We start from the raw sequence: 72,089 nt of genomic DNA, 5'->3' as shown, positions 1-72,089 counted from the left end.
AAGCTTTTTGATGAAAGCTCGAGAGTAAAGAAGGGATGAAGCCTTCCGTGAAAGCTTGAGAACATAGGAGAGGGAGAGAATAGCACATACCTTGGAAGAGGATGAACTTTGATGGAGGGAGAGCTGGAAGGGATGGAAATAACTTGGGTGGGAGAAACAGCTACTAGCATCAATCCACTATCGTCCTGGCCATATGCCTCCAAGGGTAGGTAAAAAGAATCACGGCGTCAGTGAAGATTTAGGCGGGAGTACCAATTTGCAGGTCGCTACTAAGCAACGATATTTCGCTACTAGTGGGCAGTGTTATTTTGCTGCTATAAATGTTGCATAGTAGCAAAACCATGGGCCATTTTCCACCTCGTAGTTCTAGATAGCATTTGTCTTTTTTGTATTCACTTGTGGTCTGATTTGCAGATGTCTAACAGTGATCAAGGGCTAGATGTTGGTTCCAAAGCATGGTTGAGAGAAAAGATACGATGTATGTGTGATTGATGCAAGGGCCAATATATACGATAATTTTGTATAACAATTGATCATGTCCATACATATGGGCTTCATGAGACATTTGCATGACCAAGTGCAGATGATGACATGGTGGAGAACCATAGGAGAGTGTTACACAATATGCCACACTATTCCATGACATCGAGTAGATTGCAAAAGGTGGCAAGGCTTCATAGGGAAAGCATGGTTGAGAATCATCGCATAGAGCCAATGAATGAGGTGCCTCCACCATTGCCACATGAGGAGGAACAGGATCTCATCGTGGAAGACATGGTGAATGATTTCTTTAAACAGGAGGTCATAGATGATAGAGAGCAAGCTCCAAGCAAACAAACTTGGAGCTATTAACCTTGTAAACAACTTATGGATGGAGTGATGCAAGTGTCACAAGTCTTATTAGGTAAGATCCAATCAATATATTCTCTTAAATAGAAAATGTCTCTTACTTTATACTCTCCTTATAGATATTTTGACATATAATTTCCTATGTTATGTTGTAGGCTTCTCAAGAATATTCTTTCCCCTTAAAATCTATTTTTGGACTCACGAGATGGGTCTCGTAAATTCCTCTCTATGCTAGGTAGTATGGATTATCCAAAAATACATGCATGTACCAATGATTGTATACTATTTAGAGGGGTTAATAAAGTTGCAACACAATGTCTACAATGTGAAGAGAGCCAATATAGAGATGATTTGCAAGGAGACAAAATTCACCAAAAGGTGTTGAATTGACCCCTGAAGTTTTGAAATGTGACGGCTTCATACCAAAATTAGTAGCATTCCAGATGTCCAAACAATGGAGAGAAAGCGCCCATGCGATCTCGAGCTAGCCCCAAACACTTTCACTAAAAAAATCTTGTCAACCCGACGGATGCTCCAACATGTGCACACAGTGGGCCCCACCATGACCCCCACCCAAGCGATAAACGATGCCTACAAATGCCTCCCCCGAACAGCCAAGAGCTCATTTCTCGCCAAATTATACACGCACATATCCACAAGCACCGCTTGCCACCCACAACACTCCGGATCACAAGCGCACCACCCACCCCCCCCCCCCCCGAGCGCCCCCCAAGCGGTCCTCCCTACACATATGGTGTTGCTAATCCGGATGCAAGGGATGCACAGCAATAGGGAAATTCAAGGAGAAAGTCAGGTTTTTTTGGAGTTACACACAGAGAGAGGGAGAGAGACCAAAATGCAACCAACAGCTGAGACAGAGAGAGCAGAGAAGAGAGATAGAGAGAGCTGGGATGATGAAAAGTCGAAGGTGCTGAGCATGAAAGCTGGAGACAGAGAAAACATCGAATTTTATATAGAAGAGGGCAGAGGGAGCTGAATTAATGGGTGAATTCAAGAAGATGGGCCTGTGTCAATGGTTTTGGTCGAAAATCACAGAGTTTTGTGGGAAATTTGGGTTTATGGTGGGAAACTGAACCAGAGTAGAGGAGGATGCAAAAGCATGGATGCACCGGTGAATTGGAAGGCCAAGGAATCTTGAACATCTTCTCTGTTAGGACATGGTTCTTCCTATAGCAAATATTGAGTGATTCAAGTTGATCAAAGATGTGGGCTGAGGGTTTATCTCACATAAGGCATCGTCTCTCTCAATTTGATCAAGAAATCCTTCCTGAAAAGTGTAATATCTGTCTTGCTATTGTAAGATTTTTTATTAGAAGTGCTTGCTACTATAAATTGTATATATGTTGGAATTAGGGTTGCAGGAAAGCACACAAAGCTTGGAGAAGAAGAAGCAAGAATGCACACAACACCAAGTGTATTAGATTGTGTCAATGTACAAAAGATAAGTTAGCCCTAGAAGGATGGGCGTATATACAAGCCGGGGAAAAAAACCTCCTAAAGAGGGAAAAAGTGCCCCGACGGTCCTAAGTGTGTTCACACACATCACTGCCTATATATATGGCAACAAATCCCCCTGGGAGTGATGGTGTGAACGAGAGCTGGCACTCATGTATAGGGGAGTGCCATGCCCAAAGTAGATCAATCCACAAAGGGGAGCAAGCCCAAAGCTTTGCGGAAAGCTTCGAACTTCTCACGAGGAAGCGCCTTTGTGAAAAGATCGACGAGGTTGTCCTGTTGGTTGGCACATAGGCCAAGCTGATCTCTCCTGCTGAGAGTCTCTCCCTGACATAGTGATAATGCACCTCAATGTGCTTTGTGCAAGCATGAAAAACTGGGTTTCTCGCAACTGCCAATGCGCTCTAACTGTCAGTGAAGATAGAGGTGGCAGACTCCTGTCCAACACCCAAGTCAGCCAAAAGCCGTCTGAGCTACACACACTCAACCGTAGCTGTGAAAGCTACCCTGTACTCAACTTCACAACTAGAAGTGGCCACAGTAGGTTGCTTATGCATGAGCTATCGAGCATGAAACAAAAACCACTTGTGGACACTCTTGTGTCATAGCAACCAGCCCAATCTGAGTCCGAAAAAGCATACAAATCTGGCAGCAACGATCCCCCCTTGGGATAAAACAACCCAAGATGTATGGTGCCACTCAAGTAGCGAAAGATGCGTTTAACTACCTTCCAATGCTAAGACCCTGGGCTATGCATAAACCTGCTCACCTATAAGACTGCAAACTGAATGTCCAGCCTCGTAATGCATACATAAATGAGACAATCAACAGCTGTCTGATAGAGTGTGACATCAAAGTGATCTCCAGTATCATGAAGACTCAACTTCAAACCTATCTCCATTGGAGTAGCAATAGGCTTGCAGTCTTCAAGGCCAAATCTCCGCAACAATGTCTCAATATATATCCCCAAATAATGATACAAATGCCCCAAATTTGACATCTCAAAAGAGGCATTCAAATCAGCCTTAAAATCAGTAATATGACTCTCATTTGGTCCTGTGAGCAGCATGTCATCGACATAGAGAGCAATGATTAGATGTACATCATCCACACGTTTAGCATACAAAGTGCTTTCTGTTGGACTATTCTGAAAACCATGTGCAGTCAAATATGCATGTATCTTTTCATACCAAGCTCGTGGAGCTTGCGTTAAACCATATAAAGCCTTTTTCAACCTGCACACTGTTTTCCTACCCTTTTTGAACAAAACCACGAGGCTGCGATACATACACCTCCTCATGCAAATCTCCATTCAAGAACGCAGTCTTTATGTCCAACTGATGTACATTCCAACCATTATGAGCTGCCAATGCATAAATGCTACGAATGGTAGTCATACGACAAGTGGGAGCAAAGGTCTCATCAAAATCAATGCCCTTTTCTTGAGCATAACCCTTTGCAACAAGCCTAGCCTTATAGCGATCAACACTGCCATCTGGCTTTCGTTTCAACTTAAAAACCTACTTACATCCAATGGCCTTTTTACCAATAGGCAAATCACACAAAGACCATGTACCATTCTTCATTATAGCATCATATTCACTTTGCATTGCAGCCAACCAATTTTTTGATTTTTGTGCCTCATCAAATGAAAGAGGTTCTTCCTCTTCACACATACTAGACACAGCCAAAGCATAACAATCTGATGCATAAGAGGCATGCTGAAAACCTGAACGAGTACGACTAGACATAGGTGCATCAATTTGACTCACGCAAGGTTTGCACCAGCCATTTAGGCATACCTCTAGCCTGCTCATTTTCAGCCCTATCCTCATAGATTACATCCTGTAAATCTGCATCAAAAATAGGCTGATCTATGATGTCGTTTGAAATCTGCATAGGCTGAATATTTACCTCATTAGGACTTACATTTGAATTCCCACTTGTAAACAGAGGCAACAGCGTATCAAATACATCCCGTGAGCTCACACCTGTCTCTTTGGTACATGATAACAAAGGCTCACACCTGTCTCTTTGGTACATGATAACAAAGGCTGTACAGCATCTTCCACAAAAACAACATCTCGACTAATCAAGATACGCTTTGATTGCGGATGATACAATCTGTAACCCTTGCTCTCAGCATTGTAACCAACAAAAATGCATTTGACAGCCTTATCATCCAATTTTCTATGTTGTTGCACAGGCACTAAAGCATAGGCCAAGCAACCAAAGACACGTAACCAATAGAAGGCTTCCTGCCATGCCAAGCTTTGTATGGAGTAATAGACTGCAAGGCCTTAGTGGGACACCTGTTGAGTACATATGCAGCACACATGACAGCCTCAAGCCAAAATGCATGTGACAAAGCTTGGCTCTTGACCATACATCGTGCCATCTCCATAAGTGACCTGTTTTTTCTCTCAGCAACACCATTTTGCTGAGGGGTATCACCACGAAACAAGGTGCTAGATACAATAAATCGTATCACCATCTGCATCCACAAATTTGACTACAAGTCCAAGTCTAGCAAGCGCAGAGACAGCCAATAGATTCTTCTTTATCCTTGGCACATACAAAGCATCTGAAAGTGTGAAAACGCTGCCATTTGCAGCAGTAAGCATAATTTTACCAATGCCCTTCACTGGGTAAGAAGCATTATTGGCACATGTAACAGTATTCCCGTTAGGGACAGCCTCAAGAGAAGTGAACATATCACGATGCGAGGTAATGTGCTTTGTAGCACCACTGTCAAAATACCATACATGAGAGTCAATAGAAACTGCCAAACATGCATCATGTACAGATGGGTCATACTGGCAATACACGCTAAATGCCCATTCTGTATCCTGCACAACATTTGCAGAATCTGCATTTGTAGAAGCATCCGCTATTGTGGCTGCATTTGACTCTTTCTTCTTTGCCTCTTTAGCCTTTAGCTTAGGGCAGTTCTTAATGACATGATCATTTGCCTTACAATAGTTGCACTTAATCTTTTTCTTGCCTTTATCAAGAGCCTTCTCAGACTTATTGTTGCTACCTGTGGAAGGAGAAGAAGTTGCACACCTATTAATAGGAGAAGAAACAGTGGAAGGGGCTGCCTTACCACTTCTTCTCTGTTGGGCAGCAATAAATGCATGATCAACTGCATGCTGCCTAGCCTTGTTTTGCATGGACTACTGCGCTTCTTGCAAGAGCTTGTTGACTAAAGTATCATACTTGACAACATCCGGTCTGTCCTCAGTGACAAGTCTCCACATCGAAACAAAAGACTGATATGACTCTGGTAAAGCATCAAGAACAGTCTGCACAAGAGAATGATCAGGAATAATCTCACCTGTAGAAATCAACTGTTCCTTGATATCTTTAATCTCAGCAAGAAAAACATTCATGTCATCATCTTCCTGCATAATCTTCGATTCCAGCTCTTTACGCAGGTAAGAGATTTTTGCCTCGTTACGACCTGCATACAAACCAGCTAGAATATCCCAAGCTGTTTTGATGTTTTAGCTGAACGAATATGTGGGGTGATGTTATGTTTGACAGAAAGTGCAATCAAGGCATGAGCCTGCGCATCTTTACCATCCCAACGAGCTTGTTCAGCAGTGGGTAAAACAGTAGCAATAGTAGAGCTGCTAGAACCTGCAACATCCTCAACAGATCCTACATCCACAGAACCTGGACGTACATCCATACCCTGCACAATGCTCCACACTCCTTTTGCAACCAAAACATGCTGCATCATGTATGCCCAAAGTGGGTAGTTGCTGTCTCCATCCAGTTTGTCTTCAGCAGACAACATGCGAAATACATCATTGCTGTTATCAGCCATGGCCAGTGACTGAAATCGATGCAAAAGCTACCTGTAATGAAGCAAAGACTGAACAGAGAACAACTCGTGCTATGTAGCACGGTCCACAATAGAACACGTATGCCTGTTTTGCAGAAAACTGCACTGTCGAAATTTCTGCAGAAAATGACGAAAACACTTGTGCAGAACTTGAAATGCAAAAACAGAGCCCGAAACGACCTCAGATACGATTTCTGAGAACGCACATCCCTACTGGCTTTCTTGCAGAGTTTAGGGACCTGCAAGCACTCATGAAAGCTCACCTCAATCGGAGAATGTGAGTCGGAGGGTGCCGGCGGCGTAGCCCTGGGAGCCGATGCCTGCTCTGATACCAATTGTTGGAATTAGGGTTGCAGGAAAGCACATAAAGCTTGGAGAAGAAGAAGCAAGAATGCACACAACACCAAGTGTATTAGATTGTGTCAATGTACAAAAGATAAGTTAGCCCTAGAAGGATGGGCGTATATACAAGCCGGGGGAAAAAACCTCCTAAAGAGGGAAAAAGTGCCCCGACAGTCCTAAGTGTGTTCACACACATCACTGCCTATATATATGGCAACAATATATCAGGGAGTTGTGAGGTTATTCATGAATAACTTGTGTATGGGTTGAGATAAAGGGATCAAACTCTGGTTAAAAACTAGTATAAATTCATCAATTCTGAGGACTTGAATAAAATTCAAAGACTAAATGTCAATCCAAAATTAGAAGAGGGTCTTGCAATTTTTGGGTCATTCAGTTCTAAAGTGGCCAGCTTCATTGCAATAAAAACACCTTTGGTTCCCATAGGGCTCTATGTTAGAAATAGCATAGGTGTGGGGGGAGGGGACAAAGTTGTTGGGGCACTATTCAACAGTGTTATTGCAAGGAATTGGCTAGAAAGTCATTTGGAAGAATCCCCTTGGATTAGATTTAGGATGGGATCTCTTCTTGCCTTGACCACTCTTTACTTCTTTTACCAATGGCTTGGCTCCAGTAAGGGCTTGTTGCAAAGTGGTCAGTGAGTTGACAATGTTGTTCCTTGATATCAATGGCTTCAGGAAGAGACATGTTGTAGGGCCTCTTTGAGACTCGTTCAGGGATTACCTCAATCCCATGATCTTCTTCTCAAGATGGTGGGAGCTCTGTAAGTTCCTTAGGGAATAAATCAGAGAATTCTTGGATCCAAAAAGGTCTTCATACTAAACTAATTCCTTTACTTGATTGAGTTTGACAAGAAAGATCTATTGTCCCTTGAGAACTCCCTTAAGAAGGAGATTGGCTTTGGCTAACTAAGATTTAGGTTTACCCTTAGGCTAACACTACTTGGCCTTGGCTACTCTTAAAAGTGATGTTTCCCTCTGGCACAATGAATGTCAGCACTATTCAACTAACCAATCCATCCAAATGATTCCATCATAAATTCCTAGTGGCAAGATTTTGAAGTGGCCATGGTTTAATTCACCACCCAATTCAAATTTAAGATCTCCCACACGGTTATGGGATACTTCCTCTTTCCCGCTGGCTAACTCTACCATCATTTTTAGGGCTGGTTTTTGACTTAACTAAAATTTTTTGCAGGCATTTTGGAGAAAGAAATAAATGTGTACTACCACAATCAATCAATAGTTGAAAAGGTCTACCTTGATAAGTAGTCGAGGCTTGAATAACACAAAACTCTTAGTTGGGCCGTTGTTGTTCTACAACTGCATGGATGATGGCTTGCCTTTCTTCTTCCATCTCTAAATTTGGTCCACCAATTATGGCACATGTGTGAGCAATCAATCCACAGTGGCCTTTGCCATGTCCACAACCACCACCTTGTCCAGCTTGGCGGTTAGGGGCTCCACAACCTTGGTTTTCTCGTCCACCTTAAGGAATCATACCAAGGGATGGTACCTAGATTTTTATGATAATGATCTCCAAAAGCTCCATCGTATACACTTGCGCACGAATCTACATGAATCAGAGTTTGATGATGTGGGACTGTTATATAGGAAAGGAAAATGTATCTTGCATAAATGTTCATGCACTAGGTGTGGTGTAGTTTACCAGTTGGATCCCACATGTTATGAGCATGCAAGAATGAGATCCACAAGAGACGATACGATGATAACTAGAGGCTAGATGGTTGAGCAACACCTTTGGGGGGTTTTGGTCTCTATTTTGGCTACTCATTTGGTTTTGGCACTTGGTTATCTCCTTCCCTTGAATGGGTGGATCCGGTATCAATGGTATTTTCCTTGGATCCATCCTGAATTATGACCATGGTATCACCCTTGCCCACCTTTTTCACTCTTCTTCTTCTTCCCATCTTAGAGAATGTAACACCTCCTGGGTTTTTCCCTTTGTCCACTTGTTGCTCTTGTGCACGTGTCAGGTTATAGAAGGGGCAAATTTGTTTGCATGGATACGTGCCTCCTCATTTATTCTTTGAATGCTAGCGGTTCTTCAATTCGGCACCATAGTAAGGCCCCTTTTGCAGAGAATAGAAAGAGATTGAGGTGGATGTGAAATGGTAGAGATCACTAGGAGAGAGAGATTGAGGTGGATGTGAAATGGTAGAGATCACTAGGAGAGAGAGATAATTCTAGCGAATCAAACATATTTGTCTAAATGAAGGATGGAAAGCACCAATGGGATCCCAAGTCAACCTCAAACAATTTCACTAAAAACATTCCAACAACCCAATGGACACCCTCAGGTGTGTGCGCGGTGGGCCTGCCCCATGACCCTCACCCGAGTGGCACACAATGCCTTTAACGCCGTCCCCGAACACCCCGAAGTCTCATTTCTCTCCAAATTATACATGCACGCATCCACGGGCACCGCCTACTAACTAACACCCCAAATCCACGGCGCACACCAACCCCCCAGACAATGCCCGCCATCCTCCTCCCGGGCACTCCGCCCCACAGATACCGCCCCCCCCTCTATAGACCATCCTTGGACAAGTGGTGCATGTACCCCCTGCCACCTTTTCCACCCCTAGGTACACCCCTTTCAGACCCCTCCTAGATAGGTGGTGCTCTCTCCCCGGACACACCTATCACCCATGCAACTAGCTTAAATGATGGCGCCCCCACCAATTGCCCCCCTACTAGCACTCTCTCCAGGTGGTTCCCCCACCTGGAGGCAATTGCCCCCCTACTAGCACTCTCTCCAGGTGGTTCCCCCACCTGGATGCACTTCCCCCCAATCTCAACCACCTCAAAAACCCTTCAGGGAGGTCACTACTTTAAGGAGTGGGTATAGCCTAGATAGCCAAGGAAAGAACGATGCCCAAGAAAGACCTAGCAACCACCATTTAACTAGAAGCCTACCCCCATGAGCGAAAATCTACTAAGAGGGAGCCCCAAGCAATAGAGTTTTAACCAAACCCCAAGCCCCATTGGATCCCCATCAAGATGTTAGAAGCTCAAGGCTTCTATACGACAAAAATCCTTCCGTTTGGGTCCAAAAAGCTCGCAGAGGTGGTGTGGACCACACCCCAATCTCCAAATTTAAAGAGAGTGGACTTGAACTTGAGCCCAATAACCAACATTCCAAGCTGTTATTAGAAGCACAAGGCTTCTCTAGAGGGAGCCCCTATATTCAGGTTCCAAAGTCAAGAAAACCTACACCACAAGCCTCTACAACCATTCCATCAAATGCCACTACAAAGATGCAGTGGAGAGAACAAAAGCCATGCCTCTGGCACCACTCCAAAACTTAAGCATGAATCAAGACCAGTGGATTTTACCTTGACTCATGTGCCAACACCACCTTTAGAGAATTGGACGAGTCTATGGAAGCAAGAGATAATACCTTGCCCATGTCCATCATCCCCGTTCCATCAAATGGTGCCAAATCCCAAAGAAACCCGTGCTCACACTTATGTGGCACTGTGGAGCAACCCCAAGGCTCAAAAAGATCACTATGACTCCACAAACACATGTGTGTGCCATGTCGTGCAACACTAACTCGCAAGCTAGACAAAGCTCAATCAAGTGTGCCAGCAAATCATGTGCGGTGGCATCCAAGCTCTCGTCATAGATGAGCAAACGATTCTCCGTCCTCGCCTGCCGTTGACCACACACATGGTAAGCCACAAACTCTAAACCCATGTGTACATATGTGCGTAGATCCCTACTTAAGGGTAAAGTCAATACCTTCACTAGGAATGATAAAAAACACAAAAACCCAAAAACATACCAAGAAACGTTTTAAAAAACAAATAAACACATGTACATTTACACCACATGCACGTATGCAAGATATTTCTACAGGGCATTCTCTTGTTGATAGTGGAGAGTCTAGTGGCTCGAAGATAGGCCTTGATGAGAGGAGCTTGGGATTCCAGCAATGAGAACACCTGGTGTGAAGAAGGCTATGGAAGCCATGAATGCAAAGTTACAAAGATCTGGAAGAGTCAAAAATCCTTTGCAGAGGTTGACTTATGATGGTTATGTGGCACATCATTATGCTTATATGGCAAAAGTTGTGCAGGCTATAGAACCCATATGTTTTGATGAGGCTATTGGAAATGTGTGTTGGTAGAAAGCTATGGATGAGGATATGGATGCATTGTATAGAAATGAGACTTAGGATTTGATGCCATTGCCTAAAGACAAGAAAGCTATTAGCTGTAAGTGGGTGTATAAGGTGAAACATAATAGTGATGGTAGCATAAGCACGTATAGGGCTAGATTGGTAGCTAAAGGATATACGCAAACACATGGGATTGATTATGAGAAGACATTTGCCCCAATTACAAAGATGGCAATTGTGAGAGTTGTGATTGTTGCGATGGCTGCAAGCTAAAGGCTGGTTTTTACATCAGATGGATGTAAAAAATATGTTCTTACATGGTGACTCGCAAGAAGAGGTGTATATGGATCAGCCACCAGGTTTTGAGGATACTGGTCACCCAGAGTATGTATGTAAGCTTCGTAAGGCCTTGTATATGGGCTGAAGCAAGTTCCACGAGCATGGCATGACAAGATTGCTGAGTATCTTGTCACTATTGGTCTTCATATGGCAGATGCAGATCACTCTTTGTATACGCGCAAGAGTGATAGGGGTATTGTGATCATCACCATTTATGTAGATGATCTTATTGTTGGGGGTGACAACTTGGAAGAGATTAAGCATATGAAAAGTCTTCTCAAAAGAAAGTTTGAGATGAAGAATTTGGGAGATCTGTGCTACTTTTTGGGAATTGAGGTCATTCACACACCTGAGGGTATTTGGCTATCACAGAGACAGTATCACAGAGACAGTATGTATTAGACATGTTGTCCAAGTATGGGATGGCTGATTGTAAGTCAATCTTGGTGCCATTAGATCAAAATGGCAAGCTTAGTGCGGATGCAGGTTATGTGTTAGAGGATCCCACTATGTCACAGGACGATTGTGGGGAGTTTGATCTACATTACGATTAGCAAGCCAGATTTGAGCTACACTGCTAGCTTAGAGAGCCAGTTTATGCAGGTTCCGTGCAAACCACATCTTGATAGTGTGCGACGCACACTTTGATACTTGAGAGCCATTATTGATTATGCATTGTTTTATGCAACAGGTGTACCATTGGAGCTATATGGGTACACAGATGCAGATTGGGCAATAGCATCTCAGACATGAGATCTACCAGTGGATTTATGTTTTCATTGGTGGGGAGTGCTCTGCTGTGACATGGAGCAGTAAGAAGCAGCCCACAGTTGCCTTGTCGAACACAGAGGCAGAGTACAGAGGAGCTGCGGTGGCAACGTGTGAGATAGCTTGGTTACGCAAGCTACTTACTGATTTGGGGTTGTATGTGGAGAGAAAGGTTGTCCATATATTGTGAAAATCTTAGCAGTATACAGTTGGCCAAGAACCCAGTTTTCCATGCACGGACAAAGCACATTGAGTTACATTACCACTTCATCAAAGGAGAGAGTCTTGACAAGTGACATCGACTTGGCCTACGTCAGCACACAGGATCAAGTCGCTGGCATCTTCACGAAGGCCTTGGGAGCTTAGAAGCTCCGTAGATTTCGAGATATGCTTGGAGTTCATCAGCCAGCTTGAGAGGGAGTGTTGAGATGTCAAGCTCAGACACTCACGAGGCGCCCGCATGACCGTTCGACATTTACATCACTTACATGCATGCACACGTACACTTGTATATGCATTTACACTATACACACACATTGCACGTCTGCACTCACCTTCGCACATGCGACACACCCCTCTCGTGCACACACATGCATCTACACGTTCACACACACCCCTCTCGTGCACACACATGCATCTACACGTTCACACACACATTTGCACACCTCCACCCCACCCACTTACACATGCGAGAGCGCATGTGCACGCACTCACACGACATGCATCTCTATGCGGACAAAGCCCCTATCCCCTATCAAAAAATCAAAACTAACCCCCCACCCATTTTTAATGAGCCCCCTCCTTTAGCTTTTTAATCTTCTAAATTAAAATTTTAAAAAGAAGGGTTTAGGGTTTTTCTTTTTTATTTTCTATTTTTAAAAACTCCTAAACCCTTGCTTTTTATAGTTTTTTTAAACATTTAAAAACCCTTCGTTTTATTTGTCCAAAATTAAAAGGAAAAAAACCCTAAGCTACTACCTTGCCGCCCTGGCCAACGTTGTCTTCATGGTTTCTATTCAAGCAGTGTCTAGTCAAGCATCACCATACGGCCGTGCAGCCCGATACATGCCACTCGTAGAGTTGACAACCATTATCAAACAGTCCTCACAAACTAGATAGAGCCCCGTCATCAAAATGGCAATCGCTTGGCCTTTTCCAACAAAAGACAACCGCTGACAGAGTGCTCTATGAGGGTGAGCTACGGGACATTGTTCTTCTTGTGTTTGCCAGCATGTAGGATCTACCAAATGCAACTAAAACTACAGATAAGCCGAGTGTGCACTCTCCTCGCCAGCACCATTGGTACATTCAGAGCACTTGTGCCACCTTATGGAAAGGTCGTTTGTGACGGTTTGGACTCTCTCTCTCTCTTTAGCAACCTAGAAACCGAGCATTTAGAATTATGGACAAGCAGGGTGTGCACTCTCCTCTATAGCACCATTGGCACATTAAGAGAACTTGTGCCACCTTAGGGGAAGGTTGTGACGGTTTGGACTCTCTCTCTCTCTCTACTAGCAACCTAGAAACCGAGCATTCACTTGAATGTTAGCTTGAGTGAGGCGTATTCCTAGGAACCTATTTTGTCAAAAAAGTGTATGGACCAAGAAGTTAGAGTGCCTCACTCCCCTTCAATTAGTTAAAGGAGTTTTCTCCACCAACCTACTCATACCCACATTATCACCCACAGCCAGTACCTCAATCACCAACTAGACCACCACCCTCTACTCTAACCACGTAGGGAGTAGCCCAAATAGGGAGGAGGTAGCAACAAGGCTAGCAACAACACCTTCACTACTAGCTGCAACAAAGCTAATAGGACCGAACCCTAGGCACCAAACTACTATCAAACCCACGCAAATCACAAAATTGATATCCAAGTTTAATGGGACTGGAGACAACCCATTACACACCTAGAAGTGTTTGATCAAATGTGTGCCACATGCAAACGGCCTGGTAACCTTGTGTCAGTAAGTGTCTTTGGCCTTACCATGGAAGGAAAGGCGGGATAGTGGTTTCAATCACTAAAACCAAAAGACAAGGCTAACTTTGACTCTCTGAAGACTACTTTCGCAAGTACTCCTCCCAAGGAACCCGATGGAACGAGTGGATCATCTTTACCATGTCAAACAACAAGAGAAAGAATCCATCATAGACTATATCAACAGAGTGAGATACCTTCACTCATGATACTCAAATAGTGAGACAAGTTCTCTAACAAATAGTTAACTAGGAGATTCCTAGAAGTAATCCTCGGTTCAACCTTGCACAATGCCTTGTACTTAGAAAAGCATAATAACTTTGAGCCATGGTAAAGAAGTGTCATAGACTTTGACAATAACTTCATAAGAACTTCTTCAAAGGATCTCTCTGAAGGAACCCCTTCCGAAGAATCCTTAGCATAGTACCTTCAAAGGTCGGCATCATAGCAGGGAAAGAGCCACTGGCCACACCAGCTATAGAAGACTTAGTGGCCGCGCTCATGAAGCAAATGACTGAGCAATGGAAGGTCGGGGTTTCAGATCCCACTACTCAAAGGGTACATAATCTCGCTCAAGTCCTGCCAGCCGATGAAGTTTTGGCACAAGCTAGAGTTACCCCTAAGACTAGAAGACGAAGAGCCAAGAAGAAAGGAAAGGGAAAGCCTCCATGACAGTTCAAGAGGGATCAAGTGAGGACACAATTTCCAATCTCTCTTCAGCCTCTTCAGAGGAAGTAGTTAACCCTCAACCCGCCAAAGACCTGGAGGAACAAGTCATAGACCCTAACAATGTGCCTAAGAAGCAGGTCGTAGAAGCCCAAGAACCCAAGCTCAAGTGGAGGGGCCGAACCTCTAGTGGTCCCAACCATTGGAGAGGACGCCAATGCAGAAACTAGTTTCACCTTGGTCAAGAGAAAGCTAGAGAAAGAATCAACCCATCCCATGACCCAAGGGAACTCGGAATAGGGATTATGGGATGAGCACAAAATCTTTGAGGCCATGGCCTCCAAACTCTTGTATAATGACTGAGGAGTACCACACTAAACAAGGTCTATATGCATTCCATACACCAATACCGGCCCCGAAAGCTATGTAAGTGATATGGACACACCTAGACACATAGTTGGACTCTCTGCCTTCCTTTCCTCCTAAGTGCAAATTTATGTTGGCTCCTTACATCCAAGCCTATGGAAAGACTTAAAGAATTGGATGGATGGAAAGTTAAAAGCGGGAATGGAAGAATAACCGATTCAAGACTCCTCGAATGAGTCAGAAAATGATGAACCCATTGCTAGGTTGTTCACTAGGCCTTTCCAAAGGTATTGGTGAACAAGCTAGGCCACTACTTTGAAAACGATGACATGAATATGCCATCGTCCCTACAAAATACAAGGACAGATAAGTCACCGCCATCTTCGACGAAGGGACTAGGGTCAGCATCATTAACAAGCAATACTGAGAGAAGTAGGGCCAACCATCACTAGACACTAACAGTCTGATAGTCAAACTCACTAATGGAGCCACAAAAAAAACCATGGGATTATTGCGAAACCTAAGAATTAAAACTTCTGGCCTGATTGTTTTCACTCTTTCATGGTGATAAACTTTCCTCAGCAACCTAATTCCTATGATTACATCCAAGGTTGACCTTTCATGAGAGAGACCCAAATGGTCCATGATTGGGACTCGTACCACATTTATGTTCCGAGAAGAAATGAAACCCTCAAAGTGAACCTACGAACATGAAAAACTCAACCAATGCGTGGTTGAGCTTTTGCCAAAGACTCCATAACCACCAATAACACCACCTGAGCTAAAAATATGCCAAACCTATCACAAAACGTTGGGAGGAATGTGAAACTTTGGAGTTCGCCTCACTTTCAAAGCCACAAGACTCAAAAAATTGAATGCACATTCTTGCAACTGTGGACATCCTCCCAAGAACAAGGACAAGCTATGCCATGACAAACGGCAAGGAAATCGCTTCCATACATATGTTGAGTGCTATAGTAATGCAACTTGCGCCAAAATTTGAAGGCGATCTCCGAGATCAAAAAGGGATGACCTATACCTTTTCCACAGAGGAAAAGAAGACTGATGGCTGTGATACGTCAAGGCCATATACTCCCATGTAGACTTGTGCCATTAGTGGCAAAAAGAGCTCAATCTTTTTGATATTCCACTCAGGTTAATGGCCAAAGAGAGATGACCACATAAGGCCAAGTGTTTTTGTTGTAAATACAATAAAGGAGAGGAGGGGTGGTGAATGGGTTACAAAAAGAAAACAGGATGGCCTCTAGGCATTAACTCACAATTCCCTCTTGGGATTCACAACTGTTCACAACACCCCCCTCCCGAGAGGGGGTCATGTGGTCTATGCACTAGGCATGATGGCCGTCATACCCATACACTTGGACATCATTAACAACTTGCAAGCCCACACCTGCAGCAACAGCATGTAGTCCGGCTTCTCAAGCATCTTCATCCCTAGATGAGGGACAGCTGGTGAGATGCAATTCTTATTAACAACCTGCACCTGACCCAAGCTATCCTCTCCAATGTGTTGGTATGCACAAGCTGTAATCCAGCTTCTCAAGCATCCTCATCCCTAGATGAACCAACACATCGGAGAGGCTATCTTGAGTCAGGTGCAGATTGATTAATAAGAATTGCATCACCACGGAGCACAAGCTGTAACTAGCTTGGGTAATTTTATTTTGCTGATCAATCACAACAATTCTATCATAATAGCTGTTGTGCCTGGGAATCAACCAGGTAGTCCTTTTTCAAACACTTCACTCAAACCCTTCCTTTTGAAGAAGCTACCAGTCAATAACAAAAGTATCTTTGCATGAGTGACACCAGCTCACTGTATACTAATCAATTGCCAACTACATAATTCTGCAGTCACTGGCTCCTTTTCCTCCAAAAAGTGTCAAATTGATGAAATTCAAATGTTAATACCAGTTGGGTAACAACAATATAAATTCTTGTGGGTACCAAGCACACGCCAGGCTGGTTACAGAACCTTGCCGCCAGAGGTGAGAGGAGGGCGTTTGGACAGGCAGGATTTCCTGACGGAGGGTTGCCATGCTGGGGGCCCTGCTAACATTGGGCGCAAGAAGGTTCTGTAACCAGCCTTAGTACCAGTTGAGTAGCAACCACATGAATGTGAAGTACCAGATACCCATCAATACCATATCCCACAACATAGATTTAATCAGCTGAGTGGCAGTCACATATATTTGCATGAGTAGTAAACAAAATCAAGTATCAGCTTCCACAACTGCTTAATGCACCTAAAACATGAGCATACACCCAATATTTTATCACAGCAGTTCAGAGTTGAAACTTAAAGCTGTCCCATTTATCTGGAACCTCTTTGTAATATGCCAGTCTAGATACGCTTCTTAGGCCTCTACACGGCCAGGCCAACCAGCCATCTCATATAATGACCATCTCATTTAGTGCGATGGTACATGCATCATCACATGTTACTTTCCAAAAAATGCCTAATATCATACATATACTATCACATGAAATCATCCTCCATTTCCTGAAGAGATTTCCCTTTAGAAGCCAAATCCTTGTTAGACGTCATCTTCTCTGATACCATAAGCCCTTTGTAGCTCCTGATTTCTGCCTGCTTATCCTTCTCCATTTGCACCAACTCTTCTCTCCGTTTCTGATAACAGAAAGGTTGTATCAGTGGCTGCACATGATGCTACTTTTTGTAGTTTCAGGGCAAAAAAAGGACGGAGTGCCTACCTTATCCCTCAAGTAAGCTTTTCTTTCAGCTCTCTCTGCAGCATTATATGATTCTCTCTCAGCTGCAATAAAATTTAGCTTTAAATAACAATGAAAATTTAATAAAGATGAATCTAGACATAACAAAGTTAAGAAAGCACTAATCCCAATTTTTCATATCTTAAAATTAATTATTTGCTTCTAAAGCTTGCCACACCTTTCAAATCAGGTGTCCGTTCCACCTTTGTTTTGTTCAACCTGTTAACAACTTCGTTGATGCGCTTCTCCACCTTTACTGTTCGCACCTGAGAACATACCCATGTCTTCAAAACTGTTTTTACTCGCCAAATACTAGAGTATGGTAGCCCAATGTTTGCAGCACTTGTAATCAAGGTACTACTCAGTCTTGGGTAATTACAGACAAGCCCCCGCCCATCTTGGAAGGGGAAATCCCTCGTCCATGTCCGATGGATGGAAGGTCAAAATAGGTCAATCAGCCCCAGCGGACAGATGTCTGCAAAGGGCCTTAAAAGATACTGTCAACCACCTGCACACCATCTCAAGAGGCTGGGCCAGTCGATTGGCCAGCCCAAGGTAGCCCAAACTTGTGCCAGGCTGCCCATGTGTGAAACAGGCGGTCAGGCAGCAACAGGCAGCGATTGGGTAGGCTGACCACCCAGTCAGGCTGTTGTGGCAGTCAGGTAAGGGACAGCAGCTGGCTGACTAGCTCATGTAAGGGAGCCAGCGTTTGCATCTGAGCAGGAGGCTTCACTTGCAAATTGGGCTGATATCAGCAGAGATTGATTTCTCTTTTATATATTGAACAATCAGTTGTACTTTCATTCATTGTATGTACTATTTGGGTTAGATCTCTCTCTCTCTCTCTCTCTCTCTCTCTCTCTCTCTCTCTCTCTCTCTCTCTCTCTCTCTGTGTGTGTTAACCACTTTCACAACACTAGTAGTCCTACAGATACTACTCTCTTACAAGCTTGGGATTGTGAAAGCCGACTTGGCCAACATCCATGGATGCGGTCTTCCTCAAATTGGACCAAGGTGTATAAACAACATCCAGATTGTTCAGTTTGTTGCCTGCACAGAAAACAAGCTTTACAAAGGAAACCCACCTCTCCTTTCTAATAACTCAACCACATCATAATCTTGAGATACTAAGCAAACAGAAGCTTTATGAACAGTAATATTGCGCAAAAAATCACCTTGAATTGAGTTAGCTTTCACGAGCTGCACACAGTCCTCTAGAAGTTCTGGACTGATGTTATCAATTGTCTGCCTTTTGTGCAACCTTACATAGACGTGTGCAGAGGATAGCTTGTCTACATGAAACCTGCCTAGCCAAGAACGGAAAGTCAGAAACTGAATACACCTAAACATTCGTAAGAAACTGAGTGCAGTTTCACCTTTGTACAGCACTTTGAGACTTGCAAGAGAACTGAACATTTTTTTGTGTGCAAGTGCATTCACGTGCACGTGTACATGACATGTGTACAAGGGTATGTGTGCATGTGCATACTTCTATTAACAAAACATCCGCACTGCAACTCACAACAATACAAGTATGCTTGGCCTGTGTATGTAACAAACACTGCTTCAAATAAGTAGCATGCAGACAGCCTTTTGAAAGATTGACTATAAACTCTTCAGCATTCTTATTCGGGCCCTACTGATACTATGCATTCCCCTCTTCCTGGTGACCCTACTGTGTGTAGCCTGTAAACTGCTGTTCCATCTATCCCAATTTTCTGTTAATGTGCCTTCTGTTCTACTGAAAAGACCTCTATGTCAAGATCCATGCTTCTGAGACATGACTTCAGGTATGTGATTTTATGGTGAGTCGATTACTCCCTGTACTGCTGGCATGTAGAATAGAAAAGGTAGATTGCATCAAAGCCATTAACAAGCTGTGCGAGATGTCTAAGTCAAAGTGAAGAACTCTTTGAGTCAAGCCTTTTGAGTCCTCTCTACTTTATCTTGATGAGTGTAGCACATTGAACATGGCTGAGAGCCTCAAAAAATGTGATATAAGGGCACCGACTAGCTCATGTATGTCTAGCCCCCATTATGAGGGGCAGCCATGGTTGTAGCACACCTCCATAAGGTCACTAGACAGGCTGGATAGCAATGCACATGTAACATGCACCGGAAGTATTCGTAATTGAGGATCCTGTCACACAAATGCTCACGGCGTCTTCTGTATCCTGAGTTTCGCGAGTTAAGCAATCCACTTTATGACTTCAAACTTTAAGAGATTTGAGAGAGAGAGAGAGAGAGATAGAAACTATACACCGTAAGGGGTCCCAAATTACCCACGAAAGGGCCCCCTATCCTGTTACTGGAATAGTATTTGCTTTATTACTTTGAAGAGACTGACTGTGGACTGACGATAAGCCAAACGCAAGATCTTTGAGGACCAAGAGTCGGGCTGAACTATACACGGCTATAGAAGCACCAATGATGACCAATCTCGAGCTATGCACTCTTCCCAATGGATGTAGGAAGGCTGCAAATCTGAGGCTGAGAGAAGGGGGTGATTGGGACTGTTCTAGGCTATGTATGAATGCTGAAAATGAGTATGAATGCTGAGTTTTACCTTCACCAAGTGGCTGTAGCAAAACGATGCAAACAAGGATGCTAAAAACTGTATGAATGCTGAAAACGCAAGGTGCTCTGTCGGGCTGAATGCTGTAGATGCTGCGTTTTGCTTAATGCAGGCTGAATGCTCAAGCGTTGATGCTCCTATATGCTGATGGATGAAACGCTGATGATTGATGTGCTGAATTCTCCAATCGCTTATGCTCCTTGTGCTGAAGGCTCCAAGCGTTGAGGTCTTCTGGGCTGAATATGATATGAATGATGGAATGATGCAAAGCTCAACTATTTATATGATCTCTAGATGCTGGTCGGTTGTGGCTGAAGGGCTGGCCGACTGTACCTATTTATTCTCCATGACTTGTGCATGATAAATAAATGGTATTACATGCTAGAAATTATGGGGAAAATGCCAGATCAATTCTAATAAATGCTAGATGTTATTTGAAGGCTTCTGCAAAATGGATGAATGCTATGCATTCTGCAGAGTGCTTTCTAATGCAAACCCTAAGGCTTCTACAGGCTCTACATGCATGAATGCATCTCTTCAAGTGGGTTAAGGGACTTGAGTCTTGGACTGACTGACTGACTGACTGTCTAAGGCTTAGGAATGACCTACGTAGCTCGTGCCTGACTTATCCTGGACTAAGGATTACAATGGGGTCACGGCGTACAACAAATATCATTCTAGAGGGTACTAATAACGTACAATGTTGCACTGATGATGATGATCCATCTTGAGACCATGCACTACAGTGCAAAGTGCATGTGATAGCACACGGCCTAGGCACGCTGGAACAGGCCGGGCAGATGTGCATAGAGGAGGTTTGGCAGCCTGGACAACAATCTTGGGCAGCCCTAGGCAATTGTCGAGCAGCCATGAGGCAGGTCATACAGCAGTCAGACCATACTAACTAGCCCAACCCTATTCCTATATAAAGGGCGTTAGGATATTTCAATATCACAAGTTTCTGGGTTCCGTCTAAATGTAACACGCGGAAGCTTTGGGAGTCTTCTTTCAGCCCTAAATACTACTGGAAGCATGCTGAGGCAAAACGTAGACATGAAGTGAGAGTAGAGAGAGAGAGAGAGAGAGAGATGCTGGAAATTCAGTATATTAATATAGTACAAAAAGGTACTCAGTCCACAGCCCTAGGCTGCCTTCTTGGAAAAGGTGAACATCACCAAAATCTGTCCCTAACTGGGACCCTAAAGACCCAACTACCAAATGAGTTGAATGAAAAGAATGAGGAGCAACTCTTGCTATTTATAGTCCCTTGAACTTCATGGAGAGCTGGCCGACTGCTGTCGGCCAGCTGACTAGACAAAAATTCAGTAATCATCATGCGCCTGTAGCCGCCTTTGTCTTGGTTCAGCCAACAGCTCCTGTTCTGTTTCTGGTACAGACGACAGGGATCCAAGTCCATTCTCCAGTCCAACACTGCACCTTGTGCTCCAAGTCCTAGCTCTATCTGGTTCATACTCTTTATCTGGTTGCCTCTTCTGGACCGGCACCTGAGAATGTCCCATGGCATTGTATGCACATGACACTAAAGCCCTGGTCTACAAGCAATTTGGAGAGCTGAAAATTAATCTACAACTAGCTTTTCTGACCAAGAGACACGAGTGTCGAGCAGAACTTAAGCTGAGATTCATCCATACTTTTTTTTTTCAAAACGAGACTTCTATTAAGTATGAGAAAAACATACAAAAATCACTGGGCATGGCACACTTTTCGGATTCCCCAAAACGTGTCCAAGATTCCTGTCATCATCAATTGTGAGCTAGGAATAAGCCACATGCACGTTAAATGAGAAATGAGGCAAGGCACACAGTGTTCGGTGGTCTATGCTCAGACTGCCCAGACCATTACCATTGCTTTAGAGAAGTACTAGGGTCTACATGACTAATTCCATAAGATTGTCCTTCGGGACAACCTCCCTCCTAAGCCCCCCCCCCCCCCCCCCCCCCGGTCTAGACCGGAAGATAACAGAATCCCGCACTAGGAACCTTGAGCAAGTTTCCGTATCGCCTGAGCAAGGCTATGGAATCGGAGTGGGACCGCCAACTCCAAGAATTGTTGCAATCAGGGTTCATATGTTCCAATGCTCCCATTTGCAGCACATCTTTTTTGTCAAGAAAAACGATGGATCTTCCAAATTTTGTTGATTATTGTGCCCTGAACAAGCTGATAGTCAAGAGCAAGCTTTCAATGCCTAGGTTTGATTATATCCTAGAGAGGCTGAATAGAGCCAAGGTGTTTTCAAAGCTTGACCTAAAAAGTGGAAACCATCGGATCGTCAAAGGGGACATCCCAAAGACAACCCCCCACACTGAACTGGCCACTACGAGTTTGTTGACATGCCCTTCAGTCTGACGAGCGCCCCAACGACATATGATGACATGTGTCTAGCCTCATAAGAGTCCTCATCTAAACCTAATCTAGTGACCTAGCCCAAGAAAGGACTGAATGAATCACAAGAACTCAACATAATGCTATTTATAGGCCTTGGAAAACAATTGTGGGCTGGCCGACCTGCTAGAGCCGACAAAGATCCCTCCATAAAAGCAAGCCGACAGCTCCCTGGGTGATTCTAGAGTCTTCCTTCCCATGCCTAGCTACTGTAGCTCCAAAGTCTCCTTCCAAAACTAGTTCTTTATCTGTTGCCCTTCTAGGATCAGCCCTGTGATCAGCATGTACTTGTGCATGGACATGACATCCCCCTCTGCTAAACTTGATGACGGGCACAGGTGTGTGGCGGCGTCCAAGCGCTCTGTAGGCGGCACAAGTGACAGCAAACAACAGCACACGTGCTCGCAGAACTGGTGGTGACGAAGGCAGCAACAATAGCAACGATAGTAGAAGGCAGGGCTGGTGGAGATGGTTGCAGCGCTCGCAGCAGGTGGCAGAAGCGTTGGAGGCAACTGGTGCACAAGCGACAATAGCCATACGTTACAGGTGGCACACAGGCAGCAACAGTTAGCGCAGATGGGGACGTGGCCAATTTTTGTTCTTGGATGCCTGTCATCATCCCTTTGTCTATTCACGGAGTCCCAGACCTGTCATCCTTCCCTTCCTGGCAACCTTCTCACTAAAAACCCTGGCCGGTCTCCAAATCCACTCCAACTCTGATGAAGATCTATGCATCTGTTCCATCATGTCCCCCATGCCTTCATGCCCTGTCCCTGAACACTTTCTCTGGTCTTCTTTTGCCAAGTATTGAGTCTGGCGCTCTCACTCCACCCCTATGAGGATCATCCTCCCTTGGAACCGTTGCCTGAAAGCCTTTCCTAGTGTGCCCCAAGTGGCACCCGACTCACAGGACTGCCATTCCCCTTGGGTCTTGTGCACAACCAACCAACCAACCTCCTGGGAACTTCTTCCATGTCTTGTGTTCCTTTCCTTGGATTGTGCACCTTCATCTGGGACTGAATCAGTGTTTAGCCTTGTTGAGCTTGATGCTCAGATACCAATATCACATGCGGAAGCTCTGGGAGTCTTCTTTCAGCCCTAAACACCATCCTGTAACGTGCTTCATGCAAAATGCATTGTAGAAGATAGAGAAGAGAGAGAGAGAGAGAGAGAGAGAGAGAGAGAGCTGAGTATTCAATATATTCATAATGTACAAAAAGGTGTACAAGTCTTGCAGCCATAGGCTGCCATCAAAGGGGGGCCTAGACTCGTAAGAGTCCTTATCTAAACCTAATCTAGTGACCCAGCCCAAGAAAGGACTGAAGGAATCACAAGAACTCAACACAATGCTATTTATAAGCCTTGGAAAACAATTGTGGGCCGGCCGACCTGCTGTCAGCCAGGTCCCCTGGACAACCTTCTTGCTACAGCTGACAGAGATCCCTCCATAAAAGCTGGCCAACAGCTCCCTGAGTGATTCCACAGTCTTCCTTGTTGGGGTAAAGGCACTATGCCCACCCTTATAGTGTGTACAAGCCCATAAGTTATAGTACATAGTACACTTAGTACTTTTAATGTACTAAGTGCACACTGTGTACTAGTGCAATATACATGTGTGATAGGGGAGTCACACACTCATTCCCATGAGTTGACTTATCCCCACAACTCTCTCTCTCTCTCTCTCTCCCTTGCTTCTCTGTGTGTATATCTCCCACATGAAACCTAACCCTAATTAACTCTCCCATTCAACTAGTATCAGAGCCTTGGCACGAGCAGAGGAGCTTTCTGGTGCTCAGCAAGGAGCACATGCGCTGCAAACAAACAGGCTGTCGTGTTGGGCGCTGCAAGACAGTGGAAGTCGCCTGTGTGCAGTGTTGGCCACTAGGTGAAGGCTTTCAAGCGTTGGGCGCTAGACGGCTGGCTTTCAAGCGTTGGGTGGCGCACCAGGAAGGGGGCGAACCTTCAACAAGATCGTCGTCGACCACCAGCTGGGAGGAGTAGCCGTGGGGCACCGTCAACAGCCGTGAGACGCCGACTCGTGAGAGGAAGGCCCGTCGCGTGTAGTGCTATCCACTAGGCAGGCTTGCTCGTAGGCGTGGTGGTGGTCCGCATGAGTAAGCGAGGCGTTCTTGGCCACAAAGCGTGTAGCGCTACTAAGCGAAGGCGTAAAACCGCTCAGCAGCGAGCGAACACATCTACGAGGCGGAGCAGGCTTCCTGCAGTCAAAGACAGCGAATCGCCAAGCATTGAGTCGACGTCTGCGGCCCTCGGTTCCCAAGATCGTTGTCTCTGCGGTGTGTGCGTCTGTCCCCGCTGAGGAGTTTCGATGGTGTGCGATTGACAAGGCGGCCTGGAGGGAGCGCTTCGCCCTCTTCTACAAGCTCGCCAGACCTCATTTGAAGTTTGTCAGGCAAGCAGCAAAAGTCTCAGTAGTGGGAGCTGTTGTTGGAGGGCTGTCGACATCAGCCCTGGTGTGGAGATTCGGAAAGAGTCCTCATGCTAGGAGAAGCCTTGTACGCCTGCACCTGCCCGACTACAACAGTAGTATACAGCAGCAGCAAATTCGACACCCCCTCTCTGCAACAGCATCAACACAAAGAAATTCAACCTGCAAATCAACAAAAAAATCAGAAAATTACCTGAGGTACTTGCTTCAATTTTTTTGGAATTTGCATGTCCAATTTGCAATTGAGCAGGTACAATCATCAATTGAGTAGGTCAGGTGCCGAATTGCTCAATTTTTGAGCAAAATTGGCAAAATTGGGTGACATTGGTCACAATCAGGATCAATTTGCAGGAAATTGGATGTCGAAATTTGGGGCTTTTGATGTAATTGTGCAATTAAGCATTCATACATGCTGTATGATGTGAGAAATCGCACATTCGGGCAAAATTGCAGCAAATTGCAGTGCAAATCAAGGGGCTTTTGTGCCGATTGCATTGATTTGCATGCAGGCACTCGTATTTGATGCTTTGGGCAATGTGTTGATGCCTGTCAAGCACTCAATGTGCCTGTAAATCAAGGGGCTTTCATGTATTGGATGTATATGTGGCCAGGGGGAAGCACTGTGAAGACTCTGGATGCCTTCATGCGCGTCAATGTACCATGTATGATCAGCAATTGATCTTAAATCAAGGGGCTTTTCAAGATTTTATGCTTGTTAAGCTTGGCAAAGCAGCAGGCAAGACTTTTATGCCTTGAATCCTCGGAAATCAGCTTGCAGTCAAGGGGCTTTTGCCCAATTTCTATTTGGGACTGTTGTATGCAGTGTTCGGGACTGTAAAAGTCTGATTTTCACTCATTTGGACAGCCAGGAGAGCATTTATTGCTACTGTACCTGTTGGTACAGATTTGGTACAGCTTTGTACAAGTTTTGGCATGGCTGCTGCACATTGATTTGAGTGAGTAAAAAAGTTCAATTTCAGCTACTGTACTTGCCGGTACAACATCATTGGTGAGCACTTAGTACTGCTGTACAGTACTTTGGAAGGGGAACAGAGCACATTTAAGGTGCTGTCCTAAATCTGCAACAACCAGATTTTGGTGATTTCATCACATACATTGGGAGTAGAGTTGCATTTGTCATGTGCAGCTTGTGAGTGCTGCTTTTGTGACCATATGATGGATGGGCTTATGAAATTGTAAAAAGTTCTTCTATCTTGCTGTATATGTTCCAAGAGTGAATAAAGTTGAAATCTTTGTTCTTGTCTTGAGTCTTGTTCTCTTGAGACTTTTCTTGGTGGTTAATCTTAATTAAATTTTCTCTCAGTCTTATATTCGTGCATCTAAGTCCCGCTCCAAAAAGGACTTGGAATGCCATTATTGTGGCAAGAAGGGACACATCAAAAAGCAATGCTACAAATGGAAAAATGATCAAAAGGAAAAGGGAAAAGGCAAAGACAAAGACAAAGATGAAGCCAAAGATGTAAAGCCGAAGGGCAAAAGTGGAGTCAAGATTGAAGAAATCAATGTGTCACATGCAGGTGACAGTGAGGATGAGGTCCTATTCACGTCTTCACTTGATGCCCATTCACTTCTTACAGGAGATGGTCATGGTATGCACTCATGGATCATTGATTCAGGTGCCTCCTTTCATGTCACAGGTTGCAGAGACTTGTTTGTCAGGTATACTGCTGGCAATGAAGGAGTAGTTTATTTGGATGATAACCATGCATGCAAGATTCTTGGCAGAGGTGATGTGAGGCTTGTGTTTTCAGATGGCTCACAGCTTATGCTCCATGATGTCAGGCATGTGCCTGAGATCAAGAAGAACCTGCTTTCTACTGGACAGCTTGATGATGGTGATTATGTTACCACATTTGGTCGTGGAAAGTGGAAGATTAGTAAGGGCTCACTGGTTGTTGCCAGAGGCTCTAAGGTGGACACTCTTTACTTCATGCATGCAGGTGTTTGTCACCATGCTAATGTAAATGCAAACGAGCTGCCGGAAATCTCTATGTGGCATAGCCGGTTGGGACACATGAGTGTCAAAGGAATGGAGCAATTGTCTCGTTTGGGTTACTTGCCTTCTCTAAAGTTTTCAAGTTTTCAGTTTTGTGAGCATTGTATATATGGCAGGCAACTGCAGTGCCCCCACAAGAAAGCTCTTGGACAGAAAGATGCTCAGTTAGAGCTTGTGCATACAGATATATGTGAGATGCCTCAGCTTTCTTTGGGAGGGGCAAAATATTTTGTGTCTTTTATTGATGATGCCACACGCTGTTAGAAGTCATCTCCTGTCTAGATTTATACACCAGGGCCTTTGTTGTGGGTGTGCCCGCCCTTATGAGGTGTTTTCCCATTTTTCCCCACTCTCCGCATTTTTCCCCTATTTTTTTTCATTTTTCTGAGGCTTGGGAGGGCTGTCAGAGGGTGCCAAGAGCAGTACAGTGCTGGCCGACTGGATGTTTATCAGTCGTGGGCACTCTTGCTGCTGGCCGACTGGATTTGATCAGTCGTGGGCACCTGTTTTGCTGGCCGACTGCATTTATGCAGTCGTGGGTCTTTTCATCAGTCGTGGGCATTCCTTCTGCTGGCCGACTGCCCTCTAGGGGGGTATATATAGGTCCTCAGCCCCCATACCTCATTTGTATCATTCCTCGGGATCTTCTTGTGTATATAGAGCAGAGTTACACGCCTACATCTGTCTCTCTCTTGTGCTGTTTTTCTGCCTGCGTTTTTGCTTTTGCTCGTGTTCCCAGATTTGGTCATCATCTCCGCTGCATATTCTGACATGGTATCAGAGCCCTAGGCTCTAGATAGGTCTTGGGATTTGTGTGAGCAAGAGGGGGCTGTTTTGTGGCTGATTGGTGGACTGTTTTGGGCTGATCGGGAAGAGGAGAAGCAAGAGGAAGGCGGGCTGATTTGCTGGACAGCCACTTGCAGGTATCAGTTCTTCTTTGTTCCCACCCACCCACCCTTTTCAGAGTACATCCCTGCGATGGCAGATCTGTTTGAGATGGCCGAGAGACATGTGAAGATCCCGACACTCCCCACGTTCCCGGTGGACCGTCAGTTGGACGGGAGCAACTACGGCATATGGAAGGTGATGATGGAATCCGTTTTGGAGTCTTACGACCTCGCCGATTTCGTCGTTGTTGGTGTTCCACGGCCGGAAGTAGAGGAAGGGGAGTTACCGTCAACCCGAAAGGACCGGGAGGCCCAGACGCAGATGTGGGATCGCGTCAACGCCAGGGTCCGTTCGTTTATTTTCCTCAATTGCACACCGCAGGTAATCAATCATGTCAAGCACATGACGCTGGCCAGAGGTATTTGGCAACATTTGGCCTCACTTTACAACAGGGTATCGCCCATGAAGAGGATTTCCTTGGAAGTACAGATGCGGGTTATGAGCCCTGCAAAGTCGTCGACGATGCGGGAGCATATTAACAAGCTGCAGGCTCTTCAGCAGGAAGTTCTTCAAGCTGGGAAGGAGATATCGTCAGAGGACATGGCCATCACGTTGCTGTCACATTTGCCCTCTTCGTACTCAGCATTCTACTCGTCGTTGATTACCAGTGGCAGGCTCAGCACCATCACGTGGGAGGAGCTTGTGCCCATGGTCCTGGACCAGGAGGAACGATTTACGAACCCTCCTCAGGGTGGAGGTTCGGAGGCCTTTACTGGCCAACGGTCGAAAGGCCGTAACTCGGGCAAAGGGAAGGCTTCATCGGAGAAGTCTTCAGAGAAGATGTCCGTTAGTGACCGCGAGAAACTGAAGGCAGAGAGGACTTGTAATGATTGTGGCGAGAAAGGCCACTACTGGAGACAGTGTCCCAAGCGGAAGACCGAGAAGGGTGAAGACTCCTCAGGAATCATGAAGACTCCGGTTTTTGTGCACCTGGAGGTGATGGACACCGATGCTTCATTTTCTTCAGGCAGGGAGGAGATTGGAGGACTCTCCGCAGCGGATACTCGGGAGTGGATTCTCGATAGTGGTGCTTCCAGGCACATGACTCCTTCCCGTTCCGGTTTACAGGATCTCTGCAGGCTTTCTGGTCATATTCTTACTGGGGATACGTCCACTATCCCAGTTCACAATGAGGGCAGGATGGAGATAGTTCCCGATGGCAGAGGGGGGAAGCATTCCTCCCAGGTGTTGTATGTTCCGGCACTTGGTTTTCATCTGTTGTCAGTGCATCAGGTTTGCAAGACTGGCGTACGGGTGGAGTTTGATGAGCATTTTGTTGCTCTCCGGGACAAAGCAACAGGCCAGGTGGTTTGGGAAGGCGGAGTGGAGAATGGAGTTTACAGGCTTTCAGCACTCTCTCTCCCAGGTCCTCAGGATTGTGATGAGTGGCAGTCTGGTAATGGCCACTTAAGTGTGGATACGCTGCATGTGCGGGCTTTCCGAGACCAGGTGGTGGATAGCTTGCCAGTAGATGGCAGCACTTGGCAGGAACTTTCCAGTACTGATGTTGGTAGTTCTTGTGTTCGTGAGTCAGAGGAAGCTGAACAGGTCACTTATGCTCTGATGTCTCGTAGTGTTCGGGACATAGAACTTCCAGTTGTTGAGGATGTTCTTTCCACGGGGACCTTTCGGAAAGCCTGGCAGGTGGCAGGTGCTTACTTGCAGAAGGAGGTGGTTTCTCCAGGCTTTGTGGTTCCGGATTCAGAGGGGGTGGTTGACAGGTTTCATCAGGTTTCCAGGACTTGCTTGTGCACCGTAACAGGTGTTGATCCTTGTGAGCAGTGTGATGTCTCTGAGACTCAGAAGCTGTATGGTTCATTGATCTGGTTGATGGACACCAGATTGGACGGGAGCTTCCTGATGAGGCGGTTGAGCTCATGGTTGCAGATGTCTCTTTGTGAGGCAAGATCGCGTTTCCTGTGGTTTCTGCGGCATGCGAAGGATCATGGACTCTTGTACACAGGAGGGGGATTGTTGGATGGAGTCCGACTCCACGGTTGGAGTGACTCGGTTTGGGGAGGAGATCCGGACACGAGGAGATCTACTTATGGCCTAGGAGCAGTTTTACGGAGCAGGAGGAGGTTACATTGCAGGTTTGGGCTTCCACTGGAGGAACCCATGGTCATCCCGAGGCACTTTGTTCGTGAACAGATTGTTGCTGATGACATCTTGCTGGAGTTCTGTTCGACGGAGAACAATACGGTGGACCTCTTCACGAAGTCGCTCTCTCAGGACTTGCTCAGGCGGCACCCCAGCTCCCAGTGGTTGGTTTCACAGCCAGGAGCTGAGAGGGGGTGTTAGAAGTCATCTCCTGTCTAGATTTATACACCAGGGCCTTTGTTGTGGGTGTGCCCGCCCTTATGAGGTGTTTTCGCATTTTTCCCCACTCTCCGCATTTTTCCCCTATTTTTTTCCATTTTTCTGAGGCTTGGGAGGGCTGTCAGAGGGTGCCAAGAGCAGTACAGTGCTGGCCGACTGGATGTTTATCAGTCGTGGGCACTCTTGCTGCTGGCCGACTGGATTTGATCAGTCGTGGGCACCTGTTTTGCTGGCCGACTGCATTTATGCAGTCGTGGGTCTTTTCATCAGTCGTGGGCATTCCTTCTGCTGGCCGACTGCCCTCTAGGGGGGTATATATAGGTCCTCAGCCCCCATACCTCATTTGTATCATTCCTCGGGATCTTCTTGTGTATATAGAGCAGAGTTACACGCCTACATCTGTCTCTCTCTTGTGCTGTTTTTCTGCCTGCGTTTTTGCTTTTGCTCGTGTTCCCAGATTTGGTCATCATCTCCGCTGCATATTCTGACACACGCAAGGTGTGGGTTTATCCTCTTCGTTTGAAGAGTGATACATTCTCAGTGTTTGAGAAGTTTGTTGCTCTTGTTGAGAATCAAACTGGCAAAACACTGAAGGCTTTGCGTTCTGACAATGGTGGAGAGTATATGTCCAAACAGTTTCAGGACTTTTGTGATGCTAAAGGCATCAAGAGGGAGCTCTCTACTCCTTATGATCCTCCACAAAACGGGACAGCAGAGAGGATGAACAGGACCATTCAGGAGAAGGTCCGTTCTATGTTGTCACATGCTGCGTTACCTCATGGTTTTTGGGCTGAAGCTGTTATGACAGCCGTTCATCTTATAAACAGGTCACCTAACACGAGGCTTGGTGGGAAAGTGCCAGAGGAAGTATGGACAGGGAAGCCTCCATCATACAAGCACTTGAGAGTGTTTGGTTGCGTTGCGTACGTGCACATACGCAGGGAAATGTGCACCAAACTTGATCCTAAGTCTCACAAATGCATATTCCTAGGATATGGTGACAAAGGTGAAATGGGGTATAGACTTTGGGATCCCGTAAATAGAAAGATTATACGCAGCAATGATGTCTTTTTTGATGAAACATGCATGTATAAGGAGCCTGCAAGGCAACAGGAGCCTGGCAGAGTCATCTTTGATGATGATGGACATCATGGACAACAACCAAGGGCTGTAAATCAGCCATTACAGCAGCAAAACCAGCCCTTAAATGGTGCTGAAAATGGTCCAAATGGACAGCCAGAGATGGCAGAAGATATCCCTATGGATATACCACAGTTAGAGGAGATACCGGGCATGATTTTTCAGCCTTATGGCATGGAACAGGAGCCACCAATAGGTGATATGCAGGCTGGACAGCAACCTACAAATGATGGTCATTGGGTACGGTGGTCCACAAGACCCTCCAGAGCCCCTGACAGGTTTGTTCCAGGGGTTGACTACTTGATGCTCACTGACTGTGGGGAGCCCTCATGTTATAAGGAGGAGACAAGGCTCTTTGGGAGCGTGCCATGAAGTCAGAGATGGATTCTCTGCACAAAAATGGAACATGGAAGTTGGTGCATTTGCCTACAGGCAAGAAGGTTTTGCCATGCAAGTGGGTTTACAGGCTCAAAGTTGCACTTGATGCAAAGCCAAGATACAAAGCCAGGTTAGTGGCTAAGGGCTTCAAGCAGGAATATGGTGTGGACTTTGATGAGATCTTCTCTCCAGTGGTCAAAATGACCACACTTAGAGCTGTGTTAGCTTTGGTTGCGCATGATGATCTGGACTTGATTCAGATGGATGTGAAGACTGCTTTTCTTCACGGTGATCTCCATGAGGAGATATATATGCAACGGCTAGAGGGTTATGCAGTGAGTGGAAAGGAGAAGCTTGTATGCAAGCTGAAAAAGAGTCTTTATGGACTCAAACAGGCACCAAGGGAATGGTATCATAAATTTGATACATTCATGAAATCCCAGGATTTCAGGAGAAGTGACATAGATCACTGCTTGTACACCAAGAAAGCTTTGGATGGCAGTCTATTGATCCTCATCTTGTATGTTGATTGCCGGGAAATCTCGTAAAGAGATGGATGCCTTAAAAAAGAGGCTACATCAAACCTTTGATATGAAGGATTTGGGTGATGCAAATCACATTTTGGGTACGCGGATACTTCGGGACAGAAATCAGCATGTGTTGTATTTGTCTCAGAAGGAATACATTGGCAAAGTTTTGCAGAGGTTCAATATGGATGAGGGGAAGAAGACTAGTACTCCTTTGCCTCCATATGTGAAACTCAGTGCTATGGACAGCCCACAGTCAGATAGTGGCAGGGCTGATATGGCCAAGATTCCGTATGCTTCAGCTTGTGGCAGTCTCATGTATGCCATGGTTGCTACTAGGCCGGACATTGCATTTGCAGTGGGAGTGGTTTCTAGATACATGGCCAACCCTGGCAAGAAGCATTGGGAAGCAGTGAAAGGTGTCATGAGATACCTGAAGGGCACACAGGATATGTGCATATGTTTTGGCAAACAGGATGCATTAGTGCATGGTTACACGGATTCGGATTATGCCGGTAATCCAGATAACCGGAAGTCTACTACCGGTTATGTGTTTACATTCACAGGAGGTGCTGTGTCATGGATATCCAGGATGCAGAAGTGCACTGCCTTATCTACTACAGAGGCCGAGTATATTGCAGCCACAGAGGCTTGCAAGGAGGCATTATGGCTATCTCGGTTAGTGGTTGATTTGGGTTATACAGGGGATATTCCATTGTTGCATTGTGACAGTCAGAGTGCCATCCAGTTCGCAAAGAACCCTGTCTTTCATGCAAAGACGAAGCATGTGGATATGAAGTATCACTTCATCAGAGAGGTGATAGAGAACAAGCAAATTCAGCTTGTTAAGATTCATACGGATGACAATCCGGCTGATCTGTTGACAAAGAGTTTGCCTCCGGAGCGGTTTGCTCATTGCAGACACTTGATGGGCATTGGATGAGGCCAGTTTCAGCCTTGATATGGCCTTGTATATTATCATGTACATGCTGATTTTTCTTTTCTTTCATTTAAGGGCACTTTGTCTTTAAGTGGGAGGTTGTTGGGGTAAAGGCACTATGCCCACCCTTATAGTGTGTACAAGCCCATAAGTTATAGTACATAGTACACTTAGTACTTTTAATGTACTAAGTGCACTATGTGTACTAGTGCAATATACATGTGTGATAGGGGAGTCACACACTCATTCCCATGAGTTGACTTATCCCCACAACTCTCTCTCTCTCTCTCTCCAGACATTGTATCAGATCCACCATGATGTAACTTTTGGTCTCATAGGTCATTATGGCCTTTTGAAGACGTTAATATAACATTTCATTTCATTTCTCCCTTGCTTCTCTGTGTGTATATCTCCCACATGAAACCTAACCCTAATTAACTCTCCCATTCATTCCTAGCCATGCCTAGCTGCTATAGCTCCAAAGTCTAGTTCCAAAATTGATTCTTTATCTATTGCCCTTCTAGGATCAGCCCTGGCATCAGCATGTACATGTGCATGCACGCTCTGCTAAACTTTATGATTGGATTCCAACTTCTGTTCTTCGATGACTGTCATCATCCCTTTGTCTATTCACGGACTCCCTAACCTATCATCCTTCCCTTCTTGGCAACCTTTTCACTGAAAACCCTGGCCAGTCTCCAAATCCATCTACGCATTTGAATCCAGTGAGCATTCTGATTGAGTGGAATGAAGAAGCTACGAGAATTGGAGCCACTCTACCCGGACCGACATTTTCGAGGAGATAGTAGCCCCTGTTCAAGTTTGTGGTTTTTCACCACTCCAAGCCCTCTACGCCAGATAATGGCGCGACGATCTTCTCTTTCCCCTTCAGTGCAGCCCCGGGGATAGAGTGGGATCCCGAGATGGTGGCAGCTACCATCCAGGGCCAGGCAGTCGAGTTGTCCCAGAACCTTCAAGATCTTCACATCCCCAACATTCTCATCCATTTCTGGCCCTTGGCTAGGATGGAGCTTGGAGGTTCTGCTCATCGAGGCCAGGGCAGGGAGATGGTAGTCTCCAACCTGGAGGTGCTACTTTTTGTCTTCATGCATACGTTTGTCGTGGTACCTCTTCCCCCCTCTTACAGATACCTCTATTGTGATAGATGGAATCCGGAGCATGCATACGCTTGCACTTGTACAGAGTGGCACTACATGGAGGACAAGATTAGTGCCCACCTGGCACACCTTCGCCCCTGCACAGATTGTGATTATTCCCTGTCTAAACCCTCGCCCAAGACTCTTCGAGTGGAGGTGTGGATTGTCGCATGGAACATTCAAGGTTTAGGGAGGCCTCGGTGCTTTCAGAGACGAGGTGTCCTACGAGGCAAACTCCAGAGAGCCATGGTTGGGGGACCCATAGACATTTTATTCCTCTAGGAGCATCACCTCTCAAAGGGCCGCACCTGCAGATGCGGGAAGATTCTTCCAAGCAAAAGTCACACTTTTTGGTCCCCATCTTTCGGCCCATCTGGGACGCAAGGAGGGGTGTGTATTTCTGTCAGTGAACGACTCCTGCCGGCAATGACTGGCTCACGAGTCATCGTCCCCGGGCGTGCACCAGTGGATTACCATTACTATTGGAGAGGATAGCATTGGCTTCCTCAACGTTTACGCTCCAAACGCTGTTGCAGGTAGAGCCCTCTTTTGGAGCTCAGTTTGGTAAGCCCTCCCTCAAGCTGACTTTTGGTGCTTGGGTGGTGACTTCAACATGATAGAGGCAACAAAGAATAGACTTGGGGGTGGCACGGCCAAATTTTCAGGAGTAGAGTACTCAGCCTGGGAGGAGATGGTTGTTGCAGTCAGGGGACAGGACCCTTGGCATCTTTCAGAGTTTGGGCATAGCCCTTGGTGCCTTCGCTTCTCGAGATCGGATAGGAGCAGCACCGGCCCCAACCTCTCTAGACTTGACAGATTTTACATGGATGAGTGAGCTTGCAACCGAGGGGGTATGATTGGTATTTTGGCAAGCACTACATTTTCTGACGACGCCCCGGTTATTTTGTCCTTAGAGGACCCCTGGAGGCATGACAGGCAAATGAGCTTGAGGATCCCGGACAGCCTCATTCAAGACCCAAAGATTTGCAACAAGCTAGAGTAGATATGGGAGGGATTGGATTTTCTTTCAAGCTCTGCTGCACGCACAATGGATGAGGGCTTAGGAAAGATTAGTTGTTTCTTGTTGCGCAGGAGGCAGCCCAGAGGCGTTTAGAGGGTTTCCGAGAACAGGAGAGGAGTTTGCGGAGGAGTCTTGCCTCTCTACAACGGCTTCACGAGAGGTCCCCGGATAGTCAATGGATCGAGAGTCAGCTTGCTGCCACTCGCACGGAGATCAGATCCATAGAGGTGTCGAATCCCCATAGGATCTCCTCGTAGAACGCTCCTGGTACAAGACTCGAAACCTGCAAACAAACCAAACAAACATGACGGGGGTGCAAGCCTGACTCACCTCCCAACCTTGATAGCCGTGGGCAAGCCCACAAGTCTTGGCTGCCCCCACCAAGCCACGAGCTGAGCTAACTAGATGGACGTACCGACCAATCTCTACCTCATAACGTCCCATACCGCCACGAAGCTACCCTCGCGGGCCTCGAGACTGTTGCCCGGCTGCATGAAGCACGTGCACGTCTGCACTAGATCCAGGCTCCTGACCATAGAGCTCTCACAAAGACACACGAGACTCTATATGACTAATGACTAACCTTGGCCACCCTTTTATAGGCTCTTGGCCGGTCATCGGGCGTCCACACTTGGGTGCCTGCCCGTCCATACTTGGGTGCCCGCCCGTTACTCTATCCCTAACTCAGCTCGCCAATCAGCCTGCCTAGCTCCAAGCTTCCCCAAATCTCGAAGCTAGTCTTGATTCACTTGATTCCCAAGGAGGGTGGTGACAGATTGGAGATCCGACACTGGAGATCCATCACTCTTGTAGGGACAACCTATAAGATCTTGGCCAAGGCCATCAGCAGGAGACTTCAGTCTTTTCTCCCATACTTGATCCACGACACTCAGACCAGCTTTGTTCAAGATCGGAGCATTCTGGACAACATCTTCACCTTCTGGAAAGCGACAGCTTCGGCCAGGATGCGGCAACAGGACCTCATTGTGCTACTCCTCGACTTTGAAAAAGCTTATGATAGAGTGGATTGGAGCTTTCTGGAGGGCACTATGAGCCGGATGGGATTCCCCATGGAGTGGATTCGTGGAGTCTCAGGACTTTACTCAGCCTCACACAACCAGGTTCTCATTCAGGGAGCCCGTGGTGGCGACACATTCCCCCTCTCTCGCTCGGTTAGACAAGGCTGTCCTTTGGCACCTTACCTCTTCCTATTCGTCGCCGAGGCCATGAGTAGTTTTCTCTCCACCCACGGGCTTCAGGGATTGCGTCTTCCCCTCCGTACGTAGGAGGAGCTGCTGGACTCCGAGTTTGCAGATGGCACAACAGTTTTCCTTGCAGGAGATGTGGGGAATTTACAAAGATTTGCGGAGGCGATCGAGGTTTTCTACCGCGCTTCAGGAGCATAGATCAACTGGCACAAGTCATGTGGTTTTTGGGGAGGCTCATCACCGACTTGGCGACCAGTTGAGGATTTTCAGTGGATCCCGAGGGGCACTCCAATTCGATACCTCGATTGCCAGGTTGGCATATATATCTCTCCAGAGCAGCAACTCGCCCCGCTTTCTTCTAAGTACTCAGAAGAAGCTTCTATATTGGAGCTCCACGAGGCTCTCCATAGGAGGCAGAGTGGTGGCGGCAAATAGCCACTTTGTGCTGGGCCTTTTCTCGGGCATGGATTGGCCAGGTTCAACGGTTGATCCAGAACTTATGGGCCGGAAGTGACGGGAGGCCAGCCAAGGCCAAGGTGGCATGGCGAGTGATCATTCAGCCACATAGCAGAGGGGGGCTTGGACTCATCGATCCTGCTATTCAGAGTCGTTTCCTGCAAGGCAAGTTGATTGTCAGAGGACTCCTTCTCGGTGGTGAGCCCTGGAAGGATTTCTTACTGGCCTGGATTTCAGCCCGCACTCCAAGCCTCAGGGACCCGTGGCCAAAGAGTACCCGATGGATCTTCACAGAGATGAGAGCCCATGGCTTTAGCCCAGCTTTTGAGGATAGATTTGCCGCTAGTTTACTTCGGGCTTAGGATCATCTCAGGCCAGCCCTCAGACAGATAGTTCCAGTTGCCTCAGAGAAGCGGCCCCAGCAGCCTTTGGTCTGGAACCCCTTGATCCGTTTACCCAGTGGCCACATGTTGGGGGCCCAAGGCTGATGTCCCAAAAACGCAGATAACAGTCCTGAAGCAAGCCTACTGTAAGCGCTGATATATGCCTGATGTAAGGGTGAGTGAGCTGAGATGTAAGCGCTGATGTCCTGATGACTGCTGAAGTAAAACGTGGAAGTATGCTGAAGTGAAATGCAGATGAATGCGGCGTGTACCAACAGCAACAACCAAAGAGGAAAAACGTTGATGATCACCCTTGATGTAGGTGACCAGTTCAGCAGTAGTTTGGGAGGTATCGGAAGAATGCCACAATGCAAGAGGTTTTCACATGCATGAATGCCCATTTTTGGGTTTTCATTCATACATGCGCCCCAAACACAAAAACAGAATGCTGTGCATAGGGAATGCAAGATGGAAAAAAATGCAATGTAGTGGGTTTTCACATGAGTCGTGCCCTCATGGGGTTTTCACTAACTCATGTGCCCGATACAAAAATGATAAAAAATGTGAAGGGACAGGAAGATCCCCCTCTCAATGTGCGGAGGATGATGGTGGTGGACCGATGCCGATCCGATCGCGAAGACGCTCGAGAATGGGGCGGTTGACGGACTTCGTAAGAATGTCTGCATGGTTGTCCACCGTAGGAATGTAGTGGAGTCGGATGGTACCAAGCTCAACTTGTTCCCTAGTAAAATGAAAATGTACACCCACATGCTTAGCAAGGGAAATTGCACTCTGACTGTCGACGAAGATGATAGACACGGTGTCAATGGGGACGCGCATCTCCGAAAGAAGCTGATGAAGATACATAGCCTTAGTGGTGGCATCATAGAGGGCCCGGTATTCGGCTTCAGCGGAAGAACCTGCAACGGTATCCTGTTTTTTGCTAGACCAAGAGAAAGCGGCAGATCCGAGGGAGTACAAATAACCACCATAAGAACGTCGGGAATCAAGATCACCAGCCCAGTCGGAGTTCATGTAACCACGCAAGGTGATCCCACGACTGTAGTGAAGTCCATACAAGTAGGTACCTACTAGATAGCGAACAACCCTCATTGCTGAACTCCAATGTGGCCCCTTAGGAGCATTGAAATACTGACTTAAAATGGATGTGCAATAAGAGATATCAGGACAAGAATTTGTGAGCCACATAAGTTTCCCAACCACTTAGCGGTAGGCTCGCTCTTCATGTGGAGGTGAGTCCACTTCCTTTGACAGTTTGACGGTAGTAGCCACAGGGATAGCACCATCAGGAAAGTAGGAAGTAATGAGTTGGAGACAATACTTCTGTAGAGATACAAAAATACCATCAGGATGTTGAGCCACCTCCATGCCAAGGAAATATGAGAGAAGACCGAGATCAGTCATCTCAAAAGTTTGTTTGAGCTGTGCCGTGATATTAGCCTGATGTGAACCAGAAATAATGAGGTCATCGACATACAGTACTAGGTAGCAAACCATCGCCTGATCAATGTGAATATAGATATTGGGGTCACAGTGAGATGGCTGAAAACCTTGGCTGCAAAAAATTTTATCGATGCAATGATACCACACCCGGGGGGCTTGCTTAAGCCCATAAAGAGCTTTATGCAAGCGAAAGACTGTGTCCTCAAACCCGGGGAGCGGGAAACCCGGAGGTTGGTCAACATAGATGACCTCTTCGAGAATGCTATTGGCACTCTTAACATCCATCTGATAGACTGGCCATTTGTGGTGAGCAACCAGATTGAGTAAAAGATGGATTGTCGTCATTCGAGCAGTGGGTGCAAAGGTCTCGTAGAAAGCAATGCCTTCTTTTTGGTGAAAGCCTTGCACAACAAACCGGACTTTGTATCTGTCCAAGGTACCATCGGGTTTAAATTTGGTGTAGAAGATCCATTTGGTTCCAACGACCTTATGACTAGGGCGATCCACAAGGGACCACGTGCCCTTACGGTCAATGCTTTCGAGTTATCGTGGATCAAAAACTTTGTAAGCCTTTGATTCAAAAGAGTAGCCCACAAAAATGAGCAACTCACTCCTTGGCTCAAGCTTGCTCCTTGTGTCATTCGGAGTGTGAGTGTATGCACGACACCCAAAGACATGGAAATGAGAAACGGTTGGCTTTTCGACAAAAAAATGCCTCAAACGGAGTCCTGTGGGGAACAACGACCGTGGACTTGTTCCATGAACGGGAGAGATGTCCATGATACTATTTGCACATGCACTCATGTTCTGCATGTTTGAAACTGTTTTCGTATGACTTGTATTTTTGTGTTTGCCTACTTGACGTGTCACTTACTGAGCGGGGACACCTGCCAGTGAGTCATGAAGTCCGCTCTGTCTTCTGACGTGAAGAGGTGGTAAGTATATTGCACATGTTAGTTTAATACTTTCTATCTCAAACAAAGCTTTCGGAGAAGCAGATGAGAATGGCAAACTTTCTTTCCATGTTTCATTTTCAGATTGTGCATACTCCAGGAAAGAAAAATGTGGTGGCCGATGCATTATCCAAGAGGCCTTATGTAGCTGCAGTCTCAGTGGCCTCTCATGGAGACTTATCTGCTATGTGAGAATTGTATCATTTGGATGCTGATTTTTGCCCTAATTTGATGGCTGGTCATTCACAGGCCTCTTATGGTATCAACGAGGGTTATCTTATGAAGGATAATTGCCTATGTGTGGTGAAGGATTTGCATTCAAAGGTTATGGACAAATGTCACGCTCCACCTTATGCTGGTCATAGAGGTATTATGCCTACTACATGCATGATTCAAAGATATTTCTTTTGGCCAACCATGCGTAAAGACATTGAGGCTTATATACGTGCATGTATTACTTGCCAAAAGGTGAAATTTGATAGGCAAAAACCTCCAGGTTTGCTTCAGCCATTGCCTATTCCCTCGCAACCTTGGGAAAGTATTACTATGGATTTTATTATGGACTTGCCTAGATCCCAGCATAGGAATGATGCTATTTGGACCATTGTGGACAGGTTTAGCAAGCAAGCTCATTTCTTGCCCGTCAAGAAAACCATTAAAGCTGATCATATGGTAAAGCTTTTTCTTGCTAATATTTTCAAGCATCATGGTATGCCTAAATCCATTGTTGGGGATAGAGATCCCAGGACTACAAGCCTCTTCTGGAGGGCTTTATTTGATAATATGCGTACTAAACTTGAGTTTTCATCAGCTTATCATCCCCAAACGGATGGCCAAAGTGAAGCTGCAAATTCAACCGTGCTGGATTTATTGAAGTGTTATGTGGCAAATCAAAAGACTGCATGGGAGAAGTATCTTCCGCTTGTTGAGTTTGCCTACAACAATACAATCCATGCCTCCACTGGAAAGGCTCCATTTGAGATTATCTATGGCAGAGTGGTATTGCCACCCATCCTTCGTACAAAGGATGAGATTTTTGCAACACTGATAAATCCTTTGGTCAGGTGCGGACAGCCATTGCAAGGTCACAAGATAAGCATAAAATGGCTGCTGACAAGCATAGAAGGGACATGCAAGTCAAAGAAGGTGATTGGGTTTTGCTGAAATTTGAGAAGGCCAGGCTTCGGAAGAGGCCAGGACGAGAAGAATCATATCCTAAGCTTTCTCCTCGCTATTATGGACCCTTCAAGGTGATTCAGAAGATCAATGAAGTGTCATACAAGCTTGCTTTGCCTAGTCACTGGAAGATTCACAATGCATTTCATGTGAGTCTATTTCGGAAATATGTGGGGCCAGATCCTGACGAGCTCACAGATGATCCGCCAGAGATTGATGAGCTTGAGGAGATCCTCCAGTCATAACAGATTGTTTTTCACAAGGAGCGAAAGCTCCCTGCAAGGAAGCTTTCCAGGAGATACCTTGTGAAGTTTAAAAATTATTTGCCTATTGATGCAAAATGGGTAAATGAGGACTATTTTGTTGACTACCCACAGTTGTTGCAGGCATATCTTGAGGCTTTTCAGTTGAGGACAACTCTTTAGAAGCCCGGGGGGATGTCACCAATTGGCCGACCATTTGGTCCATCTCCAGTTTTTGCGTCTCGTTCACTTGAGGCCAGGCCGGTGTCTCATGTGAAGAGGCCAGTATTTTGCTGAAATGGACGGGAGCCAGACTGGTGCCACCCGTGTATGACCTGGACTGTGTTCGATCCATGGGATTGTCACGCCATGGAAGAGCCACTATTCGTGCCGTGTCTTACCTATGGGACTGTCACTCCATAGGGAGGCTCGTGCCTGGAACTGTGTCTTACCTATGGGACTGTCACTCCATAGGAAGACCAGGATTTATGTTTTACGTCATGCCATTTTTGTGCCGACAGATATTTTGTACTTATTCCATGAACGGGAGATATGTCCATGATACTATTTGCACATGCACTCATGTTCTGCATGTTTGAAACTGTTTTCGTATGACTTGTATTTTTGTGTTTGCCTGCTTGACGTGTCACTTACTGAGCAGGGACGCCTGCCAGTGAGTCGTGAAGTCTGCTCTGTCTTCTGACGAGTTTTGTTGCATGTGAACAGGTGGTAAGTATATTGCACATGTTAGTTTAATACTTTAATCTCTAACCTTTTGATTTATAAGGTTATATGTTCACTCACTTAAAAGTGGGCACCCCCTTTGGGCACCCACTTAGGGGCCAAGGTGGGGAGCCACACTTAAGTGTGTGTGTGTGGGGGTGGGTGCATGGTCACCTACCCACACCTCCTTGGAACTGGCCACTCATATGCAAATGTGGGGAGCTAGCCAACGCTATGGTTCTAACTCGCTCTCCAACCTTTACAAAAAGAGAGCCATCACCCTTCGTGGAATATACCAGCGATCATCTCCTTCGTTTTGTTTTCAAGCGACGCCACCTCCATCCCGCAGGCGGCTGCATTCACTTCAGGCTACGTTTCTACCCCATCTCTAGGCTGCTGCTGCGTATCTGTATTTGCAGGCGGCCGTTTTTCCTCCTCTACCCGGCGACTGTGTTCCTTCAGCGGGCGGCTACATATATGCAGGCTACACTGCCTTTTTCTCCTGCAGGCAGTCGTGGGCTACCTCCAGCAGGTGCTGCGCCTCATCTGCAGAGGCTGCGCCTGTCCTCCAGCAGGCTGCCCACTACACACTAGGCAGCTGCGCAAGCTACAGCTAGGTGTCTGTGCACAGCAGCCAGGCGCTTCCTAGGCGGCTGTTTCCCCCGTCCTCTCAGGTGGCTGTACCCTCATCAGGTGGTTGCGCTTGTCCACAGCTGGTGACTGCGCGTGCCGCTCCTCCCATACAGGCTGTTGTATTCCTCATCAGACGGCTGCATCACTAGGCGGCTGTAGCAAGACAAGTTACGCCTCCTCTTCCACACGAAGGCGGCTGTGTCCTGCACAGCAGGTGGTTGTACCTCCTTTCCATAGGCGGTGTTTTCCTTCTTCAAGTGGCTACATCTGGTGTCCCACTCAAGTAACTACACATAGATACCTCGGGTATTGGATTTCCATCTGCTATCTCAAGTAAGTGAATTTTCAGATTTAAGTAAAGTATTTTGTGATAAATCTAATAAGGAACTCTCTCCACGGCAACACCCGTTCGGTGCCGGGTAGTCCAAGCTATTGGAGAACCACGGTCCAAAAGTGCTGAGATCGAGAGAGCCAGCGTTAGTACGAGCGCCTGTTCGTGCGTGGTCTTGGAACACCAGTTGGGCGCTCTCCGTGGAGTCCAGTGAAAGCACAGGACCGTAGAGATTGGACCACTCAAGTGGTCGTTCTACTTCGAATATCGACTTCGAGCTTTTGTGTGGTACTGTATTCATTTGTACATGGACATCATCTGGTTCTTGGAACCCATGGAGCATTGTATTTGTTAAATACTCCCAATAAATATATCATATATTGAGGGGGGGGTCGGCCCGTTCCGGCCCCAATGCTGGTGTCCATTTATCTCATTGCATTTCATTTCAATTTCAAGTTGTTATTAAGTTGTCCATTTCAAATTGTGATATTAAGTTGTGCTATTACGCGTGTGGGTGTCCAACGGAGTCTATTCCCACTTGACGGGATCGGTTTCACAAGCTGCAGCTAGGCGTTACACCTCTCAACAAGGCGGCTGTCCATCTCATGCAGGCAGCGCTCCAACTTCAGCAGGCGGCTGTCCACTGTGTGTCCTCTCCCGCAAACTGTGCACTAAAGGCCGGCGGCTGCAGGCTGCCATCCCTTCTCCACTGTAGCCTGGCAACCATACAGGCTGTGTGTCACCTCCATACAGGTTGCACTGGCTTCACAGCAAGCCCCTGTGTATCCATCTCCAGCGACTGCTCCTCTTCTCCTTTGTAGGCGGTTGTGCCTCCTTTACATAGGCGGCATCTCTTTTCTTCAAGAGGTAATACTTTTCCCAAAGCAACTACTCTCGACATGCTGCTGTGTCTCGGTGTCCCTCTCAAGTAGCTACACACAGACACCATGGGTATTGGACTTCCATCTGCCATCCACAAGTAAGTGAATTTTCAGATTTAAGTAAAGTACTTTGTGATAAATCTGATAAGGGATTCTCTCTACAGCAACACCCGTTCGGTGCCGGGTAGTCCAAGCTCTTGGAGAACCACGGTCCAAAGGTGCTGAGATCGCGAGAGCCAGCCATTAGTACAGGAGCACCTGTTTGTGCGTGGTCCTGGAACACCAGTGGGGCGCTCTCTGCGAAGTCCAGTGAAGGCACAGGACCATAGAGACTGGACCACTCAAGTGGTCGCTCTACTTCGAACGTCGACTTCAAACTTTTTGTTTGGTACTGTATTCATTTGTACATGGACATCAGTTCTTTGAACCCATGGAGCATTGTATTTGTTAAATACTCCCAATAAATATATCATATATTGAGGGGGGGGGATCGGCCCGTTCCGGCCCCAGTGCTGGTGTCCATCTATTTCATTTCAATTTCAAGTTGTTATTAAGTTGTCCATTTCAAATTGTGATTTTAAGTTGTGCTATTACGCGTGTGGGTGTCCAACGGAGTCTATTCCCACTTAACGGGATCGGTTTCATCACACCCAGTGAGCCACCAGAGGACACAGCCTCTCCAAAGAGCCAAATGTAACCAATCTGAGGGTTCACACACGACTATGAATGCAATTAAACACTTACAATAAAGGCGCTCAATTTATCCACTTGAAACCATAGGCACACTAAGAAATTAGACACCACACGTAGGACCGGCATGGGCCGGCCCTCCCCCTTGGAATTTATGTCATATTACTAAAGAGTATTTATTTATCTGTTACAAGCTTTGGGGGTGCTCATGAGTCTATCACCAAGTTATCCAGATGTACAAAATTAATGTCCCAAAAGATGACCACAAATTCCTAGATTCTTGTGAACCTCAAGGAATCCATAAAGCATAGAACTTGTCTTCAATCTCCACCATGGAGCACATGGTCCTACCGAGGTATGGACAATGGGGTGGCCAAGAGAGTAGGTGTAACATGCATTGCGGAAGCGTGTTCATGATTAACGCTAAGCAAAGAAGATAACACTAATCCTATGTTTAGCAAAGACACAAAAGAGAAGAAGAGATAGACCTAATCTACTGTATATTGCCAAAACATGTTATATATACAGTGCTGATTCACAGCTTCATGATGCATACCAAAGATCCTTGCAACCCTCTACTTGCAATCGAACAAGAGAAGCTCCTACTGATCCACCATTGTGTCCTTGCTGCCTTGCAGACTCTAACAAATGGATACTCTTGATCTTTGAATGATGATTCTAATGAATGCCTAATAATCCTATTTATAGGAAAAAGGAATGAATTCGTAATCAAGTCAGTTTTGCCAATTTATCCCACAAAACATTGTCCAAACAGTCATATTTTGTGTCCAAACTATGCCCAAAAGGTGTCCCAACCATTGGGCTATGTCTTGGGCACTTCTGGGAGCTTGTAGGGCTGCAAAATCTGCTCTAAATCTGCCCATATATTTGCTAATGAGAATATACATGTCTATGATCATTGGGATGAACAGATGCACATGACATCCCCTTTTCCTAAGCTTGGAGCAGTGGGGTAATCCATACACCTTTGCTCCGATTCCGTTCTGGTCCAATTGAAGATTGCACTTCATATCCATCGGCTTAATCCCCAAGCTCTTTGACTTGGTCTTCAAGTTCTCTGGCTCGGTCTTTGGATCTTCTGAAAACTCCTCTGAAACTGTCGAGATGACCTCATCCTCCTCCAAGTAGGATTTGGAGAGATCCACCTCCTTGGGAACTATCGGGTTGACCTCATCCTCCTTCAAATAGGATTTGGAAAGATCCACTTGCGCGATATGTGGTTCTGGTTCTAGTTTGGCTTCTGGCTCTAGCTTTGGCTTTGGTTCTGGTTCTGGCATGTGCATCCCAGGTAATGGCACCTCCTCGGAAACACCTCTTTCTGTGATTACGTCTCCCGAGAACTCATCTTAGAAGCTCTCTTTTCGTTGGGTAAACGCTCTCGGTCACGGGCTGCTTCACAACCCTAGGTGATTCCTTCTTGGCCTTTGTTGATGCTGCCATGAATTGTGCCCATGTCTCCTTGAGCTGTGTCCACCTTTGCTCGTATAGAAGTGAGCCTTGACGCGCCTCTTCTTGAAGCTCTTCTACGAGTTGTTGCCTAAACCTGGTCCCAACAATGATTTGTTCATACTGAGCATAGTGTTCTTGTCCCCTTTTGTATCGTTCATCTTCCCGTCCCCGACGACTCTGCAAAGTCTTGAGAAAGTCATCGTCCATTGCCTCTGAACTCATGATATTATTTTGCTGTTTTTTCTGTTGTAATTAGCCCAAAAACCCTAACTCTAGAGTTCTACATGCTTTCTAAACTTCCTAGGATCATGCTAGGCTGAAAACTAGACTTTTAAGTACTATACTATGCTGAAAATGAACAAAAAGCTCATGCAAAAACGCAGATATAACGCAAAAACGTAAACCCTAATCTTGCTCGTAAACCTTAAATTGCAAACCCTAATTCAACCTGCACCAAACATAAGCTAAGGGCTGTCCTAGGGTGACCTAAGCTCTGATACCAATGTAACATGCGTTGCGGAAGCGTGTTCATGATTAAAACTAAGCAAAGAAGATAACGCTAATCTATGTTTAGCAAAGACACAAAAAAGAAAGAGAAATAGACCTAATCTACTCTATATATTGCCAAAACATGCTATATATACAATGATCTTGCTGATTCACAACTTCATGATGCATACCAAGGATCCTTGCAACCCTCTACTTGCAATCGAACAAGAGAAGCTCCTACTAATCCACTACTGTGTCCTTGCTGCCTTGCAAACTCTAACAAATGGATCCTCTTGATCTTTGAATGATGATTCTAATGAATGCCTAATGATCCTATTTATAGGAAAAAGGAATGAATTCGTAATCAAGTCGGTTTTGCCTATTTTTCACACAAAACATTGTCCAAACAGTCATATTTTGTGTCCAAACTATGCCCAAAAGGTGTCCCAACCATTGGGCTATGTCTTGGGCACTTCCGGGAGCTTGTAGGGCTGCAAAATCTGCCCCTGAATCTGCCCATATATTTGCTAATGAGAATATACATGTCTATGAGCATTGGGATGAACGGATGCACATGACAGTAGGCAGCCAAGAAGAATCTCCAATAACATCCCCACTCGTCCTCGGTTCTGGCTGCAGAAGGGAACTTCACCCGGCACGAAGACTACCGGCCTCAAGCCCGAGAGGCACAGATATAGCCTCAAGGAAACGGCCAAAGCAATATCCACCCAAGACACACCCAGCCCATGAACACCAGCAGTGTGTACGTTATGCAGTTCACATCCTACAAAAGGTACTTTTGATGTAGCAGGTACTCAGGAGATTCATCAAATCCACATCAGCATGTACAACTTTGCACCGAAAGCAGAATGAAGAACTCAGCCCATAGCCATCCAAGTGTCAAGAAACAAGGTTTTCTCTTGAAAAGCTAACAAAAATTGCTAGATAATCTCAACGAGCAGTAACTTCCCCCCTCACTGATCCAGCCATAAGACAAGTTGCAGCGAATCAGCCCCCCACTGCAGAGTCAGGAGGCTGTAATGTATCCATACACTGGCCACTCACAAAGCAGGGGAGCCCAATGAACCCAAAAAAACTAATGATGGATGATGACATAACAATTACCACTGCCCATACCTAAGGCACAGTATAAAAATCCGACTGAAGAACCCAATTGATCATAGACATGTACAAGATTAGCAAGGGATCACTCAAGATTAAATCATCTAAGCAAGGGATCCATACAAAAAAACATGTGTCTCAATGATGGACTCTCACCAGATGTCTTCCGGAATGCCGTACTTTATGAGATCCTCGTTTTCAAACTTGTCCAGGCCCATATAGATGACATAATCGCCCACCTCAGGGCGCGCCTTGAAGTAATAGACCATCTTGAGACCCTTGGCCTCCCCGCCCAACAAAACACAGAGGGATCAATCAAATATATGAAGCGGAGATTCGGAGAAGAAGGTGATGGCAGGGTTTATATAGTACCACTAAAAAGGGTTTAGAAAATTATGGCCTAGTCGGCTCTGGCGCACGCAGCACGCCTCGCCAGCGGAAAGACACGCGCCACCGGTGTCACGTGTGTAATCGCCCTGTCAGGGGCGGTACACACCGCAGCCTGAAAGAATGTCATTTTTTATGTACGAACAAGTCCATGCGTGTGAACACCCCAGACCATAGATGAAAGGAGGAACTTCATTAATTAATTCTTGCTCGCCCAAGCCATTTTCGAAAAATATCATTTTTTTTGTTGAGCAGGATTGTGACCAAGATTGTGATACCCTCTCGTTACATCTCGTTAACTTCCTCCTTGTTTTTTTTTATTAGTTACTGAAAGGAGATGTCATTGTGTAAGCTTGAACCCACGACCTCCCTTTGAGAGGCTAGGGCTGCCACCACCCAGGCTAGAGCCCGTTGACAACTTCCTCCTTGTTGAGTGGTGTGTAAATCTCCTTATGCACATAAGAGTAAGGTCGCCATCCAAAACTAGTGCAACGGCCTGGACAGTGATGTGGACTGTATGAATAGCAACATCCATCTTTATTAAGTACGCCCATGAGTGTATTCTCTAGCAAATGATGTAAATCTCCTTATGCGCATAAGAGCAAGGTCACAATCCAAAACTAGCGCACACGGCCTGAACACTCACCGATGTGGAATGTATGAATACCAACGTCCATCTTTATTAAGTGTACACTATATCCATGAGTACCAACATCCATGAATGTATTTTCCAGCAAATGAACTCTAATATTAATTAAATCTATGAATTGTCTTTGTTTTACAAATTTTTTCTTGTACAAACGATTGGCAAATGAACGCTAATATTAATTAAATCTTTGGATTGTCTTTGTTTACAAAGTTTTTCTTGTATAAACGATTTGTTGATTCAGATGTTGTCTTCTTTCTTAGTCTAATTTTGGTTGATGCTCATTACTTGGAGGCTCAATGAAAATCCTACTTGTGGAGCTACCATGTTATCACAAGATGATTATATCTATCCATGATGATTGTGTGTACTATCAAAGACAGGCACATATAATATGTGATGCATGATGATTGTGTGTACTATCAAAGACAGGCACATATAATATGTGATGCAATAAGACCATCCATATTAGGAAATTTGGGAGATAAGCATGTTTGTTGCTATGTTATAATCCCAATCTTGTCCCTTTAGAATTCCTTCCGTCCATGTGCTCAAGGGTCCTTGAGAAGTCTGCTCAGGGCTCATCTCCATTGTACCAAATAGTCTCTTTTAAATAACCCTAGAGCTTGAATTAGATGATTGAGGAGATTTTGGGCTATCTTTAGGGAAAGTTGTTGTTATGTCCACTAAAGAGTCCAAAGAGCCAATAGAACTAGCATTTAAGCACCTAGCACTAGCAATTTGTCCTCCTTGTGGGTCTATGGTGGAGCTCTTAGTTGAGCTAAGCATATTATTCATTTTCATATCTTGTGAACTTGAGCTAGGAAACTCACTCTCCTTGGCTGCCATAGCCACATTGGTAGTGAACATCTTGTTGCCATCCCCCTCATGTGGAGGCATAAGTGGAGCTTGTTTTTTTGGAAGCCTTGTGGTGGCATGATAGAAGTAGCACATGATGGGCTTTGAGGTGATGTTCGAATCAATTCTGGCACCACAGTTTCTACCTTATTTCCTTGAGTTTGTGGCATGGGTACATTTGTAGGTAGGGTGGTTGTTGCAAGCAAGTTTCGCTCATTCTGAACTACTTTAGCAATGCAATTGGTAACCTCTTTGAGATGCTCAGCTCGTTTCATGGTACCAGATATATCTTGCACAATTTCTTACCAAAGGACTTCATAGATTTGGTGCGTGGACAAGTCCTTGAGTAGTTGGGTCTCAATGTTATATTCCCAATCTACACTTTTGAGTACCCCATTCGTACATGTTCTTAGATATCCTCTAGAAGATGGAGCAATATTTGTCAAGTTCTTTGGAGCCTCTGAGGCTGGTTGTATCGGACTTGCTTGAGTAATGGGCACTAACAGCTCTGTTTGGTCATTGTGTGCCTCTTGAGGTTCTAGATTCATTGTTATGGCTCACCCTAACCCCCCTTGAAACACATCCAACAACAGATTACCTGGTGAACCGCAACTATCTCGTGGGACGATATTTCCAATGGCTAAGCTCATAACCCTTGAGGTCTCCAAACTCTACACTCCTTGAGAAGCAATTCCACCGTGCCTTCTGCGAGAGCGGTCACACCGTTGCATTACACTACGGGTACTCGTCCCTCCTCTCACCTTACTTCAGTCACACACTCACTAGCATGCATTAGGGAGAGATTAGCAAGAGGATTAGCAAGAGCAAGACTCAATTGCACAATGGGAGAGTCTGTTGTATTATGAGAGAAATTTCACTTATATACATGGCCATAAGTGTTCACACTCACTTAAACTGTGGTTAACGAGGCACTTTAGGCTCATAAGAGGCCTAATGCTATTATAACAAAACGACTACTCTCATAATATATCCATAAAGTACATCACTGGTACTTCATACTACATGCTACCACACGTTCTTGAAGTGGGAATCGCCATAAATACTTTGTCACATCATTACGGGCGCCCGTCCAAGTTGTAGATTTGGACACCATTGCTTCATATCGTGAATGTATAACCCTTTGGTGTATCTACCTTGACTCCTTGATGTAAGATAATGGTGGTAGTTCTTGTTAACCCTAGGAATGGGTTAACATTCCTCCCTTTCTGATGGGAATTGTGTCCTCGTAAATCATGTTGAAGACCTTTATGTGGGGAGAATTAACAAGCTTTGGCGATGGCTTGATGATGATTGACGTTTAATGGTCTTTGTTCCTTCAAAAGAAATAAGAAAAGCTAGTTAGTGAATGAAAAGGTTAGTGGTTTATTGGGAATTCCTAACGGGGTGGGGTTTTTTGCGAATGATTGCAATTTTATATTTGTGTGAGTATGTTTTTTTTTGGGGGGGGGAGGGGTTTGCTCACTTTGTTTTTGGCAATCATAAGCAAGGTTACATGTGATTTATGTTAGTGGGAACTCTAAGAGATGTTAATAATGGGAGAGAAGAGAGGGAAGGATGGAACTTAGACATTATCATTAGAACGAGATGGTGATTCTCAGTTCCTCATTTGATTCATTGAAGCAACATTCATCATTTGAAGAAATTGGCCTTCGATGATGTCCCTTTGTGGGTAGGATTCTTATCAAATATTATTGAGTAGGACATGTTCCTGCATGCTTCTTTCCATGTGCTTTTTATGTTTTTATGTATATTTAAGTGCTCTTATGAAGCAGATATATATGAAGTACAATAATTGAGTCATATAGACTCTTATTGAACTAATCTGTGTTGAAGTAGCTACTGGTTGGCGAGGATTGAAAGAATAATGTCGACTTGTGAGGCTAATATAGATATCTTTACTAAGGATTGGATATCATTGATTTGTGAAGATGTTAGCGTCGTTTGGAGAGGTGTGCAATTTGAAAGAAATTTCCAGGCGATGGGTTGTACCTTGACTAGGATTTTGCCCACCATGCCCCTCCCATCCAGAGATGTACCTGGAAAGTTATTGATGGTGAGGCTTTGCTGTAAATGTCCTCCAGTGCATGAGTATGGATATGTACTCATGCAGCATATGCTACATTAACATAACCAAAAGAATAGTAAGCTATAAGCTTAATAAAATATAATGGCTATTGAAGATCGTTGGGAGTTTCTTGTGATATTCTACCACTTCTAAGTAGGCCATATGTGTGACTCCCTTATGTTTGTGTTTGTTTTTATGTCTTTTTTTTTGGGGCTACCAGCTTGCGCAACCGGTTCTTGTGGCTAGTCTCCTTTTTAAGAAAATAGGTTTTTATGTCTGCCACGTAGCTTTTGCACTTACATTTCACTTCCAAAGGGGTGAAAAGAGCATTGTGAGTTTGTCTTTGATGCGCTCATAAGTCTCCGTTGTTGCATACATGGCACTTGATTCTTGAATTTTTGGCTCAAATGTTGTCGAGGTGGTAGGTAAGACTGCCGGTTGGTTACCATTGGGGTTGCTTGAACACAAAAGCTCTTGTGAAGATGCTGAATGCACGAGAGTGGTTGAGTGACTTGCTTGGTGTTGCTTGTGCCTCCATTCTTGTCGAACTTTAGGTGAAGCTGTTAGGGTTGAAGTCGGTGGTGAGACTTTCTTCATGTTGTTTGATTTTGGAAACCATATGATGGTATTACCTTCATAATATCCTTGTTGAAGCATGTACACATGCATCCATATTTCATGAACATTATAAATTGGTGGACTGATGCTTTTGGTGATGAGGCTTTCTTCTTTGTACAAGCTTAGGGGACTTTGTGATGCACTTGGAAATCCAAGCGTTCGTATTTCCTTGGTACTCCCTTGTGCTTGTAGTAATCTTTTGGGTGTTGTGGGAGTACTTTTCTTTTTCCTTGGCCCCTGAGTGTTACGTTGAGAAAGAGGCTTTGACTGTCGAGGCACCCAAATTTGAGTGTCTCCTTCTATAAGAGTATGGCACAGCGAAAAGAGATAGCAAGACAAAGCACAATAAACAATGCAATAGATACACAATGGAGAGAATTTAAAATTCTGATTATACCAAAGAGGTACAAGTGATGGTGTTGTCCACCCTTGCGCTCTCAAGTAGAGCTTAGATGGTAATCTAGACAGACTCTTGATAGAGTATGTACGAAGTGTAGAAGGGGGTGGATACTCGCAAGCATTGGATGCCTTAGCTCATGGCAACCATGTCCATATATAGTACTGTAGGCAGTGTGGTAGACACATATGTAATGAGGACGGTTACATTGCATATAGACACGGCCACCGCCCATGTATCAAGAACGCAGCCCACCGACTACCGCCCACTAATGATGGACCTAGTATCCGAGGAAATATTCTAGGGAATATTCCTCATACCGCTGCTGCCCCAGAACCCCTGCCCTAGGGGGGCTGCTAGCCCCTTGGACCCCCTTACTGGGGTGATGCCCCGGACCCCAACTAACTCTCATACCCCTAACCATCTCCTAACCATCATCAATTGTCATAATAATGACCCCATTGGCATCTAAGTTGGGGTTCCCACTAAAGACATATGCACCACGACTACTCCTCATAATGGGCGCCTAACAAATGTGCATTATACGTCAAAGTGAGATACGTGCGGAGAGGTGGGCAACTAACTCTGGGCAACTAACTCTCATACCCCTAACCATCTCCTAACCATCATCAATTGTCATAATAATGACCCCATTGGCATCTAAGTTGGGGTTCCCACTAAAGACATATGCACCACGACTACTCCTCATAATGGGCGCCTAACAAATGTGCATTATACGTCAAAGTGAGATACGTGCGGAGAGGTGGGCAACTAACTCTGGGCAACTAACTCTCATACCCCTAACCATCTCCTAACCATCATCAATTGTCATAATAATGACCCCATTGGCATCTAAGTTGGGGTTCCCACTAAAGACATATGCACCACGACTACTCCTCATAATGGGCGCCTAACAAATGTGCATTATACGTCAAAGTGAGATACGTGCGGAGAGGTGGGCATTGAGTGTATACTAACACATTTGTAGTAGCCTTGAGCAACAAGTAGCTCCTTCTCCACCCACATTTTGATACCATTAAGATACCTTGATTTTTGTTGTCTTGGTGGATTTTTCTTTATGATTGAAGTGGAAGGTTGTGAGCTCTCCTTCACATTAGTTGGTGCTGAGGCTGCAGGTTTGAGACTCATGGGTATTTTTGACAATGATGAGGCTAGAGTCTCTTGTGAAGTGGCTATCGATGTGATGAGGTTTTCGAGCATGCGGTTGTCTCCTTTGGTGAGGTTTGGCAATGAAGAGGTATAGGCTCCAAGGCTTTTCCTTTGAGTTTCTTGTTAGAGATAGATGGTTACGTGGGGCGAACTTCTTCAAGAATAGCTATTGATTGTCAGGTTTCGGCATCGAACTTCGAAGAAGTAGACGCTTTATCGGAGTCGGTCCTGGGACACAGATGGTAGGTCATCATGTAGAGGGGTTTTCATGGAAGAGGCTTGTAACTTTTTGCGTTCAGCATCATAGAAATCCATTAAGGTTGGATCCTCTTCCTTGCAGTATGGTATTGTCAACTTTATGCTATTGACCATCATGATGACCCTATCGCTGGGGCAAAGCACAGTGGTGCTTGGGTAGCAATAGTCCATTTACGCCCCAAGATCCAATCTGCTTCCAATACATACTCAATCATAAAAAACTTGCAACAAGTAAGGGGGTTAGTCTCAACATACACTTTATGTTCAAAGTACCCCAAACATGGCATGTTCAAAGTACCCCAAACATGGCATGTTCAAGTCTTGTGTAAAGGTAATTCTTTCAGGATGAGCCGTGAATGTTGGTTGACCTAACAAATCCCATAACTTGAGGGTCATGAGATTGTGTTCTTGTGTTGGATAAAGTTGTGCTTAAGCTGTGGTGATTTTATTGGAAAGTTCCAATCCAACCAGGAATCTTTTCAATAAGATACGTTAGAAGTTCTAGCTCCTCCAAGGTCTCTTCCTCCTATAATAGCAATTGTACAATGTATGCAAGAGTGTTCAAGGTGACTGTTTGCATGGATTCATCAATTGAATACAACGAGTCACGTATCCAAGTTCCACCAAGGACAGCATCATACTCAAGGGAATCTAGGAGTAATATGGAATGTAAATTCCACATCTCCATCGATTGTTTGAGTAGCATAGCTAAAGTAACCGAGAACTTAAATGTTTAGCTCGAGGGCTAATCAACACAAGTTTGCACTTAACATCATTGCCTGTAGGAAAATCTAACCATAACATAATAGAATCTTCAAGAGGAACCATGGATGTTTTAGTTTGTGTTTTAGCTTCATATCCCATTTCGGTTTCATATTCCTATTCACTCTCATCCTCTTTTTGGCTCTCAGCTTTTTCAATAGTACCCAATGTGTACAATGGTATACTCGGTCCTCTGACAATTCTAACTGAATTCGGTTTGGAAACTTGTGAATCTTTACAGTCATGTTCTAGATAGCTCTTTATGTTTTGGTATAACTCATGTTGAGTCCTTAAAGGTGCAAGTGCTGACACTATGCTGGCTTCACCATATGAGAGAAGAGCATTCCTCCAAATGAGGTTTTGAGAGACTACTTTAATTTCGTAAGGGATTCATCGAGTTCCTCACGTGCTTTCTCAACCGCATAATTCGTGCAATATGTCTCTAATAACTCTTCTATAGAGAGTATGTCTTCCTCTTGAAAGGGGAAGTGGTACTCCTTCGGGTTTTGTATTTTAGTTGCTTTTTCAGGATTGGTTTTATGAGGTTCAATCACAACTGGTGATCCTATAAGACAACCATGCTAAGCATGCTCTCCTAAGCTTACTTTTGTATTTCGCATATGTCATGTAATCACGATTTTCAATTTGGTGTGGTTGGGTGGGTTCTAGTTTCTTAATTTATCTATGTGTTTGTAGTGAGTGTCAAATCAAAACTTGTTTCATACTTGTCGCTAAGTGACGTACTGGAACTTGTTTCATCTTCTGACTTTTGTTGGATCGTCAGGTTTTCATTATGTTTGCCCATACGACAAGAACGATTTTTTTTTGGGCTTTTATATCCCGTGTCGCACATATGGGTTTTGTGGTTTGTGTGGTAGCCTTTGAGGTGGATGTTTTGGGCTTTTATATCCCATGTCGCACATATGGGTTTTGTGGTTTGTGTGGTAGCCTTTAAGGTGGATGTTTCTGCATCATGTGTAGTTTTTAGCTCTTTTGGGGTTAGGTCCTCCACAGGCTCTTTATCCCTATCCTTTATTTCAGCTTTGGTTTGGATAGTTTGTTGCTCCTTGTTTTTCTTGGGTTTAGAAGGTTTTGTTTTCTCTTTTAGTTCTTGCTTTAAGGCATGTTCTTCTACCCATTTCGAAGTGTTATCTTTTGCGTTCTTTTTTATCATTTCTCGTGTCTTGGCTTGAAATCGCTTAAGCACATTCAAGGCTACCATGGACAATTGCCCATTTTATATACTTAAGATGTTAAGAGTTGTATTTTGTGAGACAGGTTGCAGTGAAGTAACTCGCCTTAGGCAATCTTGGAACATGTGGTCAATGCCACAACGTTCACACAGGGGTTACAAGGTGTCAGTGATTGTGGGCATGGAAGTATTCAAAACTATGCAATCAGCCACCTTGTACGGTCCACGACAATAGAAACACTGAAGTGTTCGATTAACTACTTCTTGAGCAGTTTCTACCCTTTGGATTGTTTCTATTTGGTGCACAGGAGATGGAGGTTTTGAGTCAATTGTTGATGAATTGGGACACCGGGTAGTATCTCATGACTAAAGGTTTTACAATATATATAGTACATAAAAATAGGTGCCTTGTATGCTTAATGGGGATTGGGATGGTTGTAGTGATTGCGCTGAACACAAGGCATTAATGGGGATTGGGATGGTTGTAGTGATTGCACTGAACACAAGGCATTTCGCTCCTCACTTGTAGAGGCATTAAGGATGTTTGGTTTTGAAGGATTCCATCCTCTCTTACAGATGTTGATTGAAAGCTTTTAAGTAAGGATGAATAGAATTTGGGGAATGACAATTCGGAGATTGATCGTTCTTTAGCCATTGCTTCACTTGGTTTAGATGAGGAATATCTCATATCATGATCATCTTCCATCATGTTGTCATCTAACCATATTGCTTCTTTACAACATTGATCGAATGTTTTCGGGTTGGATGCAATGATCGAGTTGTGTAAGCCGTTATCCTTTAAGCCCATCATGAAACATCTCTTCAATTGAGAATCGTTTAATTTCTCCCATGACTCACATTGTGAGTCTAAGAGTTTTATCCGAAGGATAAAGTCATTAATGGTTTCGTTTGGTTTATGCTCAATTGAATAGAGTTCTTTCACTGCACTCCACCAATCACCTTGTCTTGAAAAGCCATGGATAAAGGTTGTTTTCAAGGTTTTGAAGTTGGTCTTGATCGCCGGCATCAATGTGATGAACCATCGACTAACTTTTCCCTCTAAGTATAGGTTCAACGTATGTACCTTGGTGGGGCAGTTTGGATCTGTACAGCCATATTTTTGTATGTCACTGAGGCCGTATGTGAGTGCTCTTGTGGGTAAGGACTCACTCAGTCCTTGGGCAACCCCCCTTCCTAGACTAGTCAAGACTAGTCAGTATATCTAAGGTGTGGGCATCCAGGGCTTGAAAAGGGTTGGTACCTATAAGATTGGTGGGAATATTAGGTAAAGGACCAAAGCCCGGTGGGATTGAAGTGATAGGGGGTCTAAAACCTGATGACACGCGTGTTGTAAGCATGGCCAATGGTATTGGGAGGTGCATTTAGGGCATTGATCTCAATGGCTTGAAGATGTCAGTCCCATTGGGTTCAATGAGAGTGTCGGCCCACGTAGTCCCTCTATCGTTACCATGTCTGATGTTATCAATTGCTCCTTAATGAGCAAGCACACGTGTTTTTTTATTTTTTTATTTTTTAGATTTTCTCATAGCCCGTATAGCCTCTCAAGAGACATGACGTACTCTTCGTTGGGTCAAACGAGTGTCCGTTTGCCCTAATTAGCTTAACGCTACATGCACGTGGACGACCTCTTAGGGATATTTTTTTAGAAAAAGTGCATGCTAGTAACTTTCTAGATGAAAGAGGAGGTCTTAAAACCTATTTTCCATCATTGTCTCAAGATGAAATTTTTTTCCAAGAGTTTTTTTCTTGTTTCACATGTTTTTGAGGGTGTTCCAAAAGGAATTTGCAAAAACTTTGTATGAGAGAGTTGTAGTATTTTTAGAGTACTACAACTTTGTCTCTCTGAGGCGTTTGTGATTTTGTCATTTAGACTCTCAAAAAGTAGCCGGAATATGGTCCGCAGTCTTTTTCATGCTATTATGGGTGGTTTTTAGTGCTTTAATGACCATTTTTAGCCTCGATTTTCGGGTCGAATTTGGAGGTGGTTGGTTGGAGGCCAAAACGATCGATTTTGACTTTGGACGATCAAGACCAAATTTGAAGAGCTGGATGTCGACTTTTTGATGAGCACTAGAGTGCCTTCATGGGATTCACGATTTAGGAGATATGAGCCTCCAAACCCCGTGTTTTCAGAAATAACCTCCTTTCACGTTATAAAGTAGAAGGGTGCAATTCACGGCGTGAAGTGGACTTCATGGATTTTATCAAATTTATCTTTTTTTTTGTGAGGTCTTAAGGCGTGAGATGCTTGGGCCATGAGATGCTTAGGCTATAAACCGTGAGACACATATCTCACACGATTTTTTTTTTTGCAAGAATTGTTTCATGCCGTGAGATGCTTAGTGTTTCACGCTGTGAAATGCTTAGAATTTCATGCCGTGAACTGGACTTCATGAAAAAATCAAATTTGATTTTTTTGGGCGCGGAGGGTGTGAACCCTTAAGGCGTGAGTATCAGAAATGGTTCACGCGTGAACCATTTCTCGCTTTTTTTGGTATGGATCCTTAGGACATGAACCCTTAAGGCACGAGAGTGCAGAAATGGTTCATAAGTGAACGATATTTTTTTATACGTGGACTACTAGGACGTGAACGCGTGAGAGCGTGGAACCATTTTTTGATTTTTTTTTTGCCGTGGACCCCTTGGGCGTGAACCCTTAAGGCGTGAGAGTGCAGAAATGGTTCATGTGTGAATGATTTATTTATTTTTTTGGGCGCGGATCCCTAGGGCATGAACCCTTGTGTGTGAGAGTGCAAAAATGGTTCACACGTGAACGATTTTTTTTTTTGGAGTCTAGTGAGAAATTTGAATTTCCTTGTTTGGGGATAATATTTTTTAAATTTTAAATTAAAGAGATATGGGCATTATCCCAAAAAGGCAAGTGGGAATCAAAAAAGTCAACCTTTTTATGACACCTCCTTACACACTAAATGACTCTCAAAATGAACAATTTGATAGCTCATGAGCATCTACTCATTCAATGCTGTTAACCTATGACGGACATTGAGAGGTACTATGTTTTACGTCATTAATTTCAATATTCTGAGTCATGGGCCGGGCTTGTCGGCACCATATGTTAAGGATGAAGGGATTGGGTGATCGTCGATGAGAGGCGCACCTTGAATATTAGTAGGATAAGGGTTAGGATCGGCCGGCCATGTATGGGCGCCCAAGTGTGAACGGCCAAGTCGCCTATAAGAGTCAAATGTAACCCTAAAATCCTCATTCTCATGTGTTGTGAATACAAGAGTGCTCTTGCCTTATCTCTTTGGTTTCCTTCTCCTGCGTGAGAGAGAGAGAGAGAGAGAGAGAGTGAGAGAGCGATCGAGCACTATGTAGCGGCACGGCGGCGGAGAGGCAGTAGAGCGGCGACGACGGCTCCTCCTTCACGGCTGCGATGCGGGAATCCTTCAAGGTGGCGGTTGAGCGGTGAGTGACACACCCTTGCATTCTGTTTGAGCTTCCTTCCCTGGTTGTATGCTTGCAGCCATTCGTGGCTCGCATACGGTGTCCGGCAAGTCCCCAGCTACGACCTGTGTGACGAAAGCGCACATTTTTGATGCCGCTGCCGGGGAGTTGCCCTGCACCAAGCTCCAGTTTGCAGCTCGGCTGCTGCGTGAAGTTTAATCTACACTGTAGGAAAGCGACTGTGTGTTTGTTATTGAGGTGTTTCTGTGGTTTTCAATCTCTGTTTTTGCAATTTGTCTTCTGCATTTCTGTATCTTTTTGTTATTTTTTCGCTCCGCGTGTGGGCGTGCATTCTGTTATCTGGTTTTCTGCGAGTGAGGGGGGATTTCTGAATCCCTAGACCTGTGCTGTGTGCGAACTGCACCGCGGCCAAGGCTGAACCCTAGATAGAAACCCTAGAAATCTTATCCCAAACAAAAAAAATCAAAAAAATAAAAATAAAAAATTAAAATTTTTTTAAAAGAAAAAAACCAAACGTGTGGAGAGGAAAGATTTTTCATTTGGAGAAAATTTTTTTGAAAAGAAGGAACCCCAATTGACCCACGACCCCGGCCCCGGCCTCGGTCTTCTGATATATATATATATAGGAGAGTGAGCCTCCATAGCTTTCTTTCAAGTGAGAGCTTATGGGAAGTTGTGCCCTATATGTAGCCCACTCCCCAAGGAGTAAAGTGAGCATGTGGGATAAAGCCCTCACCCTTTCCTCCACAAGCAAATAGGCTTTTGCCCCTTCCCCCCAAAGGAAACGGACTGTTTTGAGGACTACAGGAGCTCTAGATAGGCGAACACGGTGCTGTAAAGCACACTAGGACCCTTTAAACGATACGCTCGTTTCGAGCTATCACACGCCCTAGTCCAAGTTCGACCGTAAGTAAGGGGCTTAAAAACGAGTTAAAAACAATCTAAAAACAATCTAAAAACAAGTAAAAACAGGGTGCGAAATACCCAAGAAACCACTTGTGTGGGCTTCAAGGGTAGTTACCAATGCACGTGGGGTAACCACGTCACATGCATCTACGTTCTGGTCAGGTTCTAGAGCCTGAGCCACTAGAAAGCGTTTCAAGTTACGCAGGCTCACACCATCCCTCCACGTTAGCATCTTGGCCTTCGGCTGGAACCCAAGGGAGTGCAACCCAAGATCCACGAATAGTGGATAGTGACTCGTCCTCTGACTCAGAAGCCATGGAAGGGCACCCTACCAAGAACCCTGAGGAGACAAGCCAAAACATGCCAGGTTGGGCCCCACAACCCGGATCTAGCATGTTTAGTCGTCTAATAGAGACCTTTAGTAGAGCTACACGCTCTGAACATGCGACAAGCGAAGCAAATGAAGAAGGTGGGGTAGTGGATTCGCCATTCACATCTCATGTAGACCCTACCCTCCCAAAGAGTGTCCATGTGGATATTCTACCCACTTCGTTTAATGAGGGCCCTACTGAGCTACCACATTCCGATGCTCTTCCTAAAGTGGAGGTCCCTAGAAGCCAATCCATAAGAAGTGACATTGCGTCCACTTCAAGAGAACCGTTTGGCACACCAAGTCTAGATGGGATATTTCTCAATGAAAATTGGGAATATGATCTACACACAGAGACTCTAACGGACCTATACATGGGTTACACATACCATGTAGGTTGGTTAGAAGTCCTACGATCTACATCTAGCGCCACTAATTTAGAAGAGCAACAGCAAATGATATGTGAGGTTATTCATAGAATTATCCAAATTGAGAGGCAAAATAGGGGAGTGAACCTAGTTTCCACTGGCCCTATGAGGTTTTTGGATACGGGCAAGGCCAAACAACCAACCCTATCACAATTGGAGACTCCCTCGGTGAGTCCCATAGACCCTTCGTATGTTGTTTCGCCTGGAGTCTCAATGCAGGTTGAGCCCACGAGCAGTAACTTTAGCTTTCCAACCTTGGCTCAACTTTCCATTAAGGAATCCACAATGCCTACCCCAATGATGAGCATGACAGAAAGCGCACCTGTTTTACCACTGTAGTTAGTACGACACTGCTACCTAGTGGAACAATACCTACAACAGTGCGTGCCAGTGCCTATCAACCATATGTACCTATCGCTACTCATGCTCAAGTAGCTCCTACTCCTCTTAGTATGCCAATGGCGTATGCTCCACGACCGCCTTATCCAAGAGGCGCTAGGCCTAGCCACATATCATATCCTACGTCATTTGCCAACATACTCAGACCAACACCAACTCCTATCAGCCAGGCTATCCCAGAAGTGCCTCCACCAGCTATGCCTGCTCACCTAGGTGATCTCGCAGCGTTTGCTCAGACGATCGGACGATCTATTGCGGAAAACATGCGGGGTATGCCTGAGAGAGAACCTAGAAGCAAGGCAGTACAAGTGGCTAAGCTCACTCAAAACTTCAGTGGTAACGAGGATGTTAGGAAGCACATTGAAGTCTTTGAACACGTGTGTGATTCCTTGGAAGAGCACAATGAGCTGCATAAGTGTAAAGCCTTAGGCTTAACCTTAAGTGGGAAGGCCGGAGATTGGTATCGAACCTTAAGGATTGAAGAGCGCACTCACTACCCCACTCTCAAGAGATTGTTCTTGAAAGAATACATACGTGAGGGTGTGCTTTGGGGAGTAGCATCTCAACTCCAAAAAGCTGAACGCGAGGAAGGGGAGTCAGTGAGAGACTTTATAAGTCGATTGAAGCATCTAAATTCTCGCTGCACTCCCGACGAGCGCTTCAATAATAACCAACTGCTCGATAGATTCATCCGAGGATTGCGCCACGAGGACATTTACAATGGCCTAGTCATTAGAGGTCTTACAACGTGGGAAGCAGTCACTGCCAATGCAATCCAGTTAGAAGACAACAAAATCCGTTAGTTCGCAAGTATCTGGGCACGAGCCAATGACGGTGAAACCTATTGCCAAGGAGCCCAAGATATCTGAAATGTCTATGACCGACCTTACTAAGGCTCTCCAAGAATACTTTAGGGGTAATCGAGCTCCTCAGAATAGCCATATGTACCCAAGGAGAGAGCAACAATGGTGTTCGGTTTGCTTAGGACCACATAGCACGAGTGAATGTCCCACATTCAGAGTCAAATTCAATGGGAATTGCAATGCATGTGGTAAGTATGGCCATCAATCTAAAGATTGCCTAGTACTTAAGCGAATGTTGGCAAATCAGGCACCACTAGCCTGGTCAAACACACCTCAAGTACCCGCGCTAATGCCTGCACAACCTGTCGAGCAATCGTCACAGCACATAGTTCCAAGGAATCCGAATGTAGTCCAGTCTGTGTCGTTACCACCGCCAGTGCTAGGACCACAACCTCCACATCCAAGGATTACTCCTATAAACCAGATGGGTTGTGAGTCACATAGTGCGTGTGGGGATTATGAAGAGGAGATAGACCCCACTGCTCCATATGGGATTGATACGTTTGAAATGATTCCCCAGTACTACATGGAGGATCATTTTGGGCAAGTCAAGCCTGTATATCAAGCGGCTGCTCTCGCCACAAGAGGGCAAAACCTTAATACCTTGGCGAGGAGACCACCTCTTCAATGCTACGATTGTGGTGGACCGCATCGTGTAGCGGAGTGCCCTAATAGGCTACAGAAGACTGCTACTCAAATGCAACCAAATCAAGGGAGCACATCGGGAATGCCGGTACTTACATGTAATCATTGTGGCATAGATCATTTGATTGCTCAATGTCCACATAATCCTAATGCACCCAAGATTACGCCATTGAATTTGGTTGAGGTCACCAACCAAGCACGAGGGACCACACCCGTTGTACCTGCGAATGTAGTTACACGGTCAATGCTTCAAAATCAAAACTACATTCTTGAAGAGAGGGATACTGCATCAATCACTTAGGAAAACACGACGGAAGAGATCGCTTAATGCCACGAGTTCCAAGCCTAGTTCAAAGACTAACATAGGGACAAGAGACGACCCCGTGTATATGAATGATCCTGAAGATGATTCTGATTCAATAGAAACCATGGGGACCAAAGCCACTACCTTAAGGGAGGAACCCACTCAGGAGCTCAATGAAGGAGAATCAAGCGAGTACATAAATAAGGGGAAACAGAAGGAGACTTCCTCGGCCCCACAACCAAGTCAGTTAATGCCCCCTCGACCACCCAAACTGACTGAGACTCCCCAAGACAAGCCATGTGGGCCAAAAACCCTCAAGAAAAAGATTGGAACTTACCCAAACCCAGTTGAGGAGATTGAACAAGTGCAACACTTAAGGGGTTTGGTGGAAGAAACACAAAGAGAACTGGAGCCAAACCCGAGAAAAATCAAAATTCCAGACACAGTGTTTCCTACGCAAGTTCAGCCTCACAGGAACCATAAACTGTTAGCTATACCTAGTATCATTCGGGAAGAAAGTGAGGACAGGACATCAGGAAGTGGGCAACCACCCTTTTTGCTTGAAAGAATGTTTAGTGAGGGAATGCCTGACCCCATCGAAGAGGAAGTGATTCCATCTTCACCAATCCCTAGTCAAGGGGCGATGTCTCGAAAAGTACCATTGAATGTGTCCAAGCTAATGGATTTCATGTCCTCTGAGATCAGAACCACGATCATATCCAAATTATACGGAGATCCTGAGCTATTCTTAGCTCTTCGGGCATTTCTCAATGGAGAACTAAAGGCGGGGTTACCACAATTTGCAAATATGGATAGACCCGACACGCTTCAAGATGAAGGGGAGCATTGGGATCTACAACCTAACTTAGATGAAGATTCGGTCGTTGAAATACCTGTGAACAAGTTGGGACAGTACTTTGAAGGTGACGAATCTAATGCCACCCTCCCCATTACTACCAAGGGATTAACTCTAAAGGGAATCCTTGATGGTGGTGCTGGAGTGAGCATTGTGACTAAAAACTGTTGGGAATCCATGGGAAGACCTCACCTTGAAGTCACAAACATAGTGGTTAAGATGGCAAACGGAACCATAGCTAAACCTATTGGAATGTTAAGGGACCTTAAGATCAAGGTTCTGGGATACAAGGTAAAACATACCTTCATTGTAATGGATTTCTCCAAGCATCCTATGTCATATCAAATGATCTTAGGACGTCCTTTCATGAGGGAAGCACAAATGGTGCATGACTGGTCAAAAAACCATGTCTATCTACAATTCTAGGACTCTGTCATTCGAGTTGATCTTGAGAATGGTCGTGCGCATCCTTTAGGAAGCAAGGTTATCATCGATAATCGATCGGATACCACTATTCACTCCGCCCCATTAAGGTATTGCTATACATGCAAAAAAGAGACTGATGATGGGAAAGATTCTCCTTATATGGATGTCCTACCGGGTATGACTGAGTCGGATAACGTGGATTGGGTACACCTAGCGGCAACCATAGACACATGGGGAAATAGAGGCACAAGTTGGGTAACACCTGAGGGGCAAGATATGCCACCGTTAGTGCCAATAAACATGATAGGTGTTATGCACTTGACCCCTGATGGCGAGAAAGTGGCAAACTTCACCGACACTGAAAGTAGTGAAGACTCTGACCAATGCAACTCTGAGTATGAATCTCAAGAAGAAACTGACCCTGAGCCTGATGGAGAAAGTGGCAAACTTCACCGACACTGAAAGTAGTGAAGACTCTGACCAATGCAACTCTGAGTATGAATCTCAAGAAGAAACTGACCCTGAGCCTGATGGGGAAAATGAATCAAATATCCACCCAAATGTGGAAGCAGGGTGCTCAAGGCCTAGGACAGTGACCTCCTGCAATTCATCCGAAAGTGAGGGGGACACAAGTGAAGATCGACCAAGTGAGTCCGAATCTGATAGAAACAAAAATCAAAAACTTGGTAAGAAGAAAACGAGACATAAGCGCCAACGCTATCGAGCTAATGTACGCACTGCAATAAACAAGGAAAGGTCCACTGCAGAATGGCTTAGTTATGTAGGAGCCATTGATGCTCATCGAAAGATAGCGGATAATTGGGGACAATACCTCCAAAGTGTCATGTGGTGTATTCCGCAACCTCATGACGTCGCCCAATTAGAAATTGAAGAGAAGCCGAAACTAAGTCGTACTGCAAGAAGGCGGCAAAACCAAGAGTTGGCTCAACAACAAAAGGAAGCAGAATTGAAAGAAAAAAGCCTGGCACAACAAGAACCAGTAGACTTACACCCTGCACCCAAGCATTTCAAATCATTTACCACAGGGGAACGTAAAGTGATCTACACAAAAGCCCAACGAACGCCTACCAATGGGAGTAGCGGTGTCTACGATGGCCCTGCGGTAGTTAAGGAAATAGACTTAGCAGATCCGAGTGAGGAGTCTAAACCAGTTTTTATTGCTCAAGACCTCACCAAGGCGGAAGAAGCTACACTTACGAAGCTTCTTAAAGAATTCAAGGACATATTTTGTTGGACATATCATGATATGAAGGGTGTTCCACCCTCGGTGGTGCAACACACGATTCCAATGATTAGCACTGCTAAACCAGTCCAGCAACGTCCCTACCCAATGAATCCTAAGTACGCAAAGATTGTACAAGAGGAAATTGAAAAGCTTGTAAAATGTGGATTCATATACCCAATTGAGCACTCAGAATGGGTTTCTCCGATAGTCATCGTACCAAAGAAGAATGGGAAACTCAGAGTGTGCGTTGATCTCAAAAAGGTTAATGCAGCCACCAGAAGGGATCATTACCCCTTGCCATATTCTGAACATGTGCTTGAAAGAGTGGCAGGCAAGGAGGCATATAGCTTTTTAGATGGGTACTCGGGTTACAATCAGATCACAATTGCAGTCGAGGACCAAGCTAAAACAGCATTTATCACGGAGTTTGGAGTGTTGGCCTTTCGCGTCATGGCTTTTGGCTTGACCAATGCACCTACAACATTCACGATTGATAAACACGACCTTTAAGGAATATCTAAGGGACTTCTGTGAAGCTTTCTTAGATGATCTTTGTGTTCATTCCTCTTGGGATGAGCACTTGATGTGTTTACGAAAAATATTTGAAAGGTGTAGATTATATCGCATCTCCTTGAATCCTTTCAAATGCCAATTATGGGTTAAACACGGAGTTATCTTAGGGCATATAGTGTCCAAAAATGGGATTTCCACGGACGAGAGTAAAATCAAGGTCATTCTGGAATTGCCACCACCCACCAACTACAAGGGAGTCCAACGCTTTATGGGCCACGTTGGTTATTATTGAAGGTTTATTCTCTTCTTCGCCGAGATAGCTCGACCATTGTATAAGCTTCTCATCGAGTTTATTTGGACCGAAGAATGTGACCGTGCCTATGAGCTATTAAAGAAGGCCTTGGCGAGTGCTCCAATCTTGAGAATGCCTAACTGGGATTTACTCTTCCATGTGCATATTGATGCATCAAACTTTGCTATTGGGTGTGTGTTAACTCAACCTGGAGAACACAAGCTAGACTACCCCATTAGCTTTGCCAGTCGCCAGTTGAACGATGCTGAGATGAACTACACCACTACTACGGAGCGAGAAGGGTTGGCAATAATATATGAAGTAAATATATTTCGTTATTACCTCCTTGCCACCAAGTTTGTTTTCTGTGTGGATCATCAAGCATTGTTGTATCTGGTAAACAAACCATGCTCCACAGGAAGAATCACACGATGGCTATTGATTCTTCTTGAGTTTGATTTCACTGTTGTTGTGAGACCTGGCAAAAAACATGTTATGGCTGATCATTTGTCTCGCATACCTAATGGTGAGGCTCCTACAGGGGTTGATGATGACTTACCGGACACTTCCCTATTCATGGTGGAGACAATGCCTGAATGGAGTGAGAAAATTGTTAACTTTTTGGTTAATGGCTTTCCACCCAAGGAGCTTCGTAAAGATCTAGCTCGAAAGCTAATCAAAGAATGTGAACCTTATTGCCTGATAGCCGGGACTCTTTATAAAAGAGGAAAGGATGACGTTCTTAGGCGTTGTGCCCGAGAAGATGAGTATCTATACATTTTGCAAGAGGCACATATGGGCGTAGCCGGTGGTCACTTCTCAGGAGACTTAACTGCGCGAAAGATCTTACAATCAGGGTATTGGTGGCCCACTATGTTCCAAGATGCATCACTCTTTGTGAAGGGTTGCGATGAATTCCAACGATACAAGAAACCCCAACGGAAAGATCAGATGCCCCTACATCCGATCAAAGTAAACCAACCATTTGAAAAGTGGGGTTTAGACTTTGTAGGTCCAATTAGTCCAGCGGCCCGAAACACACAATCTCGCTATATTATTGTGGCCACTGACTATATGACCAAATGGGCTGAAGCGAAAGCGACACGTAAGGCAGATGCAAGGACAACAGCCAAGTTCCTCTTTGAAAATATAATCACACGATTCGGTTGTCCTTTTGAACTTGTGAGCGACAATGGTACGCATTTTATAAATGAAGTGATTAAGGAGCTCACAACAAATTTCATGATATCCCATCATAAATCTACTCCTTACTATCCGCAAGCGAATGGCCAAGCCGAGAGTACCAACAAGACTTTAATCTCTATTTTGACAAAGACAGTTGAAGCTCATCGCACGGATTGGGATCTAAAGCTTACGACAGCTTTATGGGCCTATCGTACTGCGTACAAAGCGGCTATTAATTGCACACCATTCAAAATGGTATATGGCCAAGAAGCAGTCATGCCGTGGGAATTTGTCATTCCTAGTCTTCATGTTGCTACTCAAGAGGGTTGGGATGGTAATCCCTTAGCAGAGCGTCTGTATATCCTTGAGCGGCTAAACGAAGAAAGACAATTGGCTGTGTACAATGCCCTTGTGGAGAAGGATAGAAGGAAAAAATGGTTTGATCGCCACCTAAAGGACAAGGATATCAAGGTTGGGGATAAAGTCCTGATGTATGGAGTGCGTAATGAAAAGAAGAAGCTCAAATATGCTGGTAAGGGACCATATAGAGTATGTGAAATTACCCCGCAAGGTACCATTAGAGTGGAGACTCTCGACGGAGTTGAAACCACTGGATTCCTTAATGGGAGTAAATTCAAAAGATACTATGACCCCCTGAGCCAGGAGGAGTTACATGCAAGCCATCAAAAGAAGGCAGCTAAAGAACAAGCTGAGCTTAAAAAGATACAAGCGAGAGTCGAAGCCAAAGAACGTCAACAGCGTGCTAGGCGACAATGAGAAGCCAACTTGGGGATTACACAAGCATTTTTCGAGGAGGTAGACGAGGATTCACTGGAATCTGACCCACCTCTAAGATACCCAATTGAGTTACAGAGTCCTTACGGGGAGGTGCTGTATAATGCATTATTGGATACAGGAGCTCAACACAATTTGCTATCATATGGCGTGTGGTGTCAACTGGGAAAACCACCTTTATCCAAGAGTTCTATCCAAGTTCAAGGAATCAACAAGAAGAAAACCCCTGTCTCAGGAATTCTGCACACTCCGGTTGCTTATGACAAGGGAACCATAATTCAAAGCTTTTTGGTTATGCCTGCTGGTACCATGGAAGGGACTGTAATCTTAGGGCGCAAATGGATGATGGCCACCAAGTGCAATATCGATTGGGCAACTAGACAAGTCACAACGCAAGAACCAACACTAGGTCTGACCGCTCAAAATCTCGCACCTAAGTCATCCATTCAAATGTTAGATAATGAAAAATCACAAAGTCCAATGGCAAAACCATCTTTGATTGTTTGCCACCCCTCTAACGCTTCAACGCCAAGAGTGGAAACAGGCAAAGTGGTCCCTAAAGCTTTGCTTACTATGCCAAAGAGTACACACAAATGGGTCCCCAAAGCTTCATTAACAGCTACTTCCCCTGCTCAATCTCGTTCAGCCACCAAGAAGCCTCGTAAAAGGAAAGCAGCTACCCACCCGAAAAAGGGCAAGGTAACCTCACGATAGATCCCTAAAAAATTATTAGTAGCCCAAGGGTAGTACGAGGGAAATGACCAGATTTGGGTCCCTAAACATAAGCTGAATCCCTCTACATCACCTGTAAAACCTTGCAAACTAATTGTTGCCACCCCAACGATAATGCAAGATCGTGGTAAGGGAAAGGTAACAGAGTGCTCCACACCACTTCTTCCAGAGTTAGTTTGGATTCCCAAACGATATCGATCATTACCACCTAGCTCAGGAAGGGGGGAGCCACATGAAGCTTCTAGCTCCTCATGCCAGGCACATGCTGATATAGAAGTTTCTACATGCTCTACACCTACTCTTGTCAACACCCAACAAAAAACCGATGAGTCTACGTCTCCCCTTGTAATAGTATCGTCGGAAACCATCTTTCCTTGTCCACCATCTAGGATATGGCATATAACATGGATCAACCCTTAATTTGAATGGGGAGTGGGAGTAAGTATAGGCATATTGTTCTACCTGTAAATACTGATGTCACCATTCAGGTTGTTCACCCTCCCATCCCTGATTCTTTTCACTGTACTTTGGCAGTAAAGCATATCCACCTCTTCCTTCTATTGGATGATCTTTGTTCCATCTATCAACTGTATGCTCTATAAGAAATGCCACTATTTGCACATCCAATAAGTTAACTAGATGAGGGTTCTTGAACTGTGTTTAATTGGCTATGGGCACTCATAAATCTGCAGCCTTCCCTCTATGATTTTCTATGTGTTCTTTCATATTACTGAGGTGAATAAGCTAAGCATTGCCTTTTTTCAATGATTTTGGCTGTGGGAGTCCGTACTCCAAGAGAAGGATCATAAGGACAAGTAGGGTCAAAAGTGATTACTTACATTAATGCTTGCAAAAATAGTTGGGGCTGTAACCATGGATTCCCTTTTTTGATCACTTCCAAGTAGTCCTTATCTGGTAGCAGCAACTCAAAGACATCCTCTCCTGCAAATATCTACTCAATACTGTCAGTTGCCATGGGATTGTCCCCTTAAATACTGTGCACCTACATTGTTAAATTGGCACCCCTACAGAAGTGTTGGGATCAGCTATTTGTTCCTCTTTCATAAATGCTTCTTCCTCCCACCATCTGTTAGTCTCTAGAAAGTCATAATCATGATGTTACATTCCTTTTGGCACATAAGGCACAATTTCTAAGCCACTTGTATATTGTGAAAGAGCTTGAGCTTCTAAGTGATTTGAATCTATAAAGCAAGGATAAGTTAATTTTTATAACCTTTATTCATTTTCCTGTAGGCTGCTTGCAAGATCCTAGAGACCATGATATTTATTTTGCAACTCGTGGATTTCTTGTGTGTCTACTTGTGGATAATTGACCAAATCAGCATAGATAATTGACCAAATCAGCATAGACTCTTGTATCAGCACGTCTGAAAGCATATTCTTTAAATAGATGTGTATGTTATAGAGCAGTTTGACAAACCCCAAGGGATGGTAAAAAGAGTTATTTCTACCTGGCAAGTGTTGGTAGACAATCCTCACTTCTTACACACCATACACTTCTAACCACCACACACTGTCTTCAATCCATATTGAGCGGCTTCAAAAATTGTATAATTCAGGAGGAGCTGACAATTCTAATGGTGGATCACTCTCATTACATACATGTGTGAGCATAATGTTCTTGCCCAGGCTCTGAAATTGAGGACAAATGGATGCATATGCAAGAGAAAATAATCTCTGACATCCAAAGAACAAACTAAAGACTAGAGTTGGCACGACATAATGTGATAGATATAACATTAAGGTCTGCATATTTTCTCGTGTTTCAAGTCCTGAAAATTTAACTGCAAGGTGACTATTGACACATTGAAGCATCTTAGTAGAATTTTAACTATTGTGTAAACATTCCTGGGTGTCACTGGTGCTGACTCAAGAAAATAATTGTCCATCAAGCCAATATCCTGTTGAGATATCAAGCTCATCTAGTGAGGCGGTGGACACTGAGGGGGATAGACCCCACACTTACACCACTGGCATGGTTGGTGAGATCATGGGTGATATGCGGCCAGTGGGATAACAGGCTGTGTGACAGCCATTCTAGAGAGACTGGCATAGTTATAGCGCCAGCTCATTTAGTTAGGTTCACACTATAGAGAACCCTAGTATGTATTTGGTTGAGTACCTTTTCATATTATGTGTACTCTTATCTTTGTATATGGTGTGTTGAGTGTTGTGTGAAGAAGAAGAAGATTTTCAGCCTCTCACCTTGTGTGTTCTCTTTTAGGGTTTTGTGAGTGTGTGTGTGTGCTTGCAAGAGCTCAAGCTCTCTTCTCCCCTACATCTTTTCATGGTATCAGAGCCTGGTTCATGCTAAGGGCTGAGATGCAAGCAAGAGAAGCACAGGAAGCGGTACGAGGGTAAGAGCTTCATCTACTCTTCCCTATTTGTGTTGGCGTGACTACACCCTTGTCGGGAGCTCTACGGGAGGCACCGGCAAATGATCTCTGATTGAGGAGCTTTCTTCGCGGGAGTAAAGCTATAGGGCAACTATGTTTTTGTTACCATATTATAGTAGTGATGTGTGTGAACACACTTAGGACCGCCGGGGCACTTTTTCCCTCACTAGGAGGTTTTTTCCCCCGTGCATTGTATATACGCCCATTATCTTCTAGGGCTGGTTATCTTTCATTTTTGGCA

At 44.9% G+C, this 72,089-nt stretch overlaps 1 protein-coding gene across 1 annotated transcript; it reads right to left on the bottom strand.

Annotated features, from left to right (window-relative positions):
• Positions 1-16,983: 16,983 nt before the first annotated feature.
• On the bottom strand, positions 16,984-48,190 carry LOC147617343 (uncharacterized). Its single transcript, XM_086776986.1, has 6 exons — positions 47,804-48,190; positions 18,731-18,858; positions 18,502-18,605; positions 17,734-17,821; positions 17,538-17,599; positions 16,984-17,454 (listed from the first exon to the last, which is right to left on the bottom strand). The coding sequence occupies exons 1-6, from the start codon at positions 47,914-47,916 to the stop codon at positions 17,302-17,304; spliced, it is 648 nt and encodes a 215-aa protein (XP_086633112.1). The 5' UTR covers positions 47,917-48,190; the 3' UTR covers positions 16,984-17,301.
• Between the last annotated feature and the right edge of the window lie 23,899 nt (positions 48,191-72,089).

The sequence above is a fragment of the Cibotium barometz genome, chromosome 37 (genome assembly GCF_041138505.1).
Source record: "Cibotium barometz isolate CiBa-2024 chromosome 37, ASM4113850v1, whole genome shotgun sequence".
Lineage (NCBI taxonomy): Eukaryota > Viridiplantae > Streptophyta > Polypodiopsida > Cyatheales > Cibotiaceae > Cibotium > Cibotium barometz.
The sequence above is the reverse complement of the archived record's forward strand: the minus strand, read 5'-3'. Positions and strand labels throughout refer to the sequence as shown.

Bases quoted from the DNA above. Each gene is read 5' to 3' on its own strand.
- LOC147617343 (XM_086776986.1), bottom strand. From the start codon at position 47,916: ATGGTCTATTACTTCAAGGCGCGCCCTGAGGTGGGCGATTATGTCATC. The intron at 18,859-47,803 runs GTGAGAGTCCAT...TTGGCTAGGCAG, and splicing joins GGCATTCCGGAAGACATCTG to GTTTCATGTAGACAAGCTAT. The intron at 17,822-18,501 runs GTAAGAGAGTAG...GTATGTTCTCAG, and splicing joins GCTTTCACAATCCCAAGCTT to GTGCGAACAGTAAAGGTGGA.